A 60,948-nucleotide genomic window follows, 5' to 3' on the forward strand; every position below is an offset into this window, starting at 1 on the left:
CAGGCTTGGTTGAAAATTAAGTTGGTTCTAAGAACCTTTCTTAGAGGAAGCCCATGTATTCAGAGCTCAGAGGAATTTGAGCTGATAGCTATGTACTTATAACTGAGGCATCTCATGTAGTCTTCTCCACACATGAGTCTTTGAGTCATGTTCCTTGAAACAGTAAAGGAAGTTGGATGTGATTAACAGCCATGATTGGTGTGCATGTTTACTCCTGATCTGATGGTCTCTGGGCTCTGGAATTTTGTTCCTGGGCTGGCATCAGCCACAATATTGAGAGGAAGAGGACCTGTGGATGTCCTGCAGGGAGGAGGGAGTGGCTGGGTTTTCTTAAGCAACTTTCCTTCTTGATGCCCTCTGAATAATGACTGGAGACATTTTATCGAACATTTGCTAAGTGTCAGGAACTGTGCTAGAAATGGTCGAATTTAACACCTACTGAAGCCAGGGGAGTGGGAATGTAGTGGCCATAATAATGATGATGAAAATGTGGATCAGGGCGAAGAAATTACTGACTGTCTCTGTAGGAGATGGATGTAGGAGCTAAGTTTAGGAACCTCCTGCCATCCTTAATGGGACTAGAAACTGTGAACCTCCATTGTCTAATTTTATGTCTTAGTCCATTTGGGCTGCAATAACAAAATGTCATAGACTGGGCAGCTTCTAAATAATGGGTGGTTATTTCTTATACTTCTAGATATGGAGAAGGCCAAAATCAAGGTGTGGGCAGAGTCTGAGTCTGTTGAAGGCCTGCTCTTTGTCTTTTCCCTGTGTCCTCACATGGCAGACATGGGGAGGGATCTCTTTTATAAGGGTGCTAATATCACTTGTGAGGGCTCCAGTCTTATGACCTAGTGACCCACCAAAGGCCCCACCTCCAAATACTATTATATTGGGATTACGTTTCTAAGTACGATTTTTGGGGGGGGGCACATTCAGCCTATAGCATTGTTTCTTAGTTTGTATTATTAATTATATTTTACAGATAATATTGGAATATATTCTTTTTAAAAATTACAAGGCTTCCCTTCTTTTCCCTTCCCTTCCTAACTCAGTGGCATTGGCAGCAGTTCTACCACAGGCTAGTGAGGGGCTCCACACAGGGGAACAGAATCGTGTGACTGTTCATGTCACAGGACACAGGGCACTGTGGTGTGGGAGTTAAGGAGGCTGTAGATAGAGGAGATTGTTGGCTTGGTTAGGAGACTGATTACATTGAGGGAAAGGTGAATGTATCGAAAATGTGAGCCAAGCTTCTCACTGTTGAAGCAAGTATTTACAAACATGGAAAGGCAGAAGACTAAACAGAACCATCAGGTATTGAATTGCAGTTGGAAGTATTGGTATGAATTGATGATTTTTAAATATATGTATAACTGATATAGGTGTATATATGTGTATATATGTACACAAATAAACATATATATATACACATACGTATGTATTATGTGTGTGTACGAATGTTCTCTGTACATATGTTTCCTAGTTCTTTCTGCTGAGAGGGCTTACTACATCCAAGTAGCAATGAGCACACCAAGCCTCCAGATTTTTGTATCTATATACCATCTTTCACTTAAAAGGAAGCAGAACTTAGTAAGTTGTTCATTCCAGACCTGGACCTGGGAAGGCAGCTGAGCCTCAACTATCATCTTGCGATGGAAAGCAAAGCATTCTGAAGGAATAATGGAGACAAAGCAAAAGTATACAGGAGACATTTTGAAGGTGCTCTTATTGGCCAAATCTGGAAAAATTTGAGCATGAAAATGAATATTTTAGTGTAATATAATCTATTATAAAATAGGAAACTGTGAATCCATCTTGACATAAAGATAAATAAATAAATGAGAAGGAAAACCTCTTCCTTACTAAATAAATGTTTGAGGAATGATGGGAATAAGAAACCACTGTTTGGTAACATTATAGTAATGATTAATTCAGGTAAGATTGTTAATAAACACTAAGATTGGTAAGTGGATGATGGGGTTATTTTCCATCAAATACCAATTTATCTCCACCAAATACCAATTACAAAAGGAATAATGGTGGTATTGTGGTGGGAAAACCTGGCAGACACCAAAATGACAAGATGATCAACCTAATATCACCACTGTCAACATGGTGTGCCCCCTCATGTGATACACCAATATATCTTTTCTGCGGTTACTACCAAGAAAGCATGACCTAGGTCAGATAATGAAGAAACACAGTATGGACCCAGACTGAGGGTCATCCTACAGAATGTAAGACCTGTACTTTTTTAAACTATCAAAAACAAAATCTGAGGAACTGTTCCAGAATGGAGGAGACAGAAAAACTATGGACAATTAAATGTAATGTGGGTTTCTGGATGGATTCCTGGACCAGAAAGGGAAAAGAGCCATTGCTAGAACAATTGTTGAGATCTGAATGGGATTTGTGGATTGGACAGTAGTGTCCTGTCAAGGCTGATTTCCTGACTTATTTGTTTAGATGATGGCTTTGTGGAAGAGTGTCATTGTTTAAGGAGAATCAGACTGGGGTACTTAAGAATTGTAATGTATGATATCTACAGCTTGATTTCATATGGTTCAGAAAAAGAATAATGATAATAGGAGGATAACAAGATGAGTACATGGATAGAGAGACAGAGACAGATAGCGATGATAGTTATCAGATAGATAAGGAAACAAATGCAGTGAAATGTTAACAGTTGAGAAATCTAGGTAAGGAGGATATAGGAATTTTTTGCACTGTTTTGCAACTTTCATAAAGTTTGAAATTCTTACAAAATAAATCATTGAATATTTACAGTTTCATTGAACTATCACTTCTACATTGGTAGCCTTCCCTGAAAAAACCATTTCTATTCAGAGTATAACCTTCTATGTCTTCTCTTACCATATATTTAAAATGCACGTATATGTATATAAGGAGAATATATAATAGAGTGCTGTCTTATGTAAGATAATTGTAGTTATGCAATTTTTAACATCATAAACATTGATGAAGTCTGATATTTATTATCACAAATGTTGAAATAAAACAATTTCTGAATTATTAGTTGCCTGGTATAACATTTAAAAACTGACATCCCAAATGAAATGTAAACTATGCCTCTAATTGCCATGTGGTAATGATACTTTAGCTACTAAGCTGAAATAAACTCTATAATTTGTTAGTATCCTGTCAATGAACTCCAATCTTATGTAAGTGCATAGGAGGTTTTTATGGCTGAGATGGTGATGTGGGCTTCTTCTAAATTACAAGTTGAAATTGAAAATACTTTAAATCTTTAAAAGCCATCCAAATGAAGGAAATAGAAAACCACCACTAGGCAAACAGCACAACAATGTTTGCTGCAGACACTATCCATTAATAGATGTTAGTATTAGAAGACTTTAAGTTTGAGGAGAAATGACATATTTGCATTGCCTCAAAGTGTCTCCTCCAAGATATTAATTAGTTACAATGGGAAAAGTAGTAACTTTACAGCAGAGGATCCTGACAGACACCACTTTAACAGAGAGGCTGATGTCTCCAGTAATAACAAATAGCAGTATCATAAATCCCTTGATATGATGCTCTGAGAAATGCACATGTCTTCTGTGATATTCTTGCCTCAAACATACATCATCCTAATCATGAGAAAACATTGGACAAACACAAACTGATGGACATTCTACAGAATAACTGACCAGTACTCATGAAAAGTGTCAAGGTACTAAAAAATAAGGAAAGATTGAGGAACTGCCCCTCCAATTAAGTGACACTTCCTGCACAGACTGCTGGTCCACCCTTCCAGGCCCAGCTCATCTTCTCTTCTGAACTTAGGACCAAACCTTCCACAGCCATAGTCTATGATGGTTTCATTTAGTGGTGACATCATCCAGGTTTTGTTTACTCTATTTGAGACGAATAATAAATTCCAATCACAGAAATGTAAGATATGCATATTTTTTTCTGGAATTCTCTCTCTGCTCTGAACCTCTAGAGAGGGAGAACTCAGGTAAGAGGGTGTTATCTTCCAGGTGGAATTCCTGTTTATTGTGCTGGGCCTTGGGTCTAGGTCTGAGAGAAAAATTCACTTGAGTGGAGCCTTCATCTTGGATGCCAAGTCTAACTCTCTAAGAACACACGGTTCCTTAGAAACTCAGACTGTATTCTGTATAAACTCAATCGCCACTGAGGACACAGCCAGGTGGGACAGTGCAGTACTTCCTGGAAACGTCGATTATGGTGGGCTGCAAGGCCTCTGAAGAGACAGAACAAGGTATCCATTCATCAAATTCAAATCCCATCCCCATCCCAGAACTTCCTGGGGAGCTTGGAAGTGCTAAGTGAACCGAGAGCTGAAAAGAGTACAATGGAGGTGGGAAGGAGATATGAGTATTCTTTAAAAAGCTGGGGTTCTGAACATTGAGTACCATTCTCTTTAATTTTTCGGTCGGTCCTCTCCCAGGCCTTGGGTATTTCCCTCCTTCAGATGGGTTAAACTATACATTTGTCTTGGTATATCAGGGTTTCCCTTCACTTTTATGGTTACACTTTCTCCACTCTTCTTACTCCCTCTTGTGGAATGATTCTTAAGTTTTTATGTCTCTGGCTTTTCCCACTCACCGAGCTGGCTAATGGAAACCTCTCTTTCGTTTTCCAGAAGATGGGACTATAGGTCAAGTTTGTGGTTTCTTCCTTGCACAAAGACACTAGTCTGTTTTTCTGGTAGCATTCTGTTTTCTAGACTTGCTCTTGCCACTGGGCTTGGGAGTGTGCACAAGGAGCTGGCCGCAGAGATATGGGAGGTGTGTTTTAGCACTTGGTTCATTGGTGGTGACTGTGGACCCCGTGGGGAATTCCACACTGAGGTACACCCACAAGCCCATGGATGGGCTTCCCACTGAAATCCTGAGCACAGCCACAGAAACTACATCCCTTTGATACTTTTATCTGGCTCTTTCATGATGTCCTTCCTTCTCCTACATGGATTTCCTACTGGGATTTTATTTGAGATTGCCATGAATTTGTACATCAGCATACAGACAATAGACATTTTTATAATATTGAGACTTCCTGTCCAGGAATTTGTTAAATCCTTCCACTTATTTGCATCTTCTTATTTTCCTTCATTATATTTTGTTGTTTTCTGTGTAAAGATTTTCATATTTTTAGACTATTATTAGCTGTACCTTTAAATAATCCAATTTTCTGAAATTAGTTGTATTGAACCTGTATCCAATTTCTAAACTTTTATTCTGGATACTTTTATTTGGACTTTCTTTCTTATGATTGTTTTGCTCTCTTACTCTAAGAACTTTAGAAAAATGTTGAATAAAATTGGACTTAGCAGGCATCTTTATATTGGTCCTAGTTTTAAGTTGGATACTTTCTATATTTCATCTTTAAATGTGACATTTGCTGTAGGTATTTGTAAAAATACTTTTTAGAAAAGGCATACCTATAGGCATGAAGAATACATAGTGGATGCCAGAGGTTAAGAGTCGTGAGATATTTTGACTTCAAAAGGGTAGTATAAAGGAATTTTTTTAGGCAGTGATGAAATAGTTCCTTATTTTGACTGCAGTGGTGGTTACAAAGATATATGCACTTGTCAAAACTCACAAAACTGTACCAAATAAAGTGAACTTTTGTGTATATATAAATTTTAAATTAAAAAATCTCAATAAATATGTTACATGTTTTTAAACATTTGCATTTTTTTCAATTCTCATAATTTACCTTTTCACACATGTATTATTCATTTCCATTTTCTTTTTTATTCTGTTGCTGCTCAGTTCTGTAGCCCATTTTAAGTTTTTCCCTTCTATTGATTTAAAGATCTTATTAATTAATACATTTTTTTCTTTCAAACGGTAAAAATATAATTTCCTGGTTTATTTGCTTTTAACTCTTTTTTAAAACCTAGAACTGAGTCGTTTGTTATTTTCTATAATAAAATAAATCATATTAAACTTTTGGGTTTCTTTCTTTAGTGTCAAAACTTCCCATCTCAATTTGTTTATTTTCTTTTACTGACTTAGTGGTTTACTTTAAACATTTGAAATCTTGAATCCATCTGAATTGTATTACATGTGACCTATAGATGCAAACTTTATTCCAAATTGTTGGGAATGACCTGATGTTTGGAGTACTCCATTTTTTCCCTCATTGTTTTGAAATACTACATTTATTATCCTACATTTAAAAAATATTCTTCATCACGGCTGCTGTGTTACCATGAAACAGATGCCAAACTATTTTGAATGACAGAGAAATTATTATTCATATTGATATATCTTAGGCATTTTTCTCCTTTTTGAAATGCTTTCTGGTTGTTCATTTAGACTCATTTTTATTTATTTTTAATTATTTATTTTATATAATAGTTATTTAATTATTAAACAAATATTTAGTTGTTACTTATTTTCCAGATGAAGTTGAGAATGCTTTCGTAAAGTATACAATATATTACAAATCAAAGAGAAAAAACTACATACAAAAATTCTTATTGGAATGTCAAAGAACACTGAAGCTTTCTATCCATGAAAGGGCATATCTCCCTTTATTCAAGTAATTTTAATGTAACAAATGAAAATGTTTATATAAATGAAGATGTTATTTTTTCAATTGTCTAATTAATGACTTATCTACAATTTTCATTTATTGCTTTCATGATTTTAATGAACTAGCTTTCTTGTCCTTCCCCCCGCCCCCCACTGCTTTTTATTCCTGAGAGAATCGTTAATATTGTCAGGTATTATTCTTTTATTGTATTAATGGGATCTATTTCCCAGTAGTTAAAAAAGTGAAATTGACATGCAGGTTCCCTCTCCTAGACAGCTCTGTGTCTTAAATTTGCACACTGGCTGCACAGAGAACTCAGCTGTAATCCAACACCTTTGGGGAGCCCCCGAAAGGCTCTCGCTGTTTAGGGAACTATCCCAGGCGCCCCAAACTTCCCACATGCAGTAAGGCTGTACTCTCAGCCAATCCCGAACCGCTAGTCGCGGAGACGCAAGGGAAACATAATTCTGACGTTCAGCACTGACAGTCTGGCCCTGCGCGTGGGTCATCTGCGCATGCCTAGTGCCGCCTTCTGTCTCTGTGTACTTCCGCCTTTTACTTGTGTTTCCCTCAGGTCCTGAGTGGGAAGCGGTTCCGGGGCTGCCGAGTCAATGAGCTCTTCTGGGGCCAGTGTCACACCACGAGGGAGCGGCAGGTGAGCCTGGGAGGGTTGAAGGAGGGCCGATGGGGGCCCGCGCTGCTCGGGGGGGGGTGGGGCGGAAGGGAGAAGGTCGGTACCCCGTGGTGGGGAGGAGCTCTGCGGGCTCCCGGGACGCGGAGAGGGGGCGTCTCCGTCAGGGAAAGGGGCCGAAGTCCCCACGTGACTGGCCCCTCAGCTGAGCCGGCGCCGCTGTCTGGTCTGGGAGGTCCCCTTTGAGGCCGCAGGAGGAAGGTATAATGCGCATGCGTGACGGGTGGACTGAGACAGCGGCGAGGGGGCGGTGCAGGGGGGAGGACCTGTGCGCGGGAGTGATGGGTGGTTGTGGGGCGGGTGGTCTGGGAAGAAGAGGCTCCAGCCGGGGTTGATTCAGTTATCTCAGCCCGGTGGATAGACTTTATTCCTTTGATTCTCCATTTATCGTTGTTGGATTCCGAACTGCTCTCCACCCTTGTCCATCACTTCATCTTGATATATGTTGTTACTCTGTCCTACTTGCCCTAGCAATCAGGAAAGATCAAGAATTACCTGTTTTTGACTCATTCGATAGAATTTTTTTTCTTTATTTTTGTTTCTGAAGATTTGTGCCTTGTTCATGATCAGTTTGTTAGTGTCGAAGACTGAAAGTCACATCTGGTTCCAAGCCAGAATTTACTTTTTCATGCAACTAGAAGCAAGTTTCTTATAAAAGTTCTTTTGAGAAACGACAACAAAGATAAAACATGGATCTTTCTTGAAAGCAGTGCTTTTTATAATTTTCTGTGGAGTCACTAGTCAAAGGTTTAGTAACAGTAGTAGGGATATTGATAAACAGTTTAGTCCTGAGTATTTTTTAGAATAGGTTTGGTGAAGTGTTAATGTTCCTTCATTATATAGTTACTTGTTTTAACCAACTTTATCACTTAAAAGTTTTTTGTGAACACCAAGGGAGATTTTAAACTGTTTAAAAAAAATTCTTTGGAAGCAAATATTTGACTCTGAAAAATTTTATGCCCAAGAGCTACATGGTTATATTAGTCATATTATATAGGTGGTCTTTCACCAGATATCTCCCTGTCTCTTCTGAAGGTCAAACAGACTTTTATATTTTTCCTTATCTACTGGTGTGTTTAGCTTTATAGGGAAGGAGAATTCAGGAGCTTCCAGGCAGGCCAGATCTTTCATGACCCCACTCCTTGTCTTCTAACCCAGCATATCTTCAATGTTGTCTACATTTTTCCAAGAACAAAAGAAAATGAATAAATCCCAGGTAAGTCTGTTCATTCATTCCTTTATTTAACAATGGACTTTGTGAGATCTGTAAGAGTCCAGATGTTAAGATGGGAAATTAGTAAAAGATAAAAATTGAACTTCATAGAAAATATAAAGTAACAGATCAATAGCAAGGTTGAATTGGCTTATAGATATATACTGATCATTATGTAGAGTTTGTAAGTTGACCTGCACATATCATTACATAATATAGGGTTTCTAAGTAGACCTGTAAATATGTTTCTGATGTTTTTGATAACCATGATGGAAAGGGAGACACTATATTTTGGATACAGATTCCTTTCAAGACAGAAGGACTTACTGGAAGATATCCTTTTTGGTGTTAACATAGGGAAACATAGGGAGTGATTTTTCAGAGACAGCCCTGAAATGAATCCCTCAAACCATTCCTTAACTGTGAGTAAAAGGGCCTAGGAGATGGTTCAAATAGGCAATTTTATGATGGTCTTATTTAATTCTGGTATAAAACCTAGTATGTTTAGAGGGGTAAATGGCTGGCATGCCTATTACAAAACTATTTTATCTTAGCCAAACTGTGCTTACTAATCCTGTAGCAAGTAGTTCAAAGTTAAATTCTCTGGTAAATGTTTCTTAGCTTCTCAGTCATATTTCATCCTATAGCATTCTGTTTTGGTTCTTCCCCTCTACTCTTCAGAATCTATCCAGGTAGAGGTCACCAATGACTTAATTGTTGCCTTCCTTGAACAGCTGTTACATTATTGTACTGATTACTCTCTCCTGTAAAGCCTCCTTTGTCTACTTCTGATGGCTTTTTCTCAGTGTTTTCCTTATTGGTCCCCAGAGTTTAGTTCCTAGTTTAGTTCCAAGTTCTCCTAGTCTTATCATTTTATCCCTGTATGTACACTAAAAAAAAAATGTAGATAGATGAACAATATTGTTCATTGTTTTGAATGTTTTTTTAAAAAATATGTAAATTCTGATGTATATATGATACACATTTCCCCCCAATGCATCAGTTATTTGAGATTATCCATATGTAGTTTATTCCTTTTAATGCTGTGTATTCCCATCCTAAATATATATTTTATTGGTAGACACTTAGGTAATTTCCATTTTTCAGTAGCATAAACAGTGCTGCTGTGAATATCCTTGTCATTCTGTCTGTACAAGTACAAGTGTATCTTCAGACCCTAGAGCAGTGCTTTTCCAAGTGAGGTTCTTTGACCAGAAGCAGTAGCATCACGTGGAAACTTGTTTGAAATGCAGATTCTCATGCCCTATCTCAAACCTACTACTGAAAGAGGAATTCAGGGGTGAGGCTCAACAATCTGTGTGTGCTGATACCCACTAAATTTAAGAATCACTGCTCTGGAGTTCTATGAATAATATTTTTGAGTTATAGGATATGAGGAGTTCTGATATTTCTAGGTCCATTGTTGTTCATTAGAAGACTACTTTTCATCCCTTCTCTCCGGATACAAAAATTATTTCTAGAGTAATGGATGAAGAACTTTAATCTTGTGACTCATTATTGAGATTTTGCAACTTTCATAAATTTACGCCTTTTGAGGTGGTTTTCTTCTGAGTTTTGCAGGCATTCCTTATGTATTTTAAATGGGAATCTTTTTTTTTTATAAGTTGTTACTAATTATCTTTTCTCATTATACATCTGTCTTTTAATGGTATATTTCCTGAAACATTATATTGTGATACAACCCTTTTGTGCCTTCTATTTTTCATTCTTGTTTTCCTTACCCCAGGGACCTAATGAATTTTTTTGTATTTTGTCTCAAAATACCAAACTTAAAAAAAATTTTTTTTAGTACCTTAATCCATCTGGAATTAAAACAGTCTATAATGTGATCAAAGGATCTAATTTTATTTTGTCCATCTGTAAAAAAAATAAGGAGCACGATAAAAGGGTAACACTTCCTGACAAAGGACTAACAGAATAGGTGGGAGTAAGGAAAGCCCGCCATGCTCCATTTTATGCATGCTGCTGGCTTGGACTGGGTAGATTTTGTCATGTTCACCAAGTATCCATTGAGTCTTATTGCATTAAAAATGAGTTTAATTTTGCCAAATGCCTTCTTAACATTCTTTGGGAGATATTTCCACATTTCTTAATAACAAATTTTTGTGTTCTGAAACAAGCCCCACTTGTTAGTCTTTTAATGATTTGCATAATTCTTTTTTTTTTTTAGTGCTTTCAAACTTTTTTTTAACATTTTTTATTGATTTATAATCATTTTACAATGTTGTGTCAAATTCCAGTGTTCAGCACAATTTTTCAGTCATTCATGGACATATACACACTCATTGTCACATTTTTTTCTCTGTGAGTTATCATAACATTTTGTGTATATTTCCCTGTGCTATACAGTGTAATCTTGTTTATTCTACAATTTTGAAATCCCATTCTATCCCTTCCCACCCTCCACCCCCCTGGCAACCACAAGTCTGTATTCTCTGTCTATGAGTCTATTTCTGTCCTGTATTTATCCTTTGTTTTTGTTTGTTTGTTTGTTTGTTTTTGTTTTTGTTTTTTAGATTCCACATATGAGCGATCTCATATGGTATTTTTCTTTCTCTTTCTGGCTTACTTCACTTAGAAAGACATTCTCCAGGAGCCATAAAAACCAACAACATAATGCCATTTGCAGCAACATGGATGATCCTGCATAATTCTTTTGTCAGTATTTTTTTCCATAAACTTATCCATAGTATTATCATTTAAAAATGTTTTATCTGTTGCTTTTTATTTCTAACCGTTTTTCATTTGTGCCCTTCTTTGGACTGATTTTTATCGCAGATGTGTATTTATCAGTCTTTCAAGGAACCAGCTTTTGGTTTCATTGATATTCCCTATAATTTTCATTAACATCTACTTTTACCTTTACTCCTTCCTTCAAATATTTTTGTTTATAGGCTGGTTTTTTTTTTTCCAACTTTTTTGTTGAAATTGAGTTTATTTTAAAGCTTTGACGTATATGCATTTAAGGATATAATTTCCCTCTGTGTACCACTTTGGCTGCAGAATCCAAGTATCAACATGTAGTGCTTTTTTTTTTTTTCTATGCAGGCTTCTGTTTCCATTCTGATGTCTTCTTGGATCAACAAATTTAAATGTATTTTAACTTTTTATAAATCATTTCTAATGAGTAGTAGATTTATAGAAAAGTCCACAAATCTTAAGTATAGAACTCAATTAATTATTGCAAATCCAGTGCCTATGTAACTAACACATAGGTCAAAATGAACATTACTAGCCCTCCTGAAGTTTCCCTTGTGCCCCTCTCACCATCCCTATTACTTCCCTGCTGATTCGTTTACATATAATCTGTGGCTTTAGTGGTAGAATTGATTAGTGAAGTGACAGAGACCACTGGGCCCTCAAAGCCTAAGATATTTACTCTCTGACTCTTTACATAAAAAAGTTGGCCAATTCCTAGGTTAATTTATTAAGTTTGTTAGTGTTTGTGTTATTTGTGTCCTGTTTAAAATTGATTTTCCTACTCCAAGTTCATAAAATCTCCTTTGTAATTTTAAAAATATTTATTATTTTGGCTTTCACATGTGTGCCTACTTTAATGGAACTGATGTTCATTTTTGTATGTGGTAGACATCAGGTTACTTTTTTCCCATATAATTTATCTAGAATCATTTTTGAAAAATGATCTAACCCACTGTTTTCTGTGTGATGTATGTCATCATAATGTATACATCTGTGTCTTGGTTTTTTTTGGACTCTAGTCTGTTCCTTTGCTTTGTCTCACCTTATGCCAGTACCACATTTGATGAAAGGTCTTTACGTTTAGTACTGTACATCCTTCTACATTTCTTCTTCTTCAGCAGGATCCTGGCTCTTATTGACACTTCTCATTTGCATATATATATTGTTAGGATTCACAAAATAACCTGCTGGGACTTTCTTTGGAGTTGAATCGAATCTATAAATAAATTTGGGAAAAACTGGGTCAAGATGGCGGAGTGGTAGGACCACAAGCTCACCTCTCCTCATGACTACAACAAATCCACAACTGAATGCTAAACAACCATCGAAAAAAAAGACTGGAACCTAGCAAAAAAAGATCTTCTGTGACTGGAAACATAAAGAAGGAACCACAACAAGATGGTAGGAGGGGCGTGCTTGTGATATAATGGGGCCCCATACCCTCCAGGTGGGCGACCCACAAACTGAAGATTTGCTAAGTTGCAGAGGCCCTCCCACAGGAGTGACAGCTCTAAGCCCTACATCAGGCTTCCCAACTCAGGTTCCAGCATTGGGAAGAGAAAGAGACCCCAGGACATCTGGTTTTGAAGGCCAGTGGGGCTTGGGAGCCCCACAGGACTGGTGGAAAAGGAGACTCCATTCATTTGGGAAGCTTACATGGAAACTTGTGTGCACCAGCTCCAAGGGAAGAGGCAGTGATTTCATAAGAACCTGGGCCAGGCCTGCCTGCTAAATTTGGAGGGTCTTCTGGGAATGTGTGGGATGGCTGTGGCTCGCCCAAGGGACATAAAAGCTTGTGGAGGACATTCTGGGAGTGTTCATCTGCATGAGATTTCCTCGAGGCTGACATCTTGATGGGATCATTAGCACCAAGACTTAGCCCCACTCAACAGCCTATAGGGAAGCCTCAGGCCAAACAACATACAGGGTAGGAACACATCAGCAGAATTCCTAAGCCACAAAGGCCTCTAGACACAGCTGTACCCACCAGAGGTCCAGGACCAAGCCTCACCCAGCAGTGGGCAGGCACTGGCCCCTCCTGCCAGGAAACCTGCATAAGCCTCTAGTTCAGTCTTATCCACCAGGGGCAGATACTAGAAACAAGAAAACAATAATCCCAAAGCCTGTGGAAGGAATCCACAAACATATAGAAAGGTGGATGATATGAGGCAGCAAAGGAATATCTCCCAGGCCAAAGCACAAGCTAAAATCCCAGAAGAAATAAGTGAAGAGGAGATAAGCAATTTATCTGAGAAAGAGTTTAAAGTAATGATGGTGAAGATGTTCAGAGAACTCAAGAGGAGTATAGATGCACAGAGCGAAGTTTTTAGCAAAGAGTTGGAAAATATAAAGACTACCCAAACAGCGTTGAAGAACAAAATCACTGAAATGAATAACACACTAGAAGGAATCAATAGTAGACTAAATGAGGCAGAACGGATCAGTGAGCTATAAGACAGATTAGTGGAAATCACTACTTCAGAACAGTAAACAGAAAAAAGAATAAAAAGGAATGAGGATGGTTTAAGAGAACTCTGGGACAACATGAAGCACTCTAATATTTGCATTACAGGGGTCCCAGAAAGAGAAGAGAGATAGAAAGGACCTGAGAAAATTTTTGGAGAGATAATCACTGAAAACTTCCCCAACTTGGGAAAGGAAACAGTCACCCAAGTCCAGGAAGCACAGAGAGTACCACACAGGATCAACCCAAAGAGGACCACACCAAGGCAAATAGTCATCAAATTGACAACAATTAAGGATAAGGAGAAAATATTAAAATTAGCAAGAGAAAAGCAACAAATAACATACAAGGGAACTCCCATAAGTTTATCAGCTGATTTTTCAGCAGAAACTCTATACAGGCCAGAAGGGGGTGGCACGATATATTTAAAGTGATGCAAGGGGGAAACTTACAACCAAGAATACTCTATCCAGCAAGGCTCTCATTCAGACTTGATGGAGAAATCAAAAACTTCACAGATAAACAAAAGCTAAAAGATCTCAGCACCACCAAACCAGCTTTACAACAAATGTTAAAGGACCTTCTCTAGTCATCAAACTAAGAAAAGAGAACAAAAAGAAGAAAGAGAAAAAAAAAAAAACGACCTACAAAAGATTGCTTTGGCTGTTCGGGGTCTTTTGTGGTTCCTTATAAATTTTGGAATTGTTTGTTCTAGTTCTGTGAGGAATGTCGTGAGTATTTTGACGGGGGTTGTGTTGGATCTGTGGATTGCTTTGGGTAGTGTGGCCATTTTGATAGTGTTGATTCTTCCAATCCAAGAGCACAAGAAATCTTTCCATTTTTTGGTGTCATTTTGGCTTTCGGAGTATAGGTAACCTCCTTGGTTAAGTTTATTTGTAGGTATTTTGTTGTTTTTGATGTAATGGAAATGTTTATGCCGGTTATAAAATTCTGGGTTTTGAAGTGAAAATAATAGTGAAGGAAAGGCTGCAAATGGCAAAGTATCCTTCTTTCTTATGGGTGAGTTGTATTCCATTACATATATGTATGCTGTGTCCTCATTATCTGTTCAACTACTGATGTGCACTTAGGATGCTTCCATATCTTGGCAATTATAAATAATGTTGCTGTTAATAGCAAGGTGTGTGTATCTTTTTTAATTAATTTTTATAAAAATAAATAAACCTAATTACCTTCCCCCTAAAAATACTAAATAAATTTTAAAAAAAAGAAAGAAAAGAAATCTTCGTTAGGACATATTCAAGCTGCTGCACAAATCTTGGAGTGCCTTCTTGTTTTAGACAGGCGGGAAAATCTTATTTAGACAGCAGTTTGTTGAGTTATCTGTTACTTTCAAGCAGACTCAATCCTAACATAATAAATGTTGAACATCTGTAATATATCAAGACAGGTAAGGGGCTGATTATCGGGGTGGCAAATTTGAAGAGCAATAGGTGATGGGAACTGGAAAAATGACAGACACAGAAACTGTCTAAAAGCTCTTGGGGAGATGATGAAAGTATATTTATCTCCCACCTGGTGACTTTAATCCATTCCAGAAAATTCCGCTTCTAAGGGAAAAGCTGATAAATGGAAAAAACATGTATTTCCATTAACTTTAATAGGAAAAAAATAGGTGTTCAACTCCAACCCAAGACACCTAAGTATTTTAACAGAAAAAATATAGCAGTGGAATAATGCAAACAAAAATCATATAAGCAATAAATAAATAATTTTAAATTGAGTCTATGGCTTCTACATGGAAAGGTATAAGGACTAATGTACTGACCAAGAAGATAAGATTTAATACTAGGTGGGGGGTGGCAGAGGAAAGATGCAAATCATTCTTTAAAGGTTATATTGTATTTCTGCACTTTTCTTTACCAGTTTTTAAAGATGAAAGTTTCTCTTGAACCAACATAAAAATAAAGTTATGACACATACAAAACACCTTGAGGGAAAATTAGACTAAACATCAGAACACTTTGAAACACGTGGGGAAAGTGTACACGCACGAGACAGAAGAGACGGATTCAGAAGAAAACATGTAATCTCCAAACTGCAAAATTCAAATTTGTTCTACATCATAAATTTTAACTAGAAAAGTAGAATAAATTGGGAGATTGTCTTCATCTGAAACTATAATGTCAAGATATCACTTTATATTGTGTACTTAATTACTGTGTATTAAAAGGCACTGAACAATTATTTAAAAATTGGGGAAAATTGCTTATTTTTTAATACTGAATCTTCTAATCCACAAGTGTGGTTTGTTTCCTACATTTATATACTTACTAATTTTAAAAGATTTTTTGTGTCGAGTTCTTGCGTATCTATTGATGTGTTTGTATGTAGTTACTCATTTAATATTTAATATTGATTTACTTCCATGTATTTTATTGTTTTTGTTAATATACACATATCCATAATTGCATTTTTTATTACTTGTTGCTGATGTTATTTTTTATATATTGACCTTGTGTCTAACAATTTTTCTATAGTTATTTATTACATCAAATAATACATCTGTACATTATTTGGATTTTCTACATGTACAAATAGAGGGGAATGGGAATGATGACATGCCTATTTATTTTTTTCAGTTATTGTTGGGTATATAATTAGGAGGGGAACTACTACAAATAGCTTTAGTAGGAATTCTCAAATGTTTTTCCAAAGTGTTTATATATATTTACTTATATTCCCACTGGTAAGATAGGAAGGTTCCAGTTGCTTTATATTCTTGCCAGTATCTCCATTTGGTGTTTTCTAACTTTTCATTTTAGACATCTAAGTATGTATAATGGTTTGTTATAGTGATTATCAAGTGAGAATAGCCTAGGGTGTAGGTATGAGATGGAGCATGAGGGAACTTCTGGATTTAAGATTTGTTTTTTGACCTGGATGCTGGTTATCTGGGTGTGCTCACTGTGTAAAAATTCACTGAGCCATCTGTACACTTAAGTACACTTGTGCATTGTTTTTGTCTATATGTTATACTTCAATCAAAATGACAAATATCACAAAGAAAGAGGTGATAATGACAAATTACATTATCTGAGGAAATCTCAAAGATATCATTAAGCTAAAACAAGGAGTCAGAATACAATTACTTGTTTTACACATGGGGATCAGATTTCTTCTCCATGTGTCATTTAATTTTCTTATATTTTACACTGTTTCAAACTTAAAGAAAGTGATTGACCTCAATTTTTTTAACTTTATTGAAGATAATCAACAAATATAATTGTACGTATTTTAAGTGTGCAATGTGATAATATGACACACATACATTGTAGAATGATTACCAAGATCAAGGTGATTGACACATACATCACCTCACATGGTTAACTGTTTGTTGTTTGTTTTTTTTTTTGGATGGTGAGAATGCTTAAGACCTGTTCTCAGCAACTTTCAAATTTACAGTGCTGTATAGTTATAGTCAGCATACTGCACATTAGATCCTCCAAAGTTATTCTTATAACTGAAAATTTATGTCTTTTGACTTAACATCATTCCACTTGCCTGCTTCCCCAGCCCTTGGCAACACCTAGCAACCCCCATTTCATTCTGTATGATTGAAATTGGCTTTTATTGATTTTATTGTTGTTATTTTTAGATTCCACATATAAGTGATACCTTATACTATTTGTCTTTCATTGTCTGACTTTCTTCACTTAGTATAATGCTCTCAAGATCCATCCACATTGTTGCCAAAGGCAGGATTTCCTTTTTTATGGCTGAATAGTATTCCATTGTGTGTATCCATTACATTTTCCTTAGTCATTCATCTGTTGTTGGATCTCTTAGGCTATTTCCATGTCTTGGCTATTGTAAATAATGCTGCAGTGAATGTGAGGGTGCAGATTTCTTTTTGGGATAGTGATTTTGCTTCTTTTGGATGTATACCCGGAAGTGGAATTGCTGGATTGTATAGTAGTTCTATTTTAAATTTTTTGAGGAGCCTCCATAGTGTTTTCCATAGTGGCTGCACCAGTTTACATTCCTACCAACAGTGCACAAGTCTTCCCTTTTCTCTACATCCTTGCCGGCATTTGTTATCTCTTGCCTTTTTGATAATAGCTGTTTTCACAGGCGTGAGGTGGTATCTTTGATTTGCATTTGATAACTAGTGATGTTGAGCACCTTCTCATTTACCTGTTGGCCATTTGCATTTCTTTGGGAAAATGTTTATTGGGGTCCTTTGCCCCCCTTCTTAAATCAGATTACTTGCATTTTTGCTTTTAAGTGGTATGAGTTCTTTATTTATTTTGGATACTAACCATTGTCAGGAACATGTTTTGTGAATATTTTCTTACTTTCTCTAGGTTGCCTTTTCAATTTATTGATTGTTTCCTTTACTGTGCCAAAGCTCTTAAGTTTGATGCAGTCCTGCTTGTTTATTTTAGCTTTTGCAGCCTGTGCTCTTGATGTCTTATCCAAGAAATCATTGCCAAGAACCGTGTCAAGGAGCTTCTTCCCTATGTTTTCTTCTAGGGTTTTTATGATGTCAGGTCTTATGTTTAAGTCTTTGATCCATTTCAAGTTAATTATTGTGAGTGGTGCAAGATCAGGGTCCAGTTTTAGCCTTTTGTATGTAGATATTCAGTTTTCCCAGCACCGGTTACTGAAGACACTGTCCTTTTCCCTTTGTGTGTTACTGGCACCCTTTCAAAAATCTATTGACAACCATGTAAGTGTGGGTTTATGTCTAGCTCTCTGTTCCACTTGACCACAACTATTTTTATCACAGATAAGTCTCCCTTTCATTGCAGCTAGTATTCACTGTAACATAACTTAATTGGTCCTTTATTCATTTATTCAGTAACCATTTATTAATATTTATTATGTGTCCTGTTGTGTACCAGAAGCTGAGGACTCTAAGAAGAATGAGATATATATAGCTCCTTATAAGGAGAAACTCTTAAAATTGTATAAATTGAAACAAACACTTAATTTAGATATTATTACAAGTCTTACAATAGAGATATAAACAAAATCCTGTTTTGTTTTTCTTAGGATTTTTTTCTCATCAAAAAAGAAGCAAAAGTGGGATTTTTAAGCTTAAGATAACTTTTACATTGGGTGATTTAACCTGTTTTCATTTATTGTTTGATTTTAATCCCTCCATCCCACAGTATGTTTATTTGCAGTACTTTTTCTTCTTGATTGTTCATTAGTGTTTTATTGGTTTATTTTGTTTAGTTTTTTTTTTTTTGACACCGAGTTAGTCAGCTTACTATGCAATGTTCTGTCTTAACATAGAATCCCTAAATTTACTTTTTTCTCATGTCCATGAACTTATGAGTAAGCTGTGGCTCTGTTACATGTACTCTTCATGCTGGGGTCGAGGATGAAGGATGTGTCTCTGAGAACTTCTACTGGAAGTGACACATTTCACTTGTACCACATTTCATTGACCAAAGCAAGTCATATGGCCCAACTTAATGACAGACGGCAGGAATTATAATCCTCCTGTAAGGATAGACTAGTGGGAAGGGGCCTAATTGAGAGTTGAAGCAATATTTTGTCACTGATACAATTTACCAAATGACTTTTGATGAATGCTTTTAAAATTTATTCCTTCTAGTAGCTCAGTGTCCTGTTTTTATTCTGATACTAATTAATTATCATTTAATTTTAAGTGCAGGTTCAAGCTTATAATTTTCTATCACAATATAAAAGGATTTTTATTATTACTGTAACTCTACCCTAACTTCACATTTACTTCAGTCATTTTCCACTATCCTGTATTTTGTGAAAGTCGTCTGCAGTGTTTTGTTTTCTTAATGAAGAATATTTTTAATCTTTTTTTTAACAGTTTCATTAGAAATCAGAGCTACTTTATCAGAAATTACTTGTATTGTGTGTATCTTTTTTGAATGGTGAGTTCTTAACTATGAGCCTGGATACTACGTTAACTAAATTTTCCAAATTAGCTAATGCAGCCCTACAACAGCTTTATGTTGTAGGCATTGTTAATAAACAATCTAATTCGAGTTTATATATATCCAGGATGTATACAGAACAGTTCATTTGAAGAATATGAGATTTGATGGTTGGCAAATTTGAGATCTCTTGAGTCTGAGTCTACTGGAAGTTGCATGTTCTGAATGAAGTAGAATCTGCCAAGTTGGTACTTGAAATGTGAGAACTCCTTGCTAGATAGGCTACTGGAAGTTTTCTCCATTGGTCATTAGGGGCCTACTACTTTTGAAAATGGCACAAAAAGATTTTTGCATTCTGTTGCTTATTTCATCATCTTTCTCCGCCTTACCTCTTCATAAACTTATCTTACTTCTCATCAGTGTACTGTCCCTCTTTCGTAGTTAAGGAACCTCAGCCTTGGTACTCACAATATGTAGCTGTAGCAACAGATATAAAGATTTTATTTACATGTTCTTTATTAGCAACTTGAGAAAATGTCACAATTTCAAACCTTTCCTTTCAGAAGCTATAAATTATTGCAAACCCCTACAGCTGCAGGCTGTCAGTTTACCGGCAGCTAGTTCTTGCTACTTTTATAAATTCATTCACTAGTTCACTTGTGCCATTTTCCTCCTTCTTTTGGATTCTGGCTTTTAAATTTTGTGGGTTTTTTTTGCTATATCATAATACAGTGAAGTATGTAAGGTACATTCATTGTAGGTATTTTGCTCCCTTTTAAAATTTTTAACGCATACGTACATCCTGGTAGATACCAACTAGGTCAAGATATTTAATATGTCCACCACCCCTTTATGGTTCCTTTATGAGTTTTCCAGTCTTTAACAGCAACCTCCCTTCCCCATGTGACACTTTTCTATCATTTTTCATTAATCTTGCCTGTTATTGAAACTCTATGTGTAGAATTAGTGTGTACACCTTTATATGAGGCTTTTTCCATTCAATATATATGTTAGATTTACCAGTAGTTTATTCCATGTGTTGCTGCATAGTATTCCACTACATGAAATTACTATAATTTACTTATCTGCTCTCCTTTTGATAAGCATTTTTTTCTTTTTGGATCTAGAAGCTTTTTAGTTGTACAGTTGTATATTTGTTTAGTTTTTACTCTAGATACTACAATTTGCATTTGTGATGTTGTTTATATATATAATGTATATTTTGGTTTTCCTCCAGGGTTCCTGGCACTTAACTCCTAAAACTCTAATAATATCCTAAGTGATAAGTGCTATAGGGGCATCTGTTGTAATATTTAGCTTTTATTCCCAGTTCCTGAAGTACCTCCAGAGCAATCAAGATGGAATTGTTGTCTTTTTGTTATTTATGACAAGCCCCTTTAGACCACACCTGAGTTTATGCTAATGAGGTGACGTTGGGACTGCCCCTAAGAGTGAGGCACCTGGTATCAGGAGAACCAACCATGTGACTTAGCCCCACCTCCCAACCTCCAAGGAGGGGTGAGGGGCTGGAGGCTGAATTCCTCACCTATGGCTTAGGGATTTAATCAGTCATGCCTGCATAATGAAACCTTTATAATCCCTGGACTTACAGGATCCAGAAAGCCTCCAGGTTGTTGACACATTAGAGGTACTGGGAGGGTAGTGAGCTCAGAGAGGGCGTGAAAGTTCTGTACCCCTTTCCCCATCCTTGCCCTGTATGTCATGTTCCTGAGTTCTATTCTTTTATAATAAACCATTAATCTAGTAAGTAGTTCCCTAAATTCTAGGAGCCTCCATATCAAATTATTGACCCCAAAGAGGAGGAGGGTGTGGGAAGCCTGATTTCTGTCCAACAGTCAGATCCACAGGTGACAATCTGGACTTGCAATTGGTGTCTGATCAGAGTGGGAGTGGTGTTATGGGACTTAAGCCTGGGATCTGACGCTATAGTGTCAGAATTGAGTTAATTGCTTGGTGTGGGAAGAACTCCCACAAATTTGTGACCAGAATACAGTGTGAGTAGAGTAAAATAGAAGAATTGAGTTTTTCCTCTATAGAATTCTTAAGTTTGTCTGTTTTAAATTAGTGCTTTACCACTTTACAGATAATACAAGAATCTTAAAACTACTTAATTACCCTTTTGCTGTTGTTTTGATATATTTTACTTTTGTGTGTGTCACAGGTTCGAAAATGTGTTACTTGTTGCTCTAAGTTCCATTTTCAATTTTCTCCCTTCCTGCAGTTTTGTGCTTCCATCAGGTGTCATTTTGTAACTATAGTATTTTTTTGTCTGTACTGTTGATAATTTTTCAGCCTTTATTTGGAAAATATATTCATTTCAGAAGAATATTTTTGCTGATTTGGAAATTTCTGGTGGCATTTTTCCTAGCTCTTTAAAATGACTTTCCATTTTGATTTTCTCATTTATGCAAATTTCCTATTCAAATTTTTATGCAGTGCCTTCTCACCTTCATAGTTTCTATTGAAGTGTTTGCTGTCAGTTTTGTTATCAAGATGGCCTGCCTTTTCCCCTCTGATTAATTTATAAAATTTCTGTATTAGGGTTGGGACTTCTTTGTCAGACATATGTATTCCAAATGTTTTCTCCCACTCTGTGTGTTGCATTTTTATTCTCTTTGTCTTTTGATAAGGATAGGTTCTTAATATTATAGTATTATTAATATAATTTGTGTGCTGTTTAAGAAATCTTTGCCTGTCTTGAGGTCATAAAGGTATGACCACTATGGCATTTTCTAAAATTTTTATTATTTTACTTTTCAAATTTAGATCTATATATCATCTAAAACAGGTTTCTGTTTACACTGAAGATAATAATAAATGCTTATTATAATTAAACTAGCACCATTTATTGAAGTGATTATCCTTCTGTTACCCTTGTCATAAATCGAGTGACATATACATATGGGTCTGTTTGGGGACTTTTCTTCCATTCTGTTGATAGATCTGAAAATTTTTATGCTTGTATCACAATTGTGGTACATTGGTAATTAGACTTGATATATGATATTTCTTCTGGCTTACTTGTTTTCTTCAGGATTGTTTTGTCTTTTCTTACCCTTTGCATTTTCACATATTTTAGATTTAGCTTCTCTGGGATTTTGTTTGTTATTGCTATGAATTTGTATGTCAGGATGGAGAGAATTGATACTGTTATAATATTGAGCTTGCCTATCCTGGAATTTGTTGTATCCCTCCATTTATTCGGGTCTTCTTATTTTTCCTTCATTATGTTTTGTAGTTTCCTTTGTAAGAGATTTTCATATTTTTCATTCTATCATTAGTTGTACCTTTAAAAATTTTAATTTTCTGAAACTTGTTATATTGAACTTGTATCCAGTTTCTAAAACTTTTATTTTGGATACTTTTGTTTGGATTTTCTGTGTATATGATTGCTTTGCTATATTACTCTAAGAACTTTGAAAAAATGTTGAATGAAATTGGAGATAGCAGGCTTCCTTATCTTTATCCTAGTTTTAAGTTGAACACTTTCCATATTTCACTATTAAGTGTGAAATTTGCTGGAGGTATTTGTAAAAATCCTTTATCACACTGGGGAAATTCCTTTCTATTTCCAGTTTGCCAGGAGATTTTTTTTTAATCATGCTTTGCTGTTATCTTCTGAGTTAGTCATGTCATCATCTCTTAGTTTTTAAAACTGTTCTTTCCTATATTTATATTGCCACCTTTCAGAAGAGTCATTGATAATCTTCATGACTTAATTTTTCTCTGTAAGCTAGTTAAGAAGTGATTTTTTCCTCAGCTTTCATTCTTGGTTATTTTCACTCTCAGTGTTCTGAAAGCCTTCTGATTCATTTTCAATGACTTCAAACACTGCTGAACTATTAATGTCTATAAATCCTTATTTTCACACTAGACCTCAGTGTTATGCTTCAAATTTATTATAGTTAAGACATATCTTGCTAAAATACAGTGCCAAATCTATTTTCTCCTCATGTTCCTGGCTAACTTTGCAACTCTGGTATCTGTACAGCTATTCATGCATATACCCTATGAAAACACATCCTTTTGGCCAGTGAATTGGTGACCACATTCTGTTGCTGTCTGTTTCCTTTTATCAGTGCCCTGTTTGCATCCCAGTTTCTACCTGAGGAGTTTATGTAAGTGGTGTTGTTTGGTCTTTTAACTTTCCCTTCTCTTTTAAGGAAGAGAACTGGTTCTGAAATAAAAACCTGGTCACATAATTTCAGTATATCCTCAGATCTCTTCTTTGGCTCCTCTTTCTCTGCAACAGTGATTCCTAAAATAGAAGCATGCACTCTGATGATACCAAAAACAATTGAGTATCTTCTCTTATATAAGTTCTACAGACATGCCAATATGATAGTTCTAAAATCTTTCCTGTCTCATTTTCTGCACATCCTCATTATTGTGTCTCAATTGAAGGATTAGAACCTAGACTATGTATTGTAGTGAAATAAAATATTAGGCTGTTTTCCTATATTTTTGAAATCTAAGAATAAAACTAAGATTCATAATAAATTTATTGTTAGTTTATTTCTGTAATTTATAAATATATACTTCTTTAGTGCTCAAAAATATTCTCTAAGGTGGAAAGTGATCACACAGTTTGCAGACTGTTGGTCTAAAGTTACTCTGTAAACTATTCCTTGAATATCTCCATGGTTCTTTTCCTTATCACAGCTCCAGGCTATAGTTTCAACTCCTCTTGTGCTGTTTGACTTTTGCTAATTTCCCGAGGATGTTAGGAGGGCCCCTGCCTTTGCTTATAAGATGGCCCTGGTTCACGAAGAACAGAGTATTACTCTTTATCTAACAGCTGTTCTTCCTCAGGGACGCTCAAAATAGAACTAATTTTGCTCCTCATTTACTTTAATCTATTGTGTAAGTACTTTAACCATAGCGCTTGTAACATATTATTGCATGTTTTCTTACCAGATTATATGCTGCTTGAATACAAGACAATTTTTATTAATCTTAGTATTTCTAAGAACTAGAATACTTCCTGGTACATTGAGAGGACTTCATAATTAACAATTAGTGCAATGGCAGAATATTTCTACTCTGATTTCTCATCTTCCTCCAAAGTATAAAGCAAAACAAACATTCTGCAAACCAATCTGGTAATCTGTAGACAGTAATCATGGTAAGGATTTGTTTCCATACATGTCACCTTAATTCTGATTATTTCAAATTGAACAGAAATTCCAGGGATCAGTATCATTTAAGGATGTGACTGTGGGCTTCACCCAGGAAGAGTGGCAACACCTGGACCCAACTCAGAGGTCCCTGTATAGAGATGTGATGCTGGAGAACTACAGTAATCTTGTCTCAGTGGGTAAGGTCTGTTTATTATGTAATTCCAAATGGCATTTAAATTTCTTTTAATTAAGCATATAGACACTCAGTAGAGTATAATGATATTTAAGATAAGAATTCAGGAATCAATGTTTATTGGTCACTTTTGGGCACCATGAAGATACTTATGTTTACTTCTCCAATGAAATGTTCAACAGCATCCTTAATTGAGCAGCTCCAGAAGCTCCCTCTTTTTTCAGAGCCCTGAAGTCCAGGCCACTTGGTCCAAGTCCTAAATTATTTTGCTTTAACAGGGTATTGTATTACCAAACCAGAGGTGATCTTCAGGCTGGAGCAAGGAAAGGAACCATGGATAATGCAGGAAGAATTGCCAAGCCACAGCTTCCCAGGTGAGTTAATGTGTACTGAACAAGTGAACATCACGAAATTTATTATTTTCCTGTTTAATCCAAGTTTGACAGCTTTGAAATGTTTTTGAAGAATATCACTTTAGAGGTCCTAATCCTTAGAGATGATTTAAAATACTAATTTTTGAACCAAACCTCCAGATTGCACTTTTACAAAAATGTTCTCCTTTTGATTCACTTTTTGAATATTTATCATTCTTGGATTTGTCAGTGGTCCAGTTTTTGCCCACTTGATCTTTACAGCTGTTTTTCTAGGTTACTCTGTGATTCTGAAAGCAATTTCAGTTACCTACCTTACTACTCTCCATTGCTCTGCATTCCTGCTGTGATTAGCCAGTCTTTCATAAACTCACTTTTTGACTCAAGTAATTTTTGAGTACATGCTGTACTCTAAGAGCTGAGGGTATAGTAGTGAAAAAAATCGTGTGTTTTAATGAGTTTATAGAAGTAGTGCTCATGGCCAAAGGTACATGAAAAGATGCTCAAGCTCAGTAATTACCAGGGAAATGCAAGTCTGAACCACAATCACGTCACACCAGTTACAATGGCCAGCATCAAGAAGACAAGAGCATGTGTATTGTCAAGGATGTGGAGGAAAAGGAACTGTTGTACACTGTTGGTGGGAATGTAAGTTGGTTTAGCCATGATGGAAAACAGTATGGAGGTTCCTCAAAAAATTAGAAATAGAGCAATCATATGATCCAGTAGTTCTACTTTTGGACATAAACCACCCCCCAAATTAAAACAGTGTATTAAAGAGATACATGCACTCTGTGTTCATTGCATCATTATTTATAACAGCCAAGATACAGAAATAACTTAACTGCCCATCAACAGATGAATGGATAAAAAAGACGTAGTGTATGTATATGTATACAATGGAATATTCAGCCATGAAAAAGGAGGACATCTTGCCATTTGCAACAACATGGATGGACCCTGAGCACATTATGCGAAGTGAGATAAGTCAGAGAAAGACAAGTACTGTATGGTATCACTTATTTACAGAGTCTAAAAAAGCCAAACTCTTAAAAACAGAAAGTAACATGGTGATTACCAGAGGATGAAGTTGAGGAAATAAGACATGCTATTTAAGGGTACCAACTTGTAATGAGTCGTAAATAAGCCTTAGAGATCTAATGGGCAGTATAGTGAATATAGGCAATGATATTATGATCATCAAATTTGCTAAGAGACTAGAACTTAATTATTCCAACTACTAAAAAGAAATGATAATTATGTAATGACAATGGTGCTAATTATCACTACACTGGCAATCATAGCATAATTTATAAATGTGTTAACATGTTTTACACCTTAAATTTACAAACTTATATGTCAAGTATATTTTAATAAAAATGAGTAGTGTTTTCATTTACATTTCCTTGATGATGAGTGATGTTGAACACCTTTTCTTGAGCCTATGGGCCATCTGTGTATCTTCTTTGGAAAAATGTCTATTCAGATTCTCTGCCCATTTTTAAATAATCAAGTTTTGTATTTTTTTGCTATTGAGTTGTGTGAGTTTTTTTCTTAAATATATTTTAGATACTAACCATTTATCAGTTATATGGTTGTAAATATTTTCTCCTATTCAGTAGGTTCCTTTTTCATCTTGTTGATGGTTTCCTTTGCTGTACTGAAACTAAAAAGTTTGATGTAGTCTCAAGTGTTTATTTTGCTTTTGTTGTCTTTGCTTTTGGTTTCAGATCCAAAAAAATCATTGTCAAGACCACTGTCAAGGAGCTTACTGCCTGTATTTTCTTATAGGAGTTTTATGGTTTCTGGTTTTATATTCCCATCTTGAATCCATTTTGAGTTAGTTTTTGTATATGGTGTAAGACAGTGGTCTGGTTTCATTCTTTTGCATGTGACTTTCCAGTTTTTTCAACATCATTTATTGAAGAAACTGTCCTTTCCCCATTGTATATTCTTGGATTCTTTGTCTTAAATTAGTTGACTCTGTATGCATGGGTTTATTTATGGGCTCACTGTTCTGTTCCATTGATCTATGTGTCTGTTTTTATGCCAGCACCATACTCTTTTGGTTATTATAGCTTTGTAATAAAGTTTGAAATCAGGAAATATGATACTTCAAGCTTTTGTTCTTTCTCAAGGTTGCTTTGGCTAGTTGGAGTTTTTTGTAGTTCTATACTAATTTTAGGATTGCTTATTCTATTTCTGTGAAAAATGCCATTGGAATTTTGAGAAATTGCTTTGAATCTGTAGATTGAATTGTGTCATATTAGCAGTATTAATTCTCTTGATCCATGAGCATTGAATAACTTTCCATTTATGTCTTCTTCAATTTCTTTCATCAGTGTTTTATAGTTTTTAATAAGCAGGCCTTTTACCTCCTTGGTTAAATTTATTTTTAGGTATTTTATTCTTTTTGATAGTTTTAAATGGGGTTGTTTTCTTTCTCTGATAGTTTGTTATTAATGTATAGAAATTAAACAGATTTTTCTATGTTGATTTTGTATCCTCCAACTTTACTGGGTTTGTTTATAGTTCTAACAGTCTTTTGATGGAGTCTAGGGTTTGCTCTGTGTAATACTATGTAATCTGTAAATAGGACGGTTTACTTCTTCCTTTTTTGATTTGGATGCCTTTTATTACATTTTCTTGCCTAAATCCTCTGGCTAGGACTTCCAGTGTGATGTTGAATGAAAGTATCAAGAATGAGCGTTCTTTGTCTTTTTCCTGATGTTACAGAAAAAAACTTTCAGCTTTTCACCATTGAGTATGATTTTAGTAGTGGGCTTGTCATATATGGCCTTTCTTATATTGGGGTGTTTTCCCTCTACCCACTTTGTTGAGGGTTTTTTTTTTTTTTATCATGAATGAGTGTTGAATTTTGCCAAATGCTTTTTCTTCCTCTATTGAGATGATCATTGATTTTTATCCTTTATTTGTTAATGTGATGGATCACATTGATTGATTACCAGATACTGAATCACCCTTTCATTCCTGGAATAAATCCTACTTCATCATGGTGTATGCTCCTTCTAATGTATTATTAAATTTAATTTGCTGATATTTTGTTGAGGATTTTTGTATCTTCATCAGGGATTTTGGGCTTGTAATTTTCTTTTCTTCTGGCATCATTGTCAGGTTTTGGTGATAGTAATGCTGGCCTTTTAAAATAAATCTGGATATGTCCCTTCCTATTAATTTTTTGGAAGAGTTTTGAGAAGAATTGGTAATAATTCTTCTTTAAATGTTTGTTAGAACTTACCAGTGAAGCTGTGTGGTCCTGGGCTTTTGTTTGATTACTGATTCAGAGTTCTTACTAGTAATTGACCTGTTAAGATTTTTAATTTCTTCCTGATTCAGTGTTGGATGTTTCTAGGAATTTTCTGTTTCTTCTAGTTGTGAACTTTATTGTGATAGATTTGTTCATAGTAGTCTCTTATCCTTTGTATTTCTGTGGTGTCCGTTGTAACGTCTTCTTTTTCATTTTTGGTATTATTTGAGTCCTCTATTTTCCTCCATGACTCTAGCTAAAGGTTTCTCAATTTTGTTTATCTTTTCAAAGAACCAGCTCTTAGTTTCATTGGTCTTTTTTGTTGTATTTTTAGTCCCTATTTCATTTATATCTGCTCTAGTTTTTTTGTTATTTCCTTTTCTACTAATTTGGGCTTTGTTTCTTCCTCTTCTTCTGGTTTCTTTAGTTATGAAGTTAGTTTGTATATTTGAAAGTTTTCTTGTTTCTTTCTTAATGTGAGCATTTATCACTATAAATTTCCCTCTGAGAACTGCTTTTGCTGCATCCTATGTGTTTGGTATATTATATCTACATTTTTTTTCTGCGAGTTCTTTTTGATTCATTCATTGGTTGTTCACTAGCATGTTGTTTAGTCTTCATGTATATGTGAATTTTGCAGGTTTCTTCTTGTAATTTGTTTGTTTGTTTTATATTGTGGTTGGAAAAGATGCTTCTTGAATTTATTAAGACTTACTTTGCGGTCTAGCACATGATCTATCTTGGAGAATGTTCCTTGTGAAAAGAATATGTGTTCTGTTGCTTTTGGGTGGAATATTTTGTGTTTATCTATTAAATTAATCTGATCTGATGTGTCGATTAAGACCAGTGTTTCCGTATTGATTTTCTGTCTGGATTATCCATCAACTAAAGTCTGGTGTTATTGTGCCCTGCTATTATTGCTATCAGCTTCTCCCTTTAAGTCTGTTAATTTGCTTTATATATTTAGGTGCTGTGATATTGAGTGCATAAATGTTTACAAATGTTATATCCTCTTTTGGTTTGAACCCTGTATCATTATGTAATGACTTTCTTTATCTCTTACTATAGTCTTTGCTTAGAGTCTATTTTGTCTGAGATAAGTTCCCCAGCTTTCTTTTGGTTTTCATTTGCATGGAATATCTTTTTGCATCCCTTCACTTTGTCTGTGTTTATCCTTAACATCTCAAGTTCATCTCTAGGCAGCCTATGGATGGATCTTTTTTTTTAATCCTTTTATCCATTCTATGTCTTTTGACTAGAGAATTTAGTCCACTCGTATTTAAATTATTGATTAATATGTACTTATTGCCATTTTGTTAATTGTTTTCTGACTATTTGTTATTTATCTGTTTTGTTTTTCTTCTTCTCTCTTGTTTTGTGACTTGAAAGTTTTCTATTATGCTTTGATTTTTTTTTCTTTATTTTTTGTGTATCTAGCAGAGGTTTTTACTTTGTGATTACATGGAAACTTACTTCTAATACCTTATAACAGTTTAAGTTGACAACAAATTTGAACGCATTCTGAATCTGTACATTTTTATTCTCCCTCCCCACATTTTATGTTTTATATCTTTTTCCTTGTGTATCTCTTAACTAATTATTGTAATTGTTATTTTTGCTACTTTTGTCTTTTAACCTTCGTACTATATTTATAAGTGATTAACCTTCCATCTTTACAGCATTAGATTATTCTGGATTTTATTATATATTTACTTATACCAGTGAGATTTATACTTACATATGTTTTTCTGTTACTAATTGTGTTCTTTCATTTCAGCTTAAAGAAGTCCCTTTAAAATTCCTGTAAGGCTGATCTAGTGATGATGAACTCCTTTAGCTTTTGCTTGTCTGGAAAACTCTTTCTCCTTCAGTTCTGAATGACAGCTTTGCTCAGTAGAATATTCCTGATTAGCAGTTTTTTATTTTGTTTTTCTCTCAGCGCTTTGAATGTATCATACCACTCTCTTCTGACGCACAAAGTTTCTGCTAAAAAACAAGCTGTCATCTTATGAGGGTTCCCTTATATGTATCATAATTTTCTGTTGCTACTTTTAAGATTCCCATGTCTTTAACTTTTGACACTTTAATTGTTATATGTCTTGTGTGAGTCTATTTGAATTTGTCTTCTTGTGAAATCTCTGTGCTTCTGGGAAATGGACGTCTGTTTCCTTCCCAGGTTAAGAAAGTTCAAGCATTATTTCTTTAAATAAGTTTTCTGCCTTTTTCTCTCTCTCTCTCTTCTTTCTCTGGGACTCCTGTATTACAAATGTAGGTCCGCTCAGTGTTTTCCCATGAGTCTCTTAAGCTATTGGCACTTTTTTTCATTCTTTTTTCTTTTTGTTGCTCTGATTGGATGAGTTCCACTGCCCTATCTTCAAATCTACTGACCTTTTCTTTTTGCTTCATCCAGTCTGCTCTTGGACTATTCTAGTGTATTTTTTCAGTTCCGTTATTGTAGTCTTCAGCTCTGTGATTTCTGTTTGGTGCTTTCTTCTATTTTCTGTCTCTTCATTGAAGTTCTCACTGTATTCATTCATTCTTCTCCGAATTTTGGTGAGCATCTTTATGACTTTTTTTAAAAAAATTTTTTATTAGGTAATCACTTATCTACATTTCATCAAAGACTGAGGTTTTTTATCTTGTTCTTTTGTTTGTAATACATTCCTCTTTTTTTTTTTTTTCATTTTCCTTGAGTCTCTGTGATGTTTTCTTTACATTAGATAAAATAGCTGCCTTTCCTACTCTTGAAGAAGTTGCCTCGTGTAAGAGACATGCTTTACCTTTTAGCCCTGCCTTAGCGCTTGGATGTCTCTCAAAACTTTATTATCTAAACAACCTAATTTATTTTTAGTGGCTCCCAGTATTTGAGGTTGTTCCAAGACCTGTCAATGTCCCAGAGCAGAGGGTCTCAGTCAGGATCTAGATTAATGCTGACTGGAAGCCAGACTCTCAGACAGTATCTTTCAAAGCATGCAAATACATACTTCTGTGGGACCACAAGTATAAGTCCTGCTAGCCACCAGAGTCAGGAGACCTTAGAGGTGTCTCTTGTGGTATCAGTGGCAGCAATCAGGGTGCCAGACGAGTGTACTGGTTCCTTTCTAGAGGATACTGTGAGCTGCAATGAGGCAAAGAGAGAGTGCAAAGAAGGCCCCCTCCAGGTGGAGTGAGTCAGAAGGAAAGCACAAAGTTGCAGTTCATTTACCATTTTCAAATGATAAACCCACCTTGCATTAGTGGACCAAATTCCACATTGTCATTGTATATAATCCTTTTTATATGGATAAAATTTGATGGTGTTGTGTTGCGGATTTGTGGGTTTTCAATATTCATAAGATATTGATCTTAATATTCTTAGATATTAATCTCCAGTTGTGTTGTCTCCTGTTTGATTTTGGAAGCAGGGTGATATTGGGCTCATAGAATGAGTTGGAAAGTGTTCTTTTCTATCTTTTGGAGGAGTTTTTGAATAATTAGTGTTAATTCTTTGCTGAATGTTTAGTACAGTTCACCAGTGAAACCATCTCAATCTGAGCTTTGTAATGAAAAGTTTTAAAATGACAATTTCAGTATTGTTACTTCTACAGCTTTTTTCAAGATTTAAAATTCATTCTTAAATCAGTTTCTATAATTTTGTTATTCTAGGAATTTTTGCATTTCATTAAATTTATCTGATTTATTGGCATGTAATTGTTCATAACATTTCCTTGTTATTTTTGTTTTCATATAGAATAGTAGTTTTATAATGTTAGTGTATTATATCCCTAGTGTATATATCATCTTTCATCTGTAATTTTAGTAATTTCAATCTTCTGTCTCTTATTTCAATGTAAGTCTAACTAGAGGTTTGTCAGTTTTGTTGATCTTTCAAATAATTATTTATTTTCTTTCTGTTCTCTGTTTCATTAATTTTTACTCTAAACTGATTTCCCTCCTTTTGCTTGTTTTGGATTTGTATTGCCTTTTTTCCCTATTGTTCTAAGGTAGAAGGTTAGCTTATTGATTTGATTGCTTGCTTGTTTGTTTTGGAGGGGTAGGTAATAAGATTTATTTATTTATTTTTATTTGCAGGTATAAATTACCCTATAAGTACTGCTTTATGTGTGCTTCATAATTTTGGTATATTTTGTCTTCATTTTTACTCATCTCAAAGTATTTCTCTAATTTCCCTTGTTAATTGCTTTTTTGACCCTTTTTTTTTTTTTATTTAGGGATGTATTATTTAATTCACTCCCATTTGTGAATTTTCAAAATTCTTTTGTATTACTGATTTGTAATTTCCTTCCAACATGCTGAGGGAATGTTTTTACATTTATTCTGGGAAATGTTTCATGTGTTCTTAAAGAATGTGTATTCTGCAATTTTTGAGTGTTTTGTATTTGTATATGTTAGCTCTGGTTGCTTTATAGTATTATTCATGCCTTTTTTTTCTTGATTTTTCTTCATAGTCTGCCCAGTTGTTTTATCCATTACTAAACGTGGGGTATAAATGTCTCCAGTTATTGTTGTTGTGTGTATTTTACCTTTCAGTTCTGTCAGTATTTGCTTCATGCATTTTGAGACTGTTGTTCACAGCATATATTGCTTAGATTTATGTCTCCTTTATCAGTTAACTCTTTATATAATGTCCCTCCTTATCTCTAGTAATATTTTTATGTTGAAGTGTATTTTGTCTGATATTAGTATAGCAACCCCAGCCTTATGGATGTCGTGTACTTGTTATATCTTTATTTTTAAACTTTCAACCTATTTGTGGCTTTGAATATAAAGAGTATCCTTGTAGACAGCATGAGTTTGGATTTTCACGTTTTTTTTTCAGTCTGGCAGTTGCTGCCTTTTTATTGGATTTTTAAGTACATTTCAAGTGTCTGTTATTATCCGTATAGTTGAATGTTCACCTGCCATTTTACTTTTTTGGTGTTTATCTGTCTTGTGCCTTTTTGATCCTGTATTCCTTTTATTACTGCCTTCTTTTTCATTAAGTGAGTACATTTTAGTGTAGAATTTTAATTTCTTTAATGATTATTTTACTTAAAAAATTATTTTCCTAGTAGATGCTATAGGATTTAGTTAATAAATCTTAACTTTTCAGAACTGACTTACACTGTCTTACCTCCAGTGAGATATAGAATTGTTATTCATGTATAGCTCTACATTTTCTTCTCTATTTTTATGGTATTACTTTTGTATCTAGTACATGTATATGTTTAAATTCCAATAATACATTGTCATAAGTATTGCTTTATGTAATTTAATGTGCCTAAAGGAACTGCTATAAGAATGGATATCAAGTCTCTATTTATAGTTTCTTATATTTACTTGCTTATTGCCATTTCTGCTTCATTTCATTTGTTCCTGTGGATTCAAGTTACCATCCAGGGTCATTTCCTTGCTACTGTATAGCTTTATTCCTGTCTCATTGTGCTTTATTATCAAATATAATACACTTTTATATGTTACCAGCCCAACAATACAGTACAGTTACATACATATTGGTTTATTCATTGCCTTGGTAAAATTGTTAGGAAGAGAAATATGCCTTTATACTGTTTTTTTTAAATTACATAGTAACTCTTACCTGCAGTCTTTCTGGATTTGAACTAGTGACTGAGATCATTGCTTTCAGTCTGAAGAATTTATTTCTTGTAAGGCTAGTCTACTGGCAATGGATTCTTTCCAATTGTTTTTTGGTTTTGCTTTCTTTTAGTTTAATCTGTGGATTTATTTATATCATCTTCAGTTTTGAATATTTCTGCTACTTTGGTTGGCAGATTTTTTTCCCCTAGCACACTGAGTATGTCATCCAACCTCCTGGACTCTGTTGTTTTGGATGAGAAGTGAGGTGTTAATCTTCTTGGAGATCCCTGGTATGTTAATAGTTGTATTTCTCTTGATGCTTTTGAGGTTTTGTCTTTTTTTTTTTTAATTATTTTTACTATGATGCATCTTGGTGTGGATCTTTATGTTTATCTCACTTGGAGTTTCTCTTGTTGAATTTGAAGATTAATGTTTTTCTTTAAATTTGCAACATTTTTGGTATCATTTTATTGACTATTTTTTCTGCTCCTTGCTCTTTTTCCTTCCCTCCTGTTACTCCCATTATGAATGTTAATGCAGTTAATGATGTCCTGCATTTATTTGAGGCTTTGTTCATTCTCCCCACCCTACCCCCATCACTTTCTCCCTCTGTTGTTTATATTGCATTTTGTCAATTAACTTATCTTCAAGTTCACTAATTCTTCCTATAAACTTCAATCTACTGTTGAGTCCTTCCAATGAATTTCTGTTGCAGTCTATTTGTGATTTGTATGAGAAGTCTCATGAAGTGGAGCATATGTATGAATAAACAGGATACACCAAAAGGCAGTGTCTTCACGAAGCTGTTGGTCTGGCTGCTTGGTGCAATCTGATGTCCTATAGTAGTTAGTGGGTGACTAAGACCCATGTCCTCTTTGGTGACAGCTGCAGCAAAACCAGCAGCAGCAGTGCAGTGGTTGCAGATCCAACAGGGAATCCATACTGGGAGGCCAGCTTGCTTGTTTTCCCTTGAGCCTGTCCCTTTGGCACCTGTATAAAATATTAACTTTCTAGGTTAAGTACTGGTACTACAACTTCTGGGACTCAGGCTGTAATTGTAGTTGACAAGGTATTACAAGATAAAAGCATACTCTTAGACAGTGCATTAAGGCATACCAGGTAGGTACTAGAATTCTTCAGAGTGTAGACTTTCTGGTCTTGAAAAATTCTGCCATGTTGCAAAGTTTGTATTGCAGTCTTAGAAATTAGATTTGATCAAAAAGAATATTATTTTCAGGTGTAATTTTGGATGAACCAACTATGAACAATGAAGTTAATTTTGAAATTACTTTCTTCTATTTGAATATGTATCATTGGATTACGTAAACAGATATTTTGAATTATATACAAAGTCATGAAGCCATTTTTGATTTCTTGTACAAATTACAGAAATGTCAGAGGAAACATTAAAATGGCATTGTATAAATTTGTATTTAAAATTAAATTCATGGACAACCTAGAAAAAATGGAAAAATTCCTAAAAATGCATACTTCCACAAGACTGAACCAGGAAGAAATGGAAAATATAGGGAGAAGGTATAGCTTAGTGGTAGAGTGCATGCTTAGCATGTACAAGGTCCTTGGTTCAATCCCCAGTACTTCCATTAAAAATAAATTTTAAAAATCCAAATTACATCCCCCCAAAGTTAAAAAAAATCTATTTAATAAAAAAAAAAAAGAAAATATAAACAGACCAAATACCATTAACGAAATTGAATCATGAAATTTAAAAACTCCCAATAGGACTGGATGGCTTCACAAGTGAATTTTACCAAACATTTAGAGAAGATGTAACACCTATCCTTCTCAAAATATCCCAAAACATTATAGAGAAAAGAATGGTTCTGAATTAATTCTGAGGCCAGCATCACTCTGATACCAAAAACAAGCAAAGATATTACAAAAGAAAGAAAATTATGCACCAATATCACTGAACAACATAGATTTAATAAAGTCCTCATCAAAATATTAGCAAACTGTATTCAAAGCATGTTAAAAGGATCTTACCTCATGATAAAGTGGGGTTTATTCCAGAAGTGCAAGGATGTTTCAGTATTTGCAAATCAATCAATGTGATATAGCACTTTAATAAATTGGACAATAAAAATAATATGATCATTTCAACAGATGTAGAAAAGGTTTTACAACATTCTACATTCATTTACAATAGAACTCTCAACAAAGTGGGTATAGACTGAATATACCTTAACATATTAAAGACCATGAATGATGAGCCCATGGCTAACATATTCAATGGTGAAAATCTAAAAGTATTTCCTTTAGGATCAGGAACAAGACAAGGATGCCCAGTCTCATCACTTTTATTCAGTATAATTGAAAATCCTAACCACAGCAATCAGACAAGAAAAAGAAGTAAAAGGAAGACAAATTGGAAAGAAAGAAGTAAAACCTGTCACTGTTTGAAGATGACATGATACTAAAGATAGAAAATTCTAAAGGTGCCACCAGAAAACTACTAGAGCTCATCAATGAATTTGGTAAAGTTGTAGGATACAAAATTAGTAGAAATCTGTTGCATTTTATACACTAACAGCAGACTATCAAAAAGAAGAATTAAGGAAATCATTGCACCAAAAGTGAATAAATACCTAGATGTAAATCTAACCAAGAGGTAAAAGACTTGTACTCAGGAAACTATAAGACACTGATGAAAGAAATAGAAGACCATGCAAACAGATGGAAAGATATACTGTGCTAACAGATTGGAAGAATTAATATTGTTAAAGTGACCGTACTGCCCAAAGTAATCTACAGATCCAGTGCAATCCTTATCACAGTACCGGTGGCATTTGTCACAGGGCTGGAACAGACAATTCTAAAATTTGTATGGAAACACAGAAGACCCCAAATAGGCAAAACAATCTTGAAAAAAAGAAAAAAAAAAACCCACAAAGCTGAAGGTATCATGCACCCTGATTTCAAACTGTACTCTTAAGCTACAGTAATTGAAACAGTATGGTACTGGCATAAAAACAGAAACATACATCAGTGCAATAGAATAGAGAGCTCAAAAAGGAACCCACATTCATGGTCAATTAATCTGTGACAAAGTAAGCAAGAATATCTAGTGGGGAAAAGAGAGCCTCTTCAGTAAGTGGTGTTGAAAAAACTGGACAGCTATATTCAAAAGTATCAGTCTTGCTTGTGTTTTCACACCATGCACAAAAATACATTCAACCTGGATTAAAGACTTAAATGTAAGACCTACAAGTACAGAAGAAAATGTAAGCAGTACTCTCTTTGACGTTAGTCTTAATATTTTTTTGGATAAGTCTCCTGAAGCAAGGGAAACAAAAGCAAAAATGAAAAAATGGGACTGCATCAAACTAAAAAGCTTTTGCACAGTGAAGAAAACCATTATCAAAAAGGCCACCTAATGAATGGGAGAAGAGATTTGAAAGCCATATATTTGACAGATAATGTCCAAAATATATAATGAACTCATACAAGTTGACATCAAAACCCAAACAACCCAATTAAAAATGGGCAAGCTACTGAACATACATTGTTCCAGAGAAGACATACAGATGGCCAAAAGGCATGTGAAAAGGTGCTCAATATCATTAATCATAAGGGAAATGCAAATCAAAAGTACAATGACATAGCCCCTCATATCTGTCAGAATGGCTATGACTGAAAACACAACAAATAGCAAATGTTGATGAGGATGTGGAGAAAGGAAATCCTTGTGCACTATTAGTGGGATTGTAAATTGGTGTAGCCATTGTGTAAAACAATATGGAAATAACTCAAAAAATTAAAAATAGAACTACCATATAATCCAGCAATTCTACTTCTGGATATTTATCCAGAGAAAATGAAAACACTAATGAATAGATACATGCACCACTGTGTTCATTGCATTATAATTTATAATAGCCAAGATATGAAGGCAAGCTAAGTACCTATCAATAAATGAGTCGACAAAGAAGATATGGTATATATAGATAGATGCGCACGCACGCACACACACACACACACACACACACACACACACACACACACACATACACACACATACACTACAGCAGAATATTACTCAGCCATATAACATGAAATCTTGCCATCTGCAACAACATGGGTGGACCTGGAGGGTATTATGCCTAGTGAAGTAAGTCAGAGAGAGAAAGACAAATGCCATATGATTTCATTTATATTTGGAATTTTTAAAAAAGCGAATGAACAAATGAAATAGAAACAGTTATATAGATAGAAAAAGATGTACTTGCTAGACGGAAGGGAAATAGAAGAAAGAAATAAGTGAGGAGATTGAGGTGCAAACTTCCAGTTGCAAAATAAATGAGTCACAGTTATGAAGTGTACACTGTGGGGAATATAGTCAATAACTATGTAATATCTTTGTATGGTGGTATAATGTAACTAGGCTTATCATCCTGATCAGTTTGAAATTTATAAAAATATTGAATCACTAGGTTGTGTACAGGAACTTAGTGTTGTAGGTCAATTATATTTCAAAACAAAGAAACTCCTAGAAAAAGGGATGAAATTTGTGGTTTCCTAAATTGGGGGTTGGGGGAGGAATAAGGATGAAGGCAGTCAAAAGGTACAAACTTCCAGTTATAAGGTAACTAAATACTCAGGATGTAATGTACTATATAATAAATATGATTAAAACTGCTGTATGTTATGTAAGTTGTCAAGATAACAAATAAATCCTGAGTTCTCATCTCAGGAAAAAAAAAACTTTTAATATATAAAATTAAATTCAGATTTACACGTAACTATTTTGAAGAGTTAGTTTTAGAAAACTGTTTCTCAAGAGCTTTGATCTCTATGTAGTCTAAAGTCTATGTTTTGAAATAATATATCAGCAATTTGAAATGTCTGTTTTGCAGTTTGTAAGTTTATATTGTTAGTCCTCTATCACTGTAGTACTTATTAATAATGTTTTATAAGTAATAGAATATTTTAAAGGAAAAGCATAATTTTAATACCTTTATACTGTGGTATAATTTTTTGGGTAAGCAGCCCCACATTTTGATTTTGCACTGTCCCCCATCAATTATGCAGTCACCCATGCCCTGTATTTCAAAACTAAATAAAAACCTATATGATCATCTCAACATATACATAAAAAGCATTTGACAAAACCCAGAATTCGTTCCTGATTAAAACTCTCAAATGAAGAATAGAAGGGACTTTCATTAATCTGATAAAGGGCATCTTATAGAAAACCAGTTAATATTGTGCTTAATACTTAAAAATTGAATAGTTTTTTAACAGTACAGGAACAAGTCAAGGATTCCACTCATAGTAATATAATGTAATGTAGCTAAAGTAATCAGGGAAGAAAAAGAAAAGGAGGCCACTGTGGAAAAGAAGTGAAACTGTGTTTATTCACAGAGAGCATGGTTATGTAGAAAATTCAATGGAATTCACACACACAAAAAAAAACTAGAACTTTTATGTGAGTGTCAGTTGAAGGATAAAAATCAGTATACAAAAATCAGTTTTATTTTTATATACTGCCAGTAATTGACTGGAAATTGCAAAATTAAAAAGTTTTATTTACAATAGCATGAAAAATATTTTCTTGCAGATGTAGCTGGCAAAAGATGTGAAAGACCTCACTGAAAATTATATACCATTGCAGAGAGAAATTGAATACCTAAATAAATGGAGAGAGCCTCACATCCTGTTCATGAATACATGACAAATGTTGATGTATCAGAGTGCTCAATAGACTCAATACGTTTTTCTCCTTAAAAATATCTGTAGACTCAGAACAATCTCAATTTAATTCTCAGCATACTTCATAGAGTAATTGCCTAGCTGATTTCTAAACTTTATATAGAAGTGCAAAGAGCCAGAAAAACTAAAACAACTTTGAAAAATAAAAGCTAAGTTGTAGGGATAACACTGCCTGACTTCAAGACTTACTATAATTATGGTAAATAAGACTGTGGTTTTAGCATTAGGAAAGACACATAGAGGAGTGGATCAGAGTAGAGAGCCCAGAAATAAATCCATTAGTTTATATTATTATGTCAGAGCTTATCAGATTATATAGTTTAACCATAATCAGTTGATTCATCAGCTTTACCTCACTGAAGCTATTTTGTGATTGCTATGAACATTTCTCAATGGTTGCTCTCGGTTTTTGTATTTATCGTGTCATCTACTTGTTACATTATGTTGACTGGCAGCAATTTGAAAGCCCAACTTTTCAGTAGCACTGCTTTAGGGACACTTTCAAATACTCAGCAGGGGTGTAGAGAAGAATGTCTGTCTCTGTATTGTTTATAATAACAGAAAAACTAGAATCAACCAGACTATCCATCAAATAGGATCAATACATAAATTACAGTATATTACATAGCCGTATGCAACAGTGTGGATGAATTTTGGAAACGTAGAGTGAAAAAAACAAACAATATATCAGTAAAGTCTAAAATGTATGTGGACATTTTTTAAAGAAAACAATTTTGATTAAACCCACCTTCGTGATAGCTATACCTCTAATTTTGGAGGATTTTTCAGTGAAAGGAGGGGAACTATGTAGCTGAAAAACGCTCTGATATTTTCAGAGATACTGCTTTTTTTGAATGGACTGTATAGTGGACAATATATTATCAGGGTACAGTTTTCTTGAGTGTGATTATGCCTTTAGTCTTAGGAGATATAATGCTGACATATTTGGAGTAATGGGTTATAATGTTTGTATTTAACTAAAATAGTTAATGGTCAAGAATTTATACAGAAAAGATAAAGCACATGTGGCAAGGGTTTAAAATTCTGTGAATCTAGATGAAAGATTTAGGGGTGCTCATTTTACTGTTCAGGCAAGCTTGGTATTTTCTTCTTCTGTGGAAATTATTCTGTGTATTTTTTCTGTCTCTACTAGAGTAAATTTTGATAAGTTGTATTTCCTAGGAAATTATTTACTTCTCTTTCAAATGTATTTGAATCAAGTTGAAAAAAAAAAGTCTAAGATCTTTTCAGGCATCGTTTCCATGATTGCTTCTTATTATTTCTTATTTTGTGTAGTTGAGATTCCTCCCTCTTGTTCTGTTGATAAAGTTAGCCAGTGATTTGTCTCTTTTGTGAATTTTTCCAAAGAACCAGCCTTTTGACTTACTTGTTCTATTTTTCTGTTTCTGTTTCATTAACTTCTAATCTAAGAAAACTGTGCAGAAATAAAAGAAGATGTTCACATGTTCGAAGGGACCACCAGGAACCTGAGGAAACATACCTGGGAACAGTCCTAAGACATACCTTAATAAAATTACTAGATCTTTAAAATGAAGAAACAGTTTTTATTTTTTTTTTATTTTCTTTTTTGTGCTGTCTACTTTCTTTTACATTACTATTATCGTTTTCTAGGGTTTTTTTTTTTTTTGAGTTAAGAATTCACTTGTTTTCATTCTTTCTTTTTCCCTTGATACAAACACCTAATGCTATGGAATTTCTTCTGACCAGTACACATACCCCATACATCCTCATAAGTAATATTTTCTTTGGTTTTTTGTTTTGGAACTTCATCAGGTCTGGTGTGTGTTTTCCCTCTCACCAAAGAACAGTTTACTAGAGAGTTGTTTGTTTCTCAGGTCCAGATGGAAGCTCATTCTTAACCATTAATTGCTAGTTTTACTGCATTATTACCTATGTGTGTTATCTATATCAGTTTTTGTGAATGTTTCATGTACTCTTAAGATGGAAGTATATTTTCTATTACAAGTTTTGATATTATAAAATTTGATATGGATTCATAATACATGTTATTATATTTGTGTTTGATACCGCTAACTTTTTGCTTTGATTTGTCTTGAAATACTTTTCTTATTAGTGTGTTTCTATTTTTCCTTACTTCTTTGAGTTCTGCTTTATGAAGGTTGTTTGGTCTGTTATTTCTCCATTCGAATTTGTGAATTTTAGCATTGTAAGTATTTCTTTGTCCTCCCTGGTGACAAGATTGCCCCTCTGTTTCCTTCTTGTTTCCTTTTGTCTGGAATGATACTGTTCACCCCTTTGTTTTTAGCCCTTTTGTGCCATTTTTCTTAAGTATGTTTTCCCTTTACAGCAGAGATTTTAGGCTTTGTCCATGACTCAATTTGAAAATCAAAACCAAATTTAATTGGTGAGTTAAGCCTATTCATATTTACTGATATGATTTGTATGTTAGGTTTCAGTTTTGTCCTATTGTTACATTTAAGGGGTATCACATTTACTGAATTTTTCTATTTGGTCTTTTTTCTTTGTTCTTTTTGGATGGAGGCAATTAGGAAATTCTGATGCTTTTGCTCTAGTATTACTTTTATATTAATATAATGGCCTTAGTTGCCCATTTCCTTTAACACTCTTATTTGGTTTTTTATCTTATAGTTGACATCCTTTGACTCTGATTAGTTATGTGGCTGTTTCTGAGCTTATTCTTACTTCCTGTTTTTTCTCTCCTGTTTCCTGTAGCTTTTCTAGTTACATTATTCCTGCTTCACCAGAACACATAGCATTTATATTTTATTCTTCTATCCTTGTTCTTATCTTTGTTTTGGTTTCCGATCTACAATTAAATGTATTTACTGCTCAGTTTTTCTGCCAGCTTTTCCTGTCAAGTCTTGGTTGCTTGAAGTTTGTCCTTTTCTGGAAGGTTTCGTGATTACAATATTACCTATTTTCGTGAATATCTAAACTGGTTTACATTTTTCCATAGCCTTGCTCCTTAAAGGATAATAGACAATGGGTAAAAGTCCTTGACTCACTCAATTCCTTTTCTTGAAAATGTTGCTCCACTTAGCTTTGCTTTGTTTACTGGTGACAAAGTCTGTTGCCAAACCTGTATTTTGTTTGTTTGTTGATATTTGGTCTTTTTGTCCAACATCCTCATCCTTGTCTAGAGGCCTTTTTCTTCATTTTTAAGATCTGGTAGCTTTATTAAGGTATGTATTAAAGAGAACTGTTCCAGGTCAGTTTTTTCAGGTTCAGGGTGGTCATTTTGAACATGTAGATTAGGTCTTATTTTATTTCTGGGCAGTTTTCCTAGATTATGGTTTTTAATTTTAGATTTATTCCATTTTCTTTTTTTTTTCTCTTTAGAGACTACAATCATATATACATACAATTTTATTTTTAAATTTTTATTTATTACATTATTTTACAATCCACCTTCTTTTTCCAGAACTTACTTTTTGTTTCAATTTTTTTTCTTTTCTTTCTTTTTTTTTTTTTTTTTTGTTTAGTCTTTTGTTGTTCCTTTGCTGCTTTAATGCCTGTTTTCATCGCTGTTTATTAAAATTTCAGTCAAGTGTGTTTTCTCTTTGGGCTCTTTATTGGTCTGTTTGGACTGCTGTAACAAAACACCACAGACGGGGTGGCTGTACAACAGAAATTTATTTTCTCAAAGTTCTAGAGACTGGATGTTCAAGATGAAGGTGCCAGCAGGGTGGATTTCTGGTGAGGCCTCTCTGCTCAGCTTGCAGACAGCACCTTTTCACTGTGTCCTCACATGGCCTTTTCTCTGTGTGCACATGGAGAGCAAGTGAGCTCTGGTGTCTCTTCCTCTTCTAATAAGAATGTCATTCCCATCGGATTCATGCTCCACCCTTATGACATCATTTAACCTTAATTACTTCCTTAAAGGCTCTATCTCCAAATTCAGCCACATCAGGGGCTAGGGCTTCAACATATGCATTTGGGAAGGGACACAATTCAGTCTGTACCAGGCTCCTTGTAATTTAATTCCTATAATAAGATCACTCTGTTTTTACACGTTTGTTCCTCACTTTGATCAGCCCTTGCCTCCTTAGTTCCCACGTACTATGAGTCCACTCTTTCGGATTTCCCAGTAATCTGAGCTCTCATCCACCAGAACTGAGACATCATCTTAATATTTTCCCACTCACAGTGGGACTTTTTTCTTCTGGGAGTAATTTTATTTGTGTTTAACCATCTCTAAATTCTCTGTCTCTTCTTCTGCATGTGTTTACCACAGTCTCCAGCTGACTCTTTCTGCAGATGTGGCTCTCAGTTACTTCTACATTTGAATATTTGCTTGCTTCCTTAATGATGATTTGAAGTTAGTAGTATTTTGTATCTCGTAATTATTCTAAAGTCATGGGTTGTTGTCACTAATTTTATTTGCTCTCCTTGTATTGATCCTATTAGTTTTTTGGAGGATACATGGACGTATACAGATTTTAATAGTTGCTGTTATTCATCAGACGTTGGAAACCAATTATATGTGTTTTAACAGTTTCCTCTCCCTTTTCCTGCTATATCAGGCTTTTTGTTTCTTGTTTTTGTTTTTGTTTTTGTTTTGCCTCAAAACCTAGAAATAGAAAAAATATGTACTTGTAGTTATTTTCATTTCTGGAGACTAGACAAGAAATCAAAGTCAGCTACAATGCAGAGCATTTGTATATAGGTCTCGTTCCATAAGAAATGTGTTAATATTTATATGATGAGATTGATTTTTCTTGTTTCTAGAACCCTGGAAAACTGATCACATGAAAGAAAGAAGCCAAGAAGACCTGCCTAAGCATATGTGGGAAGTTGTATTCATCAATAACAAAATGCTGACCAAAGAACGAGGTCGTGTAATAGGAAAACCATTTAACTTGGACACAGATTCTTTTCCTTCCAGAAAAATACTCTGTCATTGTGACTCATGTGAAATGAGCTTCAACTGTATTTCAGAACTGGTTATCAATAAGAAAAACTATTTAGGAAAAAATACTGATGAATTTAACACCTGTGGAAAGTTGGTACTTGATATTGAACGTGAGAAAACTCATACTAGAGAGAAAAGTGAATTTTTTAAAAATGGGAAAACTTTCAGTCATAATGAGGATCCTGTTCAGCTTGAGAAGATTCAAACTTTACAGCAAAATTTTGAATACAACGTATATCAAGAAACCTTTCTTGAAAAGGCGGTATTCAGTACACACAAGCGAGAGATCACTGAAGGGAGTGACTGTGAATATAATGCCTATGGGAGAATGATCTGTGATGACTCATCCTTCTTGTTCCATCAGTTAATTCCCTCAAAGGAACATCACTATGAACTTAGTGACTGTGGGAAATCCTTATGTGTGAAGTCTACCCTTTTGAATCATCATGGGGCACATATGAAACACTATGAATGTAAGAAAAGTGGGAATAATTTCAGGAGGCAGTTATACCTCTCACAACTTCAGAAAACTCATAAAGGAGAGAAACACTTTGAATGTAATGAATGTGGGAAAGCTTTTTGGGAGAAGTCACACCTCACTCGACATCAGAGGATACACACAGGAGAGAAACGCTTCCAGTGTAGTGAATGTGGAAAAACTTTCTGGGAGAAGTCAAACCTAACTAAGCATCAGCGATCACACACAGGGGAGAAACCCTATGAGTGCAATGAATGTGGGAAAGCCTTCAGCCACAAGTCAGCCCTCACATTACACCAGAGAACACATACAGGGGAGAAACCTTACCAGTGTAATGCTTGTGGGAAAACGTTTTACCAGAAGTCAGACCTCACTAAACATCAGCGAACACACACAGGACTGAAACCCTATGAATGTTATGAATGTGGGAAATCCTTCTGTATGAATTCACACCTTACAGTACATCAGAGAACTCATACAGGCGAGAAACCTTTTGAATGCCCTGAGTGTGGGAAATCTTTCTGTCAGAAGTCACATCTTACACAACATCAGAGAACCCACATAGGGGATAAACCCTATGAATGTAATGCATGCGGGAAAACTTTCTACCACAAGTCAGTGCTCACCAGGCATCAGATAATTCACACAGGGTTGAAACCTTATGAATGTTACGAATGTGGGAAAACCTTCTGCTTGAAGTCGGACCTCACAGTACATCAGAGAACTCACACAGGGGAGAAACCCTTTGAATGCCCTGAATGTGGGAAATTTTTCAGCCATAAGTCAACCTTGTCCCAACACTATAGAACACATACAGGGGAAAAACCCTATGAATGTCACGAATGTGGAAAAATCTTTTATAATAAGTCATACCTAACTAAACATAATAGAACACACACAGGGGAGAAACCCTATGAATGCAGCGAATGTGGGAAAACCTTCTGCCAGAAGTCACAGCTCACTCAGCACCAGAGAATTCACATAGGGGAGAAACCCTATGAATGTAGTGAGTGTGGAAAGGCTTTCTGCCATAAGTCAGCTCTAATTGTACACCAGAGAACACATTCAGAAGACAAGCCCTATAAATGTAATGAATGTGGAAAATCTTTTTGTGTGAAGTCAGGACTTATTTTGCATCAGCGAAAACACACAGGGGAAAAGCCCTATGAGTGCAGTGAATGTGGGAAAGCCTTCAGCCACAAGTCATCCCTCACAGTGCATCACAGGGCTCACACAGGAGAGAAATCTTGCCAGTGTAATGAATGTGGGAAGATCTTTTACCGTAAATCAGATCTTGCTAAACACCAGAGATCACACACAGGGGAGAAGCCCTATGAATGTAACACGTGTGGGAAGACCTTCTCTCAGAAGTCAAACCTCATTGTACATCAGAGAACGCACACAGAAGAAAAATCTTACGGTTGAAGTGAACTTTAGAAATGGTTGAGCCACAATTCAGCATCCACTGCACTTCAGAGAATTCACACTGTGGAGAATGCTCTGTTGACATCCTGAATGTTCAGTAACCTTCGTCTACAAACTGGCCTTATTTTACTCCAAAGTAATAACATGGGACAAACCCATAGACTGCAACAAGCATAAGACAGCCTTGTTAAGAAGTAACATTCCATTGAATGTCATACAACTAATTCTGGCAAAAAACCTCACAGGTTTTTTGACTTTGTAAAAGCTTCAGCAAAAATACAAACTAGGTTATGTCAGAATTTATACTGGGGAGAAATATGTCCATTTGAGACTATAGCTTGAACATTTTCTTTAGAAGTAATGTAACATTAGAAGTTGTGTTTTGGTTTTAATGCCATAGTTATCTTTGGGAAGCATAACTAATTGTAGTTTATAGATGTATATTGTCCATTGTAAAGCTTAAAAAACAAACAAACAAAACTCCAGTAAAATGCAATAGACTCATAAGAAGTTGCAGTAATAGTACATGGAATTCTCCTGTACCAGGCTTCCTCTAATAATAATGTTACAGAACCATAACATATTTTTAAGTACAAGAAATTGATGGTACTCCACTAGTCAGATACTTACTCAGATTTCACCAGTTTTTACGTGTATTCTGTGTATTTGGTTGTGTATTTCTGTGAAATTTTATCGTCTGTGTATTTGAATAACTGTCAACACAGGTTACAAAATCAAAAAGGAATCTGGAATTGGTATTACATGAAGATTACAGGGGAATCAGGATTTCACCACAAGAAAGTTCCCTTGTGTTAATAATCATAGCCTTTCTGCCACCCTAATCCTGGCAACGATTTGAGTATGAAGCTTTTAAAAAACAGATTGAATTGAATTGCTAGGGCAACAGCATTAAACACATGTGGTATCTCTGAAGTTCACAGGACGTGTGTATGTACATTATATAAACTGTCTATGTTTCTCATACAAAACAGAACTTAATATAATTGTGAGCAGGAAATAGATGCTCCTAGTTTAGCAGTTGTTACAACGTCAGGCACATCTCCTTTGTGTGTAGGGCCTAGAGCAACAGTTTAAAAGGAAGGCCACAAAGCTAACAGCTAACCTTTTAAAACTCATAAATCAAAATAACAAGTTCAATAAAGTGTATTCTGTGCATGGGGATAGCTAGGCCCTAGTCCCATTACCCCTTTTCTCTTTCCACCCATTGTTCATCCCAAACCATGATGTGCCTTGAGTGTACATATCTGAATACTCCAGCCTTCAGCCTAAATTTGATCCAAACCCTCTGTAAGCAACTGCCCTCTAAGACAGGGTCCAGGGAAGAAACCTCAGATTAGACCACTCAGGGCTGTAAACTGGACTGTGAATTGAGGGCCCTGATGTACCCAGGGTGGGATCTTGGCCCTTAATGTCTTTTGACTCTGCGAGAAGGAAGAGTGGGGCAGGAGCAGGGACAAAGTAGAATTAGAATGGTGCTTTTATTGACAATGCAAAGGTGATAGGCTAATTACATGACCAGACTACATAAATAATCAGGTTAAGCTAATAACCTAAAATTACAGTCTAGTGATCTTACGTAGCCTAAGCTTCCTTTTTAGGAAACTAGGAAAAGAAGAGCAAATTACATCCAAAGTATACAAAACGAATGATGAGACTTAGGATGGAAATCAGTGAAGTGGAAAACAGGAAACCGATAGAGAAAATCAGTCAAAAACAAAAGCTGGTTCTTTGAGATCAAGAATGTTGATAAATCTCTAGCCAGTTACCTAAGAAAAAGAGAAGACACAAGTTGCTAATATCAGGAATAAAAGAGAGCCATAACTGCAGATCCCCTGGTCATCAAAAGGCTTACAGGAATTTTATGGGTAACTCTGTGCCCACACATTTGATAACCTAGATGAAATGGGCCAATTCCTTAAAAGACAGAATTCTGCCAAAACTCACAGAAGGATAAATCTGAATAGGCATATATCTGTCAAAGAAATTGAATCAATATTTAATCTCCCAAATCAGAAAGTATCAGGCCCTTATGTGTCACTGGTGAATTTCACCAAGTTAAGGAAGAAATTATACCAATTCTCTGCAGTCTCTTACAGAGTGTAAAAGTAGAGGGAACACTTCCTAACTTGTTCTGTGAGGCCAACATTATTCTCATAGCAAAACCAGGCACAGACATTACAAGAAAGGAAAACTACAGACCGGTATCTCTCATGAACACAGATGCAGAAATGCTCAACAATATATTAGCGGATTGAATCCAACAATATATAAAAAGAATTATAGAACTATGCCATAATCAATTGGGATTTATCCAGCTGTGCATGGCTGGTTTATCATTTGGTAATCAGTTGGTGTAACCCATCGTATCAACAGGCTTAAGAAGAAATAAATATCATATAATCATATGAGTAGATACAGGGGAGCATTTCAAAAAATCTTAATACCCATTCATGTTTTTAAAAAATCTCAGTAAGCTAGGAATAGAGGGAACTTCCTTAACTTCTTAACTTGGTAAAGAACATCTACAGACATCCTACAGCTAACATCATACTTAATGTGTAGAAACTAGGTGCTTTTCCAGTAAGATAAGGAGCAAGGCATGGAGATCCCCTCTCACCATGTCTTTTCAGCATCCTTCTGGAAGTCCTAGCTAATGCAGTAAGACAAGTAAGGGAAATAAAGGGTACACAGATTTGGAAGGAAGAGATGAAACTGTGTTCACAGATAGCATAGATTGTCTATATAAAAAGTTCCAAAGAAGCAACAACAAAAAGCCTCCTGACACTAGTAAGCAGTCACAGTAAGGTTACAGGATAATGATGCTCAGGCAGGTGGTAAAAAGTAATGAGCTCTCAAGTAACAAAGAATTCCTCTAAGAACCTTAGATGCATATTGCTAATTGAAAGAAGTGAATCTGAAAAGACTTTATACGGTGTGATTCCAACTGTAATACATTCTGATGAAGGCAAAACTATGCAGACAGTAAAAAGATCAGTGGTTGCCAGGGATTCGGGGTGAGAGAGGGAGGGAGGAATAGGTGGATTACAGAAAATTGTTAGCACAGTGAAACTATTCTGTAGGATACTGTGATGGTGGTTACATGTCATTATTCATTTGTCAAAACCTACAAAGTGTAAAACACAAAGGGTCCACCCTGATGTAAACTATGGATTTTAGTAAAAATGTGTCAGTATTGGCTCATCGGTTGTAATGAACGTAGCACACTCATGCAGATATTAATAACAGGGAAACTGTGGAGGGAGGTGGAGGTAAAGGGGTGTATAGGAACTCTGTGCTTTCTGCTCATTTTTTCTGTAACCCTAAAACTTCTCTACAAAACGAAGTATGTTAAATAAACCACCCTGCCACATATAGCAGTGTAGATAAGTCTGTGAGGATGCTTCTTTTTACACATTTACACAATTAAAAGCTCACATCGTTAGGTACCAGTTTTCCCATGGTGAGGGGGCAGGGAATTCATTCTCAGAAATCATATATTGACAACCACTAAAGCATATTTTTAGTTCCAGCCTTCTGCTTTTCTAAGCCTTGTCATCTTTTTTGGAATTATCTTAAATTCCTTACCCTCATTATAGCATCTTATTTCTGTACTAAAGTTCTGTTTGTCACTCATGTTTTTGTACTGCAACTATAAACACCACTGATGAAAATTTGGTTTGTTTTTAGTAGTCTTCAAAATACTTTAAATTGTAGCAACAGTTCCCTGAAATTGAGGCCCAGTCTGATAGACTCTCTTAACATCTGAAACCAGAAGGACCTCTGCTGGCCTAACTGCAAGTCTCCCTCCGCGTTCTTCTCTCACAGGTGAGGTCCTGTGGTCAGACAATCCTTCTTCCTTATCAAGGGGACCGGGTGTAGGTGAGGTTCTTGCTTATCCCTAAGTAGCAAGTTTCACTTCCTGAGCAGCCCACAGAATTATTCAGGGAAGCCATTCATATCCTCTCGCAGGAACCAGGGGTCACTGCACCCTCTTGACACTGCAGAGCCACTTGCCACAACCCCTGGTGGTTCTCTCTGTTCCCAGGTGCACTGCCTGTGTGGCCCTGGATGGCCTGTGCCCTTCCAGCCTGGCCTGTGAGTATGTATGACGAGTAACCTTACGTGGGTCTCATCTGTCCAGTGGAGGTGTGAGGTGTTCAGCTATTTCGTTACCCCAGGGCAAGAATCCTGCCACCAACAGAGTGACTAGGAGGCAGTTCACACAGTTGGCGTCGTGAACAGGCTTGTCCGTGCATGACCGAGGTCCCCTAGTCAGTGTTAGCTGATTGCTCTTGGCTAACTGGTTCTGTGATATGGCAGGGGCCACTTGGGACACAACCACCAGTTCCTGGCAGGTTTGCACTTTGGCCTGCTCTGCTCTGTGTTCTTTTTTTTGTTTTTGTTTTTTGGGGTGTCACTGTCTCTTCCCACTCTAAAAGCTCTTGTCCCTAAAAGAGAATTGTTAATTGGCTGTGTCCCTGTGTGACCTGCCAGTCTGTTTAGCAGATGGTCTGTGAGGCTCCTGCCTGTAAAAGCAGTGACAAAAGAGCACCCTGACTGGTCAGAACTTGAGCCCCACCTACCAGAGTAACTGTCTGGTTGCTGCATGTAGCCTGGTGACCATCCCCGACTGCTCGGGGTACCCGTACCTACCATGGTTGTTGTGCACCACTGGGCACGTGAATGGCTCCTTGTGGAAAGGCAGGAGACTACCATGCCAGGGAGAATTAACCATGGTAGCCCAGTTGCCTAATGAGCTGGTGGTGTTCAGACAAGGGTAGCAGCCTTTCCCATCTCTGCTGCTCCTCCCCTCCTGCCATTGCACATGCTCTTCTGACCCTCAAGGGTGTCTAGAGGCACATTCATGGTGGCCTGTGGCCCAAATGCTGATGAGAAAGAAAAAAGGACCTGCCCCTCCAAGCGACCAGAGGAGGTAACTCAACTGTTCACCCAGTGCAAACCCTCTAGCGAAAGTACCTGAGTTTTGCTTACTCCTGCTGTTTACCAACCAGAGGACTAACCTTGGCATCATGGGCCTTGAACCAGGCCGTGGACTAAACGACCTATTATTTGTGGACTCTGAACCCAGGGACACTGACTGGCATTCCCCGGAGGAGGAGGCAGCTGCCTACGAGGTTGACTGCTGGGCTCTCTTTCCCTTGTGACCCACCCAGAAGGTCCACACTGGGTGATTAGATAGAGACAAAAACTGAAAGCCAAGGCTTTCCATGGCTAGAAATCCAAAATAACTGAGGAAATTTGTACAGAGAGAAATGAGAGAGAAAGAAACCTGCATGGCAGGAAAAAAGCCATCTCAGAGGACATTCAGTCAACTTCTGGGTTATGTCAGGCATGCTTTTGTTTCACTGTTTGTTTGTTGCAAAAAAAAAACAAATGAGAAAAGAAAAAAAAACCCAACTCCCATGCTCATGGTTAGAGGGGGAAACCTCCACCCTGTGGCACAGCAAAGCAGTTAATTCAGATGCAGCATAAGCCTGGGATCCTTCAGCCGCATGAAACAACCATTGCCTTGGAGCAGACCCCTAACTGATGATCCTGACTGGATGCTCTCTGGAGAAAGAAATCTGTTAATTTGGTCAGAGTAAAGAGAACCCCTGTTCCCTGAAGTATACCCAGTAACCATAAAAAGAAAAGAAGTGGAAAGAAAGAATGAAGGGAGGGAGACAGGGACTTAGACCCAGGGAGAGAAAACAACAAAATAACTGAAACAGAGGTCCACAGTTCTTTTGCTGTTGTTGCTATTTGAGGTAGAGTTGATGTACAATATAAGTTAGCTCCACAGCTTGACCCAATTGGAAATGCAAAATTTACTAAAATAATTTATACAACAAAAGATAAAAAGGGTGCTGACTGACTTTTGTACCTTGCAAATTAACTTTAATACCCTTGGCAAACCTTCACAGCTTTAATACAGGGCTCAAATTATAGATATACCTGGGCATCCCACTAAATTTAAACGTGTTAACCCCTGAAATCCTAGAGGAGTTGCTGAATATAAAGTAGAGTGCTATAGACTGAGTGTTTATGTCCCTCCAACATTCATATGTTGAAGTCTAATCTCCAATGTGATGGTACTTAGAGGTGGGCCTTTGGGATTAAGTTATGAGGACAGAGCCCTCCTGAACTGAGGTTAGTGCCATTAGAATAAAGACTCCAATTAGAATAAAGACTCCAGAGAACTCCTTTGCCCCTTCTGCCATGTGAGGACTTAGGAGAAGACAGCCATCTGAATGAGGAAGTTGATTCTCACCAGACACTGAATCTTCTAGGCCCTCGATCCTGGACTTCTCAGCCTTTTGAACTATGAGAAATAAATTTTTGTTGTTTATAAGCCACCTAGTCCATGTTGTTTTACTATAGCAGCCCAAACAGACTGAGACATTTAGGACAAATAGTCTGTTTCACCTTAACCACCAGAACTGTTGCCTAGGTTTCTCATGGTCATAGCATCCACGGACTTAAATTTAGTATAGTACCGCAGAAGGCATGGATGCTCTGATCCAGTGAATAATAAAATGAAATTTAATTTTTGGCACTTACCAGTTGGGTTGACAGAATGGGACCCCATGGACCGTACACCCCAATGGAAACCATTATGAAGACCTATTTAGAGAAGAAGTGATTGTCACCACTGCTTCTCTGTTTGATGATCCAGTTTAGTTTATTATTAACTGAGAAATAATGATGGTGCGTCACAGAGGATTACCACACATTAATGCTACGGCCCATGTACTAAGGATTGAATACCCAATGTTACTGAAATTACTGCCTCCATCCAAATTGCAAGCAGTAAGTATTTTGTTATTACAGGTTTGGCTAATATGTGCTCTTTTCAACAGGCTGTCAGCTACAGTTTGCCTTCCCCTCCAGAGGGACTCGGTACACTTTACCTGGTTACCCATGGGATACCTCAACAACTCTGCCATTGCAGTCTTTGCAGGCAATACCTTAACTGCGTCCAGTTGTCTCCAGGAGCACAGGTACGACATTACATTGATGACATCCTCCTCTGAGGAAATTCTTTTCACAGATTCATTTGGGACATATAAATGCTCACAAAAAAGAACTCACGAAAAGGGGGTAAGTTATTTCCCCACACATAATGCAAAGATCTGCCCCCTCAGTTAAATTCAGTGAAAATTATTTGTAAACTGAGGCCTGCTCCATTCCTGACACTGGCAAGAAACAGCTGTTGACAGGGGTTTTTGTTTGTTTTTTGTTTATTTGTTTTTAGGTTTTTTTTTTTCATCATCTGTTCTTAACATACACAATGTTAATACAAACACGCCTTCTAGTCCTTTTTAGGTTCTGTAGGCAACCTATTGCCCATTTACAATTTTTTAAAATCTCACTGTTGGTGTTACTTTCAAATCAGCCCCACTTGTATAGGGCCTTCTCCAAAAACAGGTTCAAGAATCCATTCAAATTGAAATCAACAGGCACTCCTTCAGGGCTGTCAGAGACTCTTTCACTGTGGAGGCTTTAGCAGCCTCCTCTCATGGCTCTTGGAGCCCAAACCTGGGAATACCATGGTGGTGGATGAGGCCTCCTGTAAATCTATCAGCGTTGCTTTTGACAGATGCATGGCAGGCAGGGAAGGCAAACGCATGTACAGAGTAAATATCTTAGACAGTAAGTACAAAGTACTGTCCCTTTTGTGATGGAAATGGTCTAATGGAATCAACCTGGTAACAAGTAGCTAGCTGATCCATTCAGGGAGTTGTGCCAAGTTAGCTGTTCATTGTTGGCCTCTGCGGTTGTCAGATTAGGCTTTTAGCCAGATCGGCCTTGATGAGTAGAAGTCCCTGTTGCTGAGCCCATGCATGATCTCCTTCATTGCTGCTGCAGCCACTTGGTTCATGAGCCCACTTGGCAAGGACAGAAGTAAGTTGGAGAAAGGGGCTGACGGGCAGAAGGAGATTGGCATCCATAGAATCTGTCTTTCACCTAATCATTAAATATTCTGGTGAGATCACCCTTTGGTGACCATTCATATGGTACACAAATACCTTCACTCTCTGTACCCATTTGGAAAGGTCTGTGCACCGTTTTCCCCAGAACTCCTTTTTACAGATTTTCCAATGTACTCCTTCCTAGTCCTTGACCGTTCAGCTGAACCATTAGCTACTATGCATGAGTCAGTGTAGACCCATAGCTTTGGTCATCTCTCCTTTCGGGCAGAATAAACCATGTGCAATGCTCAGATTTCTGCCCACTTGAATGACTGCCTTTTACCACTGACTTTCAGGACAATTTCAGAGTGGAGTGGTGGTGCTGCATACCATGCAGAATTATCTAACCCAAGCCCGAAATTTGTTTTCTTTCCTGGTCAACTGGTTATAGGGAAGTCCTCATGAGGACATAGCTGTGGACTGAGAGAAAGGTGAGTGGAATATAGCACCAGTGGGGCTCTTGGGCACACTTGTTCCTTCAGGATCTGCTGGAGCCTAATCTTGTATATGCTGTTTCCAAGTAATGATGAAGCACTGCTGTGAACATCCAGTCGTATGGCTTGATGCATCAGAGAGCAGTCAGTTCTTGATGGGCAGCTCAGGTTCACTTGGTGACTTGGTAGCCCTTGGTTAAATGTCAGTATCCACGAAGGCCCACCAGCAGGCAAACCAAAAGCTGTTTCTGAAAAAGAGAATCGTTGTTCACAGAGGATAGCATGACTTTGCTTATGTGATTCACATACAGGGGCCTGCCAAAGGCTCTGAACAGGATCCTCATCCACTACCTACACTTAAGCAACGTTGGATCTGCTGGATAATGTACCCCCAAAAGGCACAGCAGTGTGCTTGGCAGCTTGGATCTGTTGTAGAACAGTCTCTTGTTTTGGACCCCACTCAGAATTGGTAGCTTTTCTGGTAACTCAGTAAATGGCTTGGAGCAGCAGGTGCCAGTGTGGCATATGCTGTCTCCAGAATTCAAGGTGGCCCAGTAGTTGTACCACTTTCCTGGTGGTAGGAAAGAACAGATGCAGCAACATCTTCACTTTGGAAGGAATATCTTAACATGCCCCACATCACTCAGCCCTTAGAAATCTTACCAAGGTAGCAGACCCCTGAGTCTCTGTGGGGTCTCCCACTCCCACTCCCAGGCACACCAGTATGTTGCCAGGGTGTCTTGAGTAGTTGCTCCTTCCTGCACGGTAGGTTCAGTCAGCATTACATTGTCAGTGTAATGGACCAGCAAGGTGTGTGATGGGAGAAAAGTACAATCCAGGTCTCTGTAGACTAGACTATGATACACGGGTGAAGAGTTGATATGCCCTTGAGGTAGGACAGCGAAGGTGTATTGCTGGTCTTGCCAGCAGAAAAGCAAACTTCCTATGATGGTATTTACTGACTGTTATAGAGAAAAAAAAAAAAAAGAGCCTTTGCCACTTTGCCACTAGATAACTGCACACCAGGTACCAAGGGAGGTGTTGATTTGTTCCAGCAACAAAATCATATGTGGAAATATACCTGCAAATAGAGTCACCACCTGATTAAATTTATGATAGTTCACTGCCATTATCTAAGATCCATATGTCTTCTCCGCAGGCCATATAGGTAAGTTGAATGGAGATGTGATAGGAATTGCCACCCCTGGGTTTTTCCTTGATGGTGGCACTAACACTTGCAGTCCCTCCAGGAATGCGATATTGCTTTTGGTTTATCATTTCCATGGGTAAAGGCAGTTCTGATGACTTCCATAAGGCCTTTACCACTGTAATAGCTCTCGCTTGACAGGTCAAGGAGCCAGTGTGAGGATTCTGAAAATTTCTGGTGTCTCTGTTCCAATTATGCACTCCACAGTTGGGGAAAGAACCATGCGAAGGGGTTGGAACACACTGAGTCCACCGTGAGATAGATCACTTGACATTCATGAGCCCATACTTTGAATGGTGTACACCAGTGATTTTTTGGGTCACTGAGAATTAGCATCACTTCAGAGCCAGTGTTGGGGAATCCCTCAAAACTCTGATCTCTTCCCCCTACCCAGTCACAGTCACACTGATAAATGGATGTAGGTTTCTTTGGGAAATGCTGGGAGGAAGATTAACACTATATGCTTTTGGCCGTGTAGCAGGTTCTTCCCCAAGAAGATCTGGACACTCCTCTATTCAAGGGACACTCTGAGTCTGTAAAACTGGCTTAGGGTTGGGAATTGATTGAGGGCGCGTGACTCTTTTTTGGTGATTTTAGTCATACTCCTGTGCATTATACCCAGAGATTTTCCACTTAGATGAAGACTTTAGTGGGCTCTCCCCATATATTTTAATTCTAGCTACACCATGATCAACTATTAAACACCAAATATCTCTTTAAGCCAAACTGTTCTTTTGCTGCCTTGGCTCCACTGTCCATTACAGTAACCATGCCCATGTTTTTGAACAGTTAAGTGCCACATTTTGCACCAGCTACCCTAGGATCTCAGCATCCCCATTGGACTTACACATCCTTATTTGAAGGTAGTGGCCCCCCCTGTAATTTCTGACTTAGAAAAGTTCAATCACAGAACTCTTCAAGAATTCTTGGGTTTGCCTGACAAAAGGCATGTCCTCTGGACCTTCCAGGGTTGGTGAGCAAGTCTTACATAAATACCCTCTAACATTCAAACCTTCCTAAGCTTTTGGACACTTTCCTTTATGGTGTACCAAGGAAGTCTGGTAGTTCAAATTCTTTAGTGTCGGTCTATATTTTGGTCAACCAAATCAGGCAAATAATTAGAAATCATTACTAGCCCCTCAAGCTAAAATATTCAAAATATCATCTTAGTGAGCCCACATCAATAAATTAAACCTGATCTAATTTTATATTTTTTCCACTTTGATCCCAAACATATTCCTCAGGTTTCTATTAAAACATTAAAACATCTTTTATAATCCATCCCAATGGGAAACTTACAGGAAAGGGAACTCTGAGAAATGTAGTTCAGCCTAGTCTAGGTAACACATTACAAAGCAACCGCAATGGTCTATAAAGGAACTGTGAAATCAGTTCAGTAAATCAGGGCTAGTATTTTTAATGAACTAGAATAAAACAGATAGCATCAGAATTCATTACAGATATAGGTAATTATTGTTTTATGAAAATTTTTATAATCAGTTATATATTGTCCTGGATGGATAACCCACCCCCAACCCCCACCCTGAAATCCATAGATTGAAACACTAATCTCGGTGTGACTGTTTGGAAGATAGAGCTTTTAAAGAGATAACGTTTAGTGATGTCATAAGGGTTGGGGCCCTAATCCAACATGGCTGGTGTCCTTATAAGAAGAGGAAGAGACACCAGGGATGCTCATGCACAGAGAAAAGGACATTTGAGAAGGAGGCCATCTGCAACCCAAGGAGAGAGACCTTAGGAGAAAACAAACCTACCAACACCTTGATCTTGGACTTCCAGAACTGAGCAAATTTTTTTTTTTAAGTCACCCAGCCTGTGGTATTTTCTTATGGCAGCTGAATGTTTGTGGTTCCCCCCACCCCTGCCTCAAATTCATATGTTGACATCTAACCCCCCGTATGCTGGCATTAGGAGGTAGGGCCTTTGGGGGTGACTAGGTCAGGAGAGTGGAGCCATCATGAATGGGATCAGAGCTCCCCAGCCTTTCCACCGTGTGAGGTGCTGGCTACAACCAGGAAAGGGCTCTCACCAGAATGCAACCATGCTTGTGCGTTAATCTTGGAGTCCCCACCTGCCAGAACTGTGAAAAATAAATTTCTCTTGTTGATAAGCTACTTAATGCGTGGTGTTTTGTTATAGCAACCTGAATACAGTGAGACCGCAGCCTTAGCAGATTAGTACCTATGTACAGAGGCAGCTTTAAAAAAAAATAAGACTTTTTAAGAGCAGTTTTAGGTTCTTAGCAAAATTGAGGGGAAGGTACAGAGATTTCCCATTTACCACCTGCCTTCCACATGTGCATAGCCTCCCCTATTACCAACTTCTCCCGGAAGAGTGGTGCATATGTTACAATTGATGGACCTACATTGACACACCATAATCCTTTAAAAGTCCATAGTTTACATTACAGTTCACCCTTGGTATTGCATATCCTATGGGTTTGGGCAAATGTATAGATGACATGTATCCATCATTATGGTATCATACAGAGTATTTTCACTGCCCCGAAAGTCATCTGCACTCTGCCTATTCATCGTTCCATCTCCACCCCAACTCCTGACCTTTTCATTGTCTCCATAGTTTCTCCTTTTCTGTAAACTCTTTATCCCACATTACTACTTTAACTTTTTACCAAGGTGTCATTTAGTATACAAAATATTTTATTTACTCTCTTTATTATTTTATATTCCCTCACTAGAATATAAACTCCATCAGAACTGTGAGTTTTATGTATTTTACACACTAACTCCAGTGCCTAAAGCTGGCACTTAATACTCAGTGAATGAATCTTGAATGAATGTTTGCATTGGGTTATGAATTAAAATGTAGGTCTTGCTATAAACTGAGGTTGAAAATATTTGCAAACTTTGGCAATTACTTACACACAGCTAAAGCTAAACACAGTCTTATCATACAATCTAGCCATTGCTCTCCTAGGTAATTACTCAACTTATTTGAAAATTTACATTCATACAAAAGCTTGCATGTGAATATTTATAGCAGCTTTATTGTTTCCAAAATTGGAAGTAACCAAGAGACCCTTCAATAGGTGAATGGGTAAACAAATTGTGGTACATCTATACAATGGAATATTATTCAGTGATAAGAAGAAATGAGGTGTTAAGCCACTAAAAGTCATGGAGGAAACTTAAATGCATATTGCTTAGTGGAAGAAACTGGTCTGAAAGGGCTACACAATGTATGATTCATATTATATGACTCTGAAAGGGGCAAAACTATAGAGAGGAAAATGAGCAGTATTTGCAAGAGTTGGGAGGGTTGAATAGATGAAGCACAGAATATTTTTTTGTGAGTGGTGAAGCTACTTATTATTCTGTATAATACCATAATGATGGATACATGACATTATGCAATTGTCCAAACTTACAGAAGTTTAGAGCATAAATAGGAGCCTTAATATTGGCATATATATATAATATATTTTATATTATGTATTAAATTTATATATATATGTGTGTATATATATATATTTTATATTACAAAATTTATATGTGTATAAATTTTGATATATATACATATATACAGAGTGTATATATGTATATATATATACAGAGAGAGAGAGTGAGAGAGAGAGAGAAAGAAAGAAGTTCCTGGGATACCAGGAAGGTATGACAAGAGAGTCTATGAAACAACCTCACTGAAGGAGGTGGGGGGAAAAGATGCTAAATGATTTTGGAAATGAGTGGAGACTGTAAGTTTCAAGAAAAAAAAGAAACTACACATAAGCATTCTACTCTAGTTGATAAAGTTGTTTCCGTGGGGTATGGTGAACAATTCTGATACTGCTATACATTTATACTGAAATGAAACAATTAAGAAAGTGGCTGGCAGGTCAGGGAGCCATACTATTGCATTCGGAGGTTACATATCAGCAAAAGAGGAGGCTAGAAGGATCCAAATGGTACTGGATTTGAGTGAAACATCAGTATGATCTCACGTTTACTTAATTTAATACAGATACACGTGGTTACATATGAGAATTTTATAAATAGGCTTATATAGACGTTAATATATACAAAATATTCCCTTGCTCTGTCAGCTGAGTGTAAAAGCACCAATATACCCTAGTAGCAGTATGTCCATGCAGTGCCCGGATCTTGATTACTAATACCATTCTCTCATAAAAGGAACCAGGGCTTCTTGGAGAAATTGCAGCTTCTAGGACTGGGGCAGGAAATATATAGGAGGAACCTGAAGCATCTTAGAGTACTGGAAAATAAGGAAGTGCTCAAAAAAACAAAAACAGAAACACCACCAACCTTGATGAGGATGTGCCAAAGAATCACAGGAGCCAACTAAGGTAGCTGCTGGTGGCCAAACCTAAAGCAACTTGTATTATTACCCAATTATAAAATAAAGATGAGTCCATACCAATATTAAAACATTATTGACTAAATAATTGGGGGAGAAGAGACAGATCTCCTATGTAGAATTCCAAGTAAGATTGCCACCAAGGATGGGGAGCATAAATCCCCATTCCCATGCCTGTGTGTGGTTACTCCTTCCAAAGTGTACAGTATGGAAAGGACATAAAAATGTAACTTGACCATGGAGAAACTAGACGAACAGGTGACCAAGGGCAGTATCAACAGTGATAAATCATGTTGATGGTATGTGCCTTCGGTATGATGTGATGAAAGCGGCACTTTACCTGTG

General features: G+C 36.4%; 1 protein-coding gene across 1 annotated transcript; it reads left to right on the forward strand.

The window, feature by feature from the left end:
- Window positions 1-6,939: 6,939 nt before the first annotated feature.
- Window positions 6,940-50,018, forward strand: ZNF33B (zinc finger protein 33B). The gene is made up of 5 exons (XM_032491788.1): window positions 6,940-7,192; window positions 8,309-8,444; window positions 24,717-24,852; window positions 25,127-25,222; window positions 44,529-50,018. The coding sequence occupies exons 2-5, from the start codon at window positions 8,397-8,399 to the stop codon at window positions 46,613-46,615; spliced, it is 2,367 nt and encodes a 788-aa protein (XP_032347679.1). The 5' UTR covers window positions 6,940-7,192; window positions 8,309-8,396; the 3' UTR covers window positions 46,616-50,018.
- Window positions 50,019-60,948: the final 10,930 nt, after the last annotated feature.

Source organism: Camelus ferus, chromosome 11 (assembly GCF_009834535.1).
Source record: "Camelus ferus isolate YT-003-E chromosome 11, BCGSAC_Cfer_1.0, whole genome shotgun sequence".
In the NCBI taxonomy this organism is placed as follows: domain Eukaryota; kingdom Metazoa; phylum Chordata; class Mammalia; order Artiodactyla; family Camelidae; genus Camelus; species Camelus ferus.

Excerpts from the sequence above, each read along its gene's own strand:
- ZNF33B (XM_032491788.1), top strand. The coding sequence starts at position 8,397 with ATGTTGTCTACATTTTTCCAAGAACAAAAGAAAATGAATAAATCCCAG. Across the intron at positions 8,445-24,716 it reads AGAAAATGAATAAATCCCAG|AAATTCCAGGGATCAGTATC; the intron begins GTAAGTCTGTTC and ends CAAATTGAACAG. Across the intron at positions 25,223-44,528 it reads GCCAAGCCACAGCTTCCCAG|AACCCTGGAAAACTGATCAC; the intron begins GTGAGTTAATGT and ends TCTTGTTTCTAG.